Source organism: Podarcis erhardii, assembly GCF_964252035.2.
Source record: "Podarcis erhardii genome assembly, chromosome: 7".
NCBI classification, from domain to species: Eukaryota; Metazoa; Chordata; class Lepidosauria; order Squamata; family Lacertidae; genus Podarcis; species Podarcis erhardii.
In genome coordinates, this window is record NC_138511.1 from 26,244,031 (window position 1) to 26,301,653 (window position 57,623).

At 47.7% G+C, this 57,623-nt stretch overlaps 2 protein-coding genes across 2 annotated transcripts; both read right to left on the reverse strand.

Moving 5' to 3' along the window:
* Nucleotides 1-4,173: 4,173 nt before the first annotated feature.
* LOC309346874 (arylacetamide deacetylase-like 4) lies at nucleotides 4,174-24,215 on the reverse strand. Its single transcript, XM_081871170.1, has 4 exons — nucleotides 24,002-24,215; nucleotides 11,475-11,688; nucleotides 10,280-10,343; nucleotides 4,174-5,204 (listed from the first exon to the last, which is right to left on the reverse strand). The coding sequence occupies exons 1-4, from the start codon at nucleotides 24,161-24,163 to the stop codon at nucleotides 4,433-4,435; spliced, it is 1,212 nt and encodes a 403-aa protein (XP_081727296.1). The 5' UTR covers nucleotides 24,164-24,215; the 3' UTR covers nucleotides 4,174-4,432.
* A 6,139-nt stretch (nucleotides 24,216-30,354) lies between these two features.
* Nucleotides 30,355-50,560, reverse strand: LOC309346875 (arylacetamide deacetylase-like 4). The gene is made up of 4 exons (XM_081871171.1): nucleotides 50,346-50,560; nucleotides 37,663-37,876; nucleotides 36,465-36,528; nucleotides 30,355-31,385 (listed from the first exon to the last, which is right to left on the reverse strand). The coding sequence occupies exons 1-4, from the start codon at nucleotides 50,505-50,507 to the stop codon at nucleotides 30,614-30,616; spliced, it is 1,212 nt and encodes a 403-aa protein (XP_081727297.1). The 5' UTR covers nucleotides 50,508-50,560; the 3' UTR covers nucleotides 30,355-30,613.
* Nucleotides 50,561-57,623: the final 7,063 nt, after the last annotated feature.

Below are 57,623 nucleotides of genomic sequence, written 5' to 3' on the forward strand. Positions count from 1 at the left end.
CACACATTCTGGATAACCCTGAAGTCTCCCAGATCCCTGGCTGGGGACTGGGAAGTATAAACGCCCAATGCCTGAGCCAAGGTCTCCCTACATCTGAAACTTAATAAAGTTGTGGCCAATTTTAATCCCATAGCATGTTGTCTTGAGTCATTATTCTGCTCAGGGGTGGCCTCATGTTGGGGGGACTCTGCATGTCCACACAATAGATGAATAAAAGAATGATTTAATATAACTTAGAATATGCAGGGAATGGTGATTAAAAAAACGAACGGAGGAAGGAAGTCGAGATTTGAAATGTCTGAATTATAGTTAAATTACTATTGAAATGTACATAAATGAAAACCATTTTTAAAAAGAAAGATCTTAAACCAGGCATCCCCAATCTGCAGCCCTCCAGATGTTTTGGCCTACAACTCCCATGATCCCTAGCTAACAGGACAAGTGGTCTGGGATGATGGGAATTGTAGTCCAAAACATCTGCAGGTCCAAAGGTTGGGGATGCCTGTCATAAACGATTCTGAATCTTTAAGTTTGCCTACACTGATTTCAAAGTAACAAGTGGAAAGAACTGGATTGTATCAGCAGGGAATATATCACAGAGACCTTGCCTTTCTGGGTGCTTCTACTTCTAGATATTCTGAAGCTTTCAGGGCTACAGTAGTTACACTGTGCACAAGAGGGTCTTTTAAGATGCTGATAAATTGGTGGGTACGAACCAATCCATTCCTGAATCTTCCAAGTGTTCCAAGAGTTGTGAGCCTGTAAGTGACACATTGTTTTCATAACAGTCTTGCAGGCAATGGAGTCCCACTATGGAAAGAGTAGTAGATATTGAACCAAAATTGTGATATATAAGGAAGCGGGACTAAGGGTGAGGGTATGGATGCTAGTTTCTTATCAACTGTGCCACACCTCTATATGTGAAAGGGTTGGATAAAAACTTCTATATTGACCTCAATTGGGAAAGACTCTTAGCAGTAGGGAAGTGGAATCTTGTGCCTCCAACACAACCCTAGACATTAGCAGGTCTGTAGAAATGATAGGAATGATTTGCTGCAGCTGGAAGGAGTCAAAATACATTGGTATGTGATCGGACTCCCCAGCCTCCCAAACTGGAACAGGAGCAATGCTGGTTGCAATTTTATGAGATGAGGATTTGGTAATGTAAGGTGTGTTCATTTGTAACAGATAATTAGTGCTCTCCTTCTTGCTCTTGTCAGATAAGCTAAAGGTCTACCTCCCACTTACCTTACAAGAGGCAGAAGAAGTTGCAATGAAAGGGAATATGATTGCACAGCTTTCCAATGGTTTAGCCTCATAGAAACCCTGCAGGGTGGGTTAGGCAAATGGGGCTGTTAATCAAGCACATTTGTACAGTCTGAAATCTAGTTCTCAGACCCTTACAATGAAAAGGTTTAGCAAACCAATCAAACTGCACATCTCTATAGAAGTAACACCAATTAACATACATAAATACCCCAATAAAGTAGATAAATGAATAAGCAAAACTTAAAACCCACAGTTTCTCTTGCAAGACAAAGCATTCTCCTTTTCAATAAATGGGGGGAGGGGGAATCCCTACCATCAGTTATTGCTGATAAAAATATTGGAGTATTTGCTATCTTAAATTCCCTAGAATTATAAATTTGCATTGTTGTCCCAAAGTCTTTTGACCATTGCAGCAGGAGTCCAAATTAGACAACTCAACTTTCAGGGACCCTCTAGGACTGAGATGTGCCTCAGCTCTCTCTCCCTTCTGCAAATCCTCAGCCAAAAAATGGGAAGGACATTTTCCCCCAGAAGCCTCCATGACCCCCCAAATAGCTCAGAACACTGAAATCAGAATCAGAGCCCATTTCCAATAACTCACACCAGCTGTTTCTATAGCAGCAGAATTTATTTAAATAGGAAGAAACAGGAAAGATTCTGTAACCCAATGCAAAACATATAATTTATTTTAAAATCAATCATATTAGAGGTTCAGGAACATTTGAATCCCAGCACCAGAACACAATAAAACAAGGAAGATTTTACCAGCCATTATAATACACTTTTCTCATAAACCTCAACCCACTCCTGAAGTGAGATGGGCTTGGTGCATCACTGCCTGAAAAAGCCAGCAGAAGCAGATTTGTAGGAGAACTGAGTGGACAAAAAACCCACCAAGTTAAAGAATGTTTTATACATTTCCCTGAGACACAACTCTCAATGGCCCTAACCCTTTCAAGAGGACAAGAGGCTAAACTCATTTTGAACTTTAGCATGAAACATCCCTGTGACAAGTCCTGCTGCCAAATATTACATTAAAGAGATGAACTGAAGGTAGGGCATCCTTGAGTTTTGTGGTACCAGCCTCAGGTGACAAGGTGGCTGTAAATTTCTAGGCAGGAAGCAGTTACTTATATGAGTATAATTCCTAGGGGTCTTAAAGTTTCCCCATAAGCCCCAGCTTTGGCTCAGTACTGTCTCCAAGTTCCCTAATACAGGCTAAAGAGTACCGTAAATGCTACACAAATCCTGAGTGGCATCCATAAGATGGTTAGATTATGGTTACCAGATTTTTTTTCCAATGAATCCAGGGACAATTTTTTATTTTTTTTTTGAAGCTGAGTAGCAACAGGAAGTCAGTAGTGGGGATGGTGAGGCAAAAAATCCTGGGCCCAAGAACACATGCATATTGTATAAAGGTGCAAAGCCCTTCTTTTGCACCCTGTGAAACATAAATGCGCAGAGTTTTTTTTTAAAAAACTGGGCAACGGCTGCCCGCCTGCAAATCCCGAGCCTTCCCCTATCAGTCAAAACAAAGGTGGGAGGGGACAGGAGATCTGTACTGCCCGACGTCACCGGCTCCCCTTTGGCAGTGACGGTAGCAGCGGCAGTCAACAGCCCGGAGCCAGCCTGGTCGCTGCTCGCTGCCGTGGTAACTGCCATTTTTCCTCACCGGAAGTTCCAGCAAGGAAAAATGGTGGGCGCCACAGCAGCGGGCAGCTCCTGAAGCTTGCCAGAACCAACTGCGCTAGCAGTCTGGCTCCAGGCTGGAAGTTCCGGCAAGGAAAAATGGTGGGCGGCACGGCAGCGGGCAGCTCCTGAAGCCAGCCAGACCTGAGGCTGCCGCTGCCACGTTTCCAGGGGACATTCCGGGGACGGAATTTGTCCGGGGACAGATTTGCAAATCTAGGGACTGTCCCCGGAAACCAGGGACATCTGGTAACCCTAGGTTCGATGGGTCCTTCTACGCCTCTTTCCAGCAACTCCTGCAGCCAAGCTGGTGACAAACGTATTGCTCTGCTTTCCTTTGGACCACATCAGTGAGGCTGAGAGGGAGGTCTTGTCGTCTAGGCGGTCCAGGACCTCCACATGCATCGCCCAGGCTTGCGCCCCAGAGAGATCACTTTGATTTGACTTCATCCTCGGAGGTGCACTCCTTTGTCTCCCAAGACAGATGCCAACAACTCTGCTTAGGACAAACATTTTATATATAACTCTCTGAGATTAGGCCAAATGTAACATACTATATCGTCAGACCGGTTCCAACACGCAATCACAAATAAGGAATCCTTTTCAGAATAATGCGCATTCTACAGCCCTAAATGAGGCACCCTAAAGTTGGATGAGAGGTATATTATTATTATTATTATTATTATTATTATTATTATTATTATTATTATTATTATTCCATTTAATGTTATACATTCACATCGTCATTATCCACTATACCGCCCTGGCTCTTTAGAGCCCGTCGATTTCTTTCCCTTCCACCTCATGGATTTCGAAATTAACCTTTATATCACTGCTATTTATAAGTTTTTCAATTCTAATTCTAATTAGACTTAGTACAGAATGTCTCAAAATTTTAATAAAAATAGAAAGGTAGAAAATTTCTCACTACAGGTCATCGGACAACCCTGCTAGTGCTGTTAATTGATTACAATAATCTTTCAAATATCGTATAAATTTACTCCAATGCTTTTGGAATACTTGATCGTGCTGGTTTTGGATTTTTCCTGTCAGCTTTGCCAGTTCTGCAAAGTCCATAATCCTCATCTGCCACTCCTTTTCGTTGGTACTTCTTGCTGTTTCCTTTTTTTGGGCTAAAATAATTCTTGCCACGATTGTTGCATACATAAACAGTCTTTTATCTTCCCTTAGTATCTCTTCACCCACTACACCCAGTAACAAAAAGTATTTTTAAACATTTTCTTTAACTCATCACATGCCATTTCCCAGAAAGCCTTTACCTTCACCACATGTAGTAAAAGATACCTTCCCTTCCCTTACATTTCCAGCACTCGTTAGTTCTTGTCTTGTACATTTTAGCCAGTTTAGCTGGTGTTAAATACAATTTGTACATCGTTTTCATAACATTTTCTTCGAGTGCACTGCATGCAGTAAAATGAACAGTCTTTATGTGGGAAAGAGAACAGATTTTTGATCAGAATCGTTTTATAAAGCTTGTTACATGCTCTGCTGCCACCCTTCCACATGGCCATTCAAAGAACCAATCAACTGAACTTAGAATCCCATGGAATCCTTCCTTTGCATGGTGCCAAGTTACGGGCACACCGTTGTCCTCCAACCGTTTTTTGTATAGCAGTCCATCATCCCTAAGCACATCATACTCGCAGGTTAACATAAAGGTCTCGGGGAGCTGACACACAATGTCATCTTCCACTAGAAGAGCACAGTGCTTGGGATCAAAAGAAAGCTTCATCATTTCATGCAGCTCCTTTGAAAACGGGACTGGCGGGGGTGGTTTGTAGCCCCTGACTTTAAACTCATCCGGGATATGATCTGCATGGATCCATTTCTTGTATTTCATCTTCATTTCTTCGGAAACATGGGCCCCCTTCAGGACTTGATCCAAATATGCTAGCTTCACATTCATAAACCTGAGGTCAAATTCAACAGTCCATTTTGTGAACAGGATGGGGACATTTCGGTTTTGCTGATAAGATGGCAAGTTGTAGTCCAGTGTTTGAATATTTGGGTAGAGCAGGACCTGGGCTCTGACCTTTGGGAGATCCTTTCTTGTTAACAGATGTTGACAGACAAGGGGAACAATTCCAGCCCCAGTGCTGTCACCAGCAATGACAATACGATTAGGGTCTACCCCATAATCACTTGCATTTTTCAAAAAGTATTCAGTGGCGGTGATGCAGTCCATGATTTGTGTTGGACAGCGGTGCTTAGGAGCCAAACGTTGCCTAGAAGATGATGGAGAGAAGGGGCAGGGGAGAAAGTCAATCCTATTCTTAGTTAAAGACAAACCAGTCTAGTTCACACTTTCTAAAACAATATGTGAAATGAAACATAGTCAGCGTTTGGAATCTGCCCTTCTCCAACTTTGGTACGACTGTTCCCTATCCAATGTAGAAAAATGCATAGAGTAATGTCTGCACTGATGGCTCAGGCTATGGGACATTCTAGTCCAGCACCCAGTTTTCACAGTGGCCAACCAGATGTTTATGGGAAGCCTTAATGAACTTCCAAAAGGTCAACAACTTCACAATGTAATTTAATTTTAAATTTCAGTAAACACTGCTGTGGTTCTAGCGCTGCTGTGGTACACAAGTCATAAACCAAAAGAGGCTCGCTGAATTAAAATTTACTATCCTGAGCAAATGATTTTTACACCCTGGGCAATTACACAGCAGACATGATGTCTGCCTTAGAGCAGTGTTTCCCAACCTTGTGCCTCCAGCTGTTTTTGGACTACAATTCCCATCATCCCTGGCCACTGGTCTTGCTAGTCAGGGATGATGGGAGTTGTAGTTCAAAAACAGCTGGAGGCACAAGGTTGGGAAACACTGCCTTAGAGCATGGGATTCTTTCATAAAATATTCAATATGTCAGATACATGTTTCCACCATATAATTGTAGCAGTGAGTTGCCATAGAAATAGATTAGGTGTAACAGGGTGAAAAACCTAGACTGTAATTTTCTCTTACTGTTTCAGGAACAGGTACAGAAGAAGAAAAACCAGAAACATCAATTTACTTTGTTTTGCTGATTAATAAAGCTGATGATATTGTCAAAGCACTTTATATATAGTGTATCTTTTTCAGTATTATGTTGACTCTTGGAGACCTAAAGCCTGCAAACAGTTTGAGACAAGGAGGCAAATGGCTGGTTCTGTTTTCTTTATTTTTATTTTCTAGAATATTCATTGGTCTTATAATAAGATGACATTGATCAACTCCAGCAATACCTGTGTTCCATGAGTTCCCCAGTCACATATAAGAAGGAAGCTTGACCAGGACACTGCCACATAAATGAATCACTGAATGCATTGCAAAGGCTTCATCTATATGTGGCACAGCCTCTTCATAACTCAGTATGTGTGCCTGGTGGTCTGCCACTGACATCTGTTCACACAGCTGATCTACACCTTGTCAAAAGGGTCATGTTTAGTTTGGCCTCTGTTCACCCTTCTGTTGTTGTTTTTTGTTGTTGTTTTAATGTGGAAAGCATTTATTTATTTTTTTAAAATATGTATTAAAGTTTTCAGGGTTAATACATAATAACAGAAAAAAGAACAAAAAACAGAAATACAAAAATACAGAATATTAAAAACAATTTAAAAACAAGAAAAAAACAAAAAGAACATGTATAAATTCCATTTACATATTTTCTTTTACCTTACTTTCCAGACCTCCTCATACCACCCTTTCTTATATTCCAGTTCAAAATTGTTTGTTCAGCAAATCCTCACCTTTAGATCTTTTGCTTATTTTCTATCCTTATTTTCTATCTCTTAAGCATTACAGCTGAAAACCACTTAGTTACTATCCAACATTCCTCTAGCATTCCTTAATTTTACAGTGTTTCTGGAAATAGTCTTTAAACTTCTTCCAGTCTTCTTCCACCGACTCTTTTCCCTGGTCTCGGATTCTGCCAGTCCCATGTAGTCGATCATCTTCATCTGCCATTCTTCCAGAGTGGATAGATCTTGTGTCTTCCAATATTTTGTGATGAGTATTCTTGCTGCTGTTGTCGCATACAAAAAGAGAGTTCTGTCCTTCTTTGGCACCAATTGGCCGACCTTGCCCAGGAGAAAGGCCTCTGGTTTCTTCAAGAAGGTATACTTAAATACCTTTTTCATTTCATTATAAATCATTTCCCAAAAAGCCTTAATCCTTGGGCATGTCCACCAAAGGTGAAAGAATGTACCTTCATTCTCTTTACATTTCCAACATTTATTGTCCGGCAAATGATAGATTTTTGCAAGCTTGACTCGGGTCATGCACCACCTGTAAATCATTTTCATAATATTCTCTCTTAAGGCATTACATGCCGTAAATTTCAAACCGGTGGTCCATAACTGTTCCCAGTCAGCCAGAATAATATTGTGTCCAACATCCTGTCCCCATTTAATCATTACAGATTTCACCGTTTCATCCTGAGTATTCCATTTCAGCAGCAAGTTATACATCTTTGACAAAATCTTAGTTTTGGGTTCTAACAATTCTGTTTCTAATTTCGATTTTTCCACCTGGAATCCAATTTTTTTGTCCAATTTATAAGCCTCCATTATCTGACAATAATGAAGCCAGTCTCGCACTTTGCCTTTTAATTTCTCGAAGCTCTGCAATTTCAATTTGTCTCCCTCTTGTTCCAAAATTTCCCAGTATTTTGGCCATTTGGACTCCATATTGAGTCTTTTAAAAGCTTTCGCTTCCATTGGTGACAACCACCTTGGAGTTTTGTTTTCCAATAAGTTGTTCTGTCGGTGGTGTCTCTTTCTCTGGTTCAAGTAGTCCAAATGATAGGTTTGCTAAGTTTAATATTCCTCTGTCCAGTGGTTTCGGGTCTTCTCCAGATTCCGCTCCTTTCTGCAGGTCTTCTCTGTGGTCCACCAGAAACTTATCTTTGTCATGTACTGTTTTTATTCTTATCTTCCTTTCTTTATATTTAAAAGATAGGCCTTGGGGAAATTCCCACCTGAAGAGTATTCTGTTTCTTCTCAGTAGGGTAACTAGATCTCTGTAGTTGGTCCTTATGTCCAAAATGTATTTTGGGATGTCCTTATAGATCTCCACGAATGAATCTTCAATTTCCAAAGTTCTTTGGTAGTGCAAATTCAAAATTTTGTCTCTTTCCTCTTTTGTTTGAAGGGTAATCAGACAGTCTCTGACCTTGTTCTTTCTCTGTTTTCTCCCAATTCTAAATGCACTCACTATCTTAAATTCTTCCTTCTCCAAGTCCTGTTGCCAGAAGTCTGTAAATTCTTTTGTAAGAAAGTCGGCCAAGTTGTCCTTCTCAATTTCAGGTATTGCTCTGATTCTCAGATTTCTCTCCTTATCATGTAATTCTATCATAGAGAGTGTCAAATCATGATCTTCCAGCTTCTTATATACTGGTAGTATCTTCTCCTGAGCGGCAATAGCAGTTTCTTTGGCTTCGTCGGCTACTTTCTGAGTTGTAGCCAATTCCTCTATTAATTTTTCGATAGACTGTGTATTACAACTGACCTTTTTTCCCAGGTCATTGATACTTATGGTATTTACATCTATTTTTGCTGAAGCCTCAGCAACCTGTTTATTTGTCTCGGCCACTTGTTTATTTGTTTCTGCTACTTGTCTTGCCAAATTTTCCAAAGACTCATTAACATCTCAGGCTCAAAACATCTTCAGTTGACATAACTCTTAATTTAGTTTGCAAAGTAGCAGTTCCTTGTGTACTAACAGAGCCAGATGTTGAGGCCCTCCTCTGAGCCAAAGTATCTCAAAATTGCCTGCCTGATCTGGTGCCAGTTGTTTTTTCCTGTGCCGCCTCTAATTTTCCTTTATCATCTGCCATGCCACTCTCATGAGACTCCAAGGTCAATCCCACGCCTGGAAGATTTTGTTTTGGAGAGGAAATTTCCAATTGCTTAAATGTTGTTGCAGCAATATCAGTATTCCTCTAGGGGGACCAATTCAATGTAAAAGTCTTTAGAGACAAATAAAGTCCTTATAAGTTCTAAAGTCACTTAAAAGCCACAGTTTCAATGTCCCCGGACAATTACTTTAAACAGTTGCATTAAAAGTTGTTACTTTAAAATGTTACTCTCAGGAAGGAGAAGACCAGAAACACTGTATCTCTTTTGCAGAGTTGCTTTCAAAGTACTTAACTCTCGGCTCTCTTCCTTGCCTTAAGGGGTTAGCGCCAACGCGTAATGGCGGATTCCCTCTGAGCTCCGGAGGGACCAGCTTCACGAGTTCGGGTCCTGCCACTGCGGCAAAGCGGGGACCCTCAAAAATCACAGGCGGGTGAAGCCTGTGAGCGTGGGACTCAGTGGGCACCATTTGCGCCCCCTCCCGAACTGCAAAAAAGCCTTTTTAAAGGCTTCGGAACGGAACGGGGTGAGCGGCGCGGTGCTGAGAGCCAACTGCTATTCTCGTGGAGTGAAGCCGCACAGCCGTTTGCGGAGAGCGCTGACTTCTTCCTGACAATTGGATTACAAAACAACTACCCGTGAGTAGGTTTAATCTGAGCTATTTGAGAAAAATTGAACAAATTCGACACCGAAAGGGGAGGGTATAAACAGGAAGTCTGCCCCCCTTCTTGTAGACTGAGTAAAGCAAAGAGATCAAAAAGCGGAAACCTTTAAAGACTTTCTGCGAAGATTTAAACCCAACACCAATAAAGAAAAGCAGTTCCCCCTCTAAATTGCAGGAGTGGAGGGGGGAGATTTAAACATATTTTACCTGTACGAAAGGAGGGAAGAGGGAATTTTATCCGCTGCCTCTATATCTGGGAATCTGATCACCCTTCTGTGCTATGTAAGATGCTTGAAGAGAGCCAAACCTCAGACTTCTCCTTGCCATTCCATCATAGATGGACCTTTGAGACCTTTCCATTGGGAAATGGGCAGCGGTTTATGTATAATGGGAGCATCTAGATCAGGATCTAGTGGCAGAAGGGCCGGAGCAGGGTTTGAGTTCAGGGATAGACCAAGATGAGAAACGACATCAAAAGTAATTTGCCCAAACCCAGTAAGCTTGTCACACTGCCACCATCAATGTATGGGAGTCCCTCCCTTGCTTGCAGCCCCACGCGCACAACAACTTATACGACAACTCTCATAAGCCCAGACCATAAATCATGCTGTCTGGGGTTGATGGGACTTGGCATTTAACAACACCTGGAGGACACTGCATTGGCTAACCCTGTACAATCCAGTGGCAAATTCCCCCACTGCTTTTGGGAGTAATTTTTTTTTGGGGGGTGTCACCTGCTTCCACACTTATCAGCTGTTCAGGATATCCAGGATGAATGCAGGAATACGTAGACTTACCCAACACACACAAGCACTGATTCACTTTCTCTGGAAAGGTAGCGGCACAGCTTCCGATAAGCTTCTGGATAGTAAAAAGACCTTCAGTGTATTAATACTTTACACAATGGCATGCACATTTCTCCATTAATGTGGATGTGAGACGAGTACGACGCAACCCCAAGTCTTCTTTGTGGCTCTGTTTGTATCTGAGCCAGAGGAGAATCCCCATATTTCCTATTTACCCAGCCTTCCACCCATCCAGATCCCAAGGCCCCAAAGTCAAACTAATACCCTCGTTGTCAAAGATTATTTCCCTCCCCTAGGCATTTCCTGCATGTACCTCTTCTTTCTTCCTACTATATGACAAACCGATAAATCTGGCTTCTGACTCTCTGAGCCAGGGGTTGCCCTTCAGATTATTATTATTATTATTATTATTTGAGTTTATATACCAACCCTATAGCCAGAGGTCTCAGGGCAGTTCACAGAAAAGATTGGACTACACTGGATGTCATCGAACTACAACTTCCATCAGCCCTGGCTATCCTAATGGTCCAGAGGGAGTTGTAATTCACAAAGGCTGGAGGGTACCGATTCGGCAATACTTGCTTCTAGCCTTTCTCACTAGTTAGAAATCTGGTCACCATAGTTCCAATTTGGTATCCATCAATTGTGCTAAGAGACTGGAAGTAAGGAGATAAGAATAGGATTTAATCAGGGGTGCTTTATTAATTATACCTTGAGCTACATAGAAAAAAGGATACCATGTGTGTGAAATCATCTTATCTGTTTATCCATTTCTGAAATGCACACACTTAGCAGATACCTAATGTGGAATAGTTTCCCCCCATATACAGTGAACTCTTCTTCTCAGGGTTACTTTATCTCTCTCTCTGGCAAAATATCTAGGGCCAGCCCTGGATATTCTGTAGGATGCGGTGCCCTGATTAGAATTTCCATAAACGACCTACGTAATGGATAAGTGGCCTTTCAGGTAACCTGCTCCTGAGTTGTCCTGATCTTAACCACAAGACCTTGAACATGTCCCGGTAGTTGATCAGCAGCCAGTGGAGTGGCTTCAGCACAGGTGTAATATCTGCTTGTCCGGTTGGTCTACTAAACAACCTGGTCCCAGCACTGTGCACGAGATGCAGTTTCCAGATCGAGCCCCACACAGATCACACTGGTTGTAAGTTAAATTAGAATGACTCACTTATGCTCCCAAATAAGCCAGCTCCTCCATACAGGTAGATAACTCCTCTCTGTCCTGTGGATAGGCCCTTTGGCTGATAAATCCTCACAGTCACATTGTCAAATTTTGTGTCGATAGTGTAGAGTCTGGGCTCGCTCCCTGCTGGCATTGCAGAGGAACTCCATTTAAGGAGTGTCGGTTTTGTACAGATTCCCAACTTCTCCAAAATAGATCCCTGTTTGGAAAAAAACAAAAAAGCAACAGAAGCTAGTATCAAGCATAGTTAGCTTTGTTGATTCATTCAGAAGTTTAATTGATTTCATTTCCATTTGTTCCAATTCCATTCATTAAATGTTCTCTTTGTTTTCATTCCCCCCCCCCCTAGTTTTCATTTCCCCTTTGGTTTCAATGGGAGACTCAGACAGCTTCATGCAGTCTGTAATATCTTCTGTGACATTTTGGTATGAAAATATCATTACTACATCTCCGAACTTGCTTCCTCCCTCTGCCTCTTTTACCTTTTGTGTCATTTCATTTTGGTTGCAAGTCTGAGGACAGGGATTTTTCTCATCACTGACAACTGTTGAGATACTCCAGGAGATTTTTTTTTGGGGGGGAGGGGGGTGGTGCAATTTGAATGCCCCTATCACTCTAATATGTCAACGGAATGGAACGGGTTGGGGCTCATTTGTTTTGTTTCCCATTCAGTTTTAAAATGAATTGTCAGGTCTGCCTCTAGATCCCAGCTCACAGAGGACCAACGCCCGGTGGATATAATATACAAAATCTTTATTGAAGTTTAGTTTCCATTTCAAGGCTCTGGGCGCGCAGACCCACGTCTCGACGCTAGACCGGCTAAGTCCCCTCTGACTCACTGCTCCTCCCACACCAGTTTAAGATCCTCGCCCGGCTCCACCTCCTACGCTGTTCTTTCCTTCGCTGGGTCTTTCTGCCCTCTGGGGTCTCCTCCTTCCTGGACTCTTCTGACGCTGACCCCCCTTGGTCTTCCCCTTCCTTCCGGCGGGCTTTAGGACCTGGCTCCCTACCCGGGCTCCCTGCTGTGCCGCTCGCCTGTACATTTGAACTTGGCGTGCGCGCCCAGCCGGTAACCTTCCTCCTGACCGTTTCCCCGCTTCCTGATGTGGGCGTGACCAAACCTGACTCCTCTCCTCCCGCTGGTGGTGAGAGCACTGGTCCCGATTCCTGGGACTCCCCCTCCCCACTGCGCTCTGGTGGGGAAGCTGGTCCTGATTTCCAACTGCTGCTCAGGGACTCCCCGCTGGCCCCTTCCTCCTGGGGCTTCCCCCCTGGAACCCCCCTCGCCCTGGCCACCGGCGCTCCCTTCTGTGAGTCCTCCGATTCGCTGGAGAGGCTTGTGGAATAACTCTTTCCACTGTCACTGCCTGCTCCCCCCTCGTACTCCTCCTCCTCACTCTCCATTTGCTCCCCCACCTGTGTCTCTCCTTCTGAACCCCTGACATCCATCCCCCCCTCGAAGCCCCCCCTTCCCCCTCCCCCTCTTCAGGTGCGGGTTCCGGGTGCTCCAGTGTTGTGGGGGTAATTTCAGGATACAGTTCGTCCCCCGAGGCGTGCATCCAGCGTGATAAGTCCGGGAAGTCCTCCATGGGCTCGTTGACGGCGATTTCCTCCGCTTCCATCTCCTGGGCGGTGTGTTCGAAATCTGAAGCCGCCCCCAAATCACCCAAAACCCCCTCTCCCTCTGTCGCCTGAGGTGACTCCACTTCCCAGGGTCCCTTCGGCATGTCTCTGCGCCAGCCCACTTCGGGTTGGTCCTCCCACCAATAAGATCCCCCCGTGCCAAACCCTGAGAGTGATCCCTCTGGGGAACTGCCTCCCGGAGTCGATTCCTCAGCTGAAGAGAAACCCCGGAAAGTGCTGGCTGAGTGTGTGGGTGTGAACAGACAGTCGTCAAAAAGGCCCGCCGGCATGGGCTTGTGCGGGAAAAGTGTATGGAATTCTTCCTTGAGCCACTGCTCCTCCAATGCGTAATCCTGCACCCACCTGTTGGCGCTGGCCGGGGTGTCCTCTGTGGTGAGAAGATATTCGATCCCGTCCTCCCCCCACCTTGAGTCTAAAATCTCTGTGGCTTCATTGAGTGGCTCCCCTCTCGGCGACCCCCCCTTTTTGGGCGCTTCCCTGAGCTGGTCTGGCGCCGTCCCTGGTGCCTGAAACCTGTGGGGCTCTCTGTAGGGTGTGAGCACTGATCTATGAAAGACCGGGTGCATTCTGGACCCCTCCGGGAGTGTCAACCGGAAGGCCACTGGGTTGATCTGCGCCTCTACTTGGTACAGCCCTAGCTGCTTGTGCCCCAGCTTCTTCTTGGCCAGCGATCTGGCTGGAACTGCCTGGGCCGCTAACCACACCCAGTCTCCTACCCTGATGTCTTCCCCCACTCTCCTGTGTCGGTCTGCCTGCACTTTGTAAGCCTGTTTCGCCACCTCTAACTGCCTCCTGAGCTGCTCGTGGATCTCCTGCAATTCCGCTGCCACGGCCTCTGCTCCCTGCGGCTCCCCTGCCTTCACTGTCTCCAAACCCGGGAAGGTTCTGGGATGCTGCCCATTGTTGGCGAAAAACGGCGTCACCCCCGTGGACGCGTGCTTCGTGTTGTTGTAGGCAAACTCGGCCAACGGTAGATAGTCCACCCAGGTCGAGGGCTGCTGGTTTGCGTAGCATCTCAGGTACTGCTGCATAATGGCGTTGACTCTCTCCGCCTGCCCGTTGGTCTGCGGGTGTCGCGCCGACGCCAGGCTGACCTTGACGTTCAGGAAACCCATCAGCTTTTGCCAGAAGTTGGATATGAACTGGCGCCCCCTGTCGGACAGGATGGACCGTGGCAGGCCGTGTACCTTGAACACGTGGTCTATAAACAGCTTGGCGGTCTGCTCGGCTGTAGCCACCTTCGCGCAAGGAATGAAGTGGGCCATCTTGGTGAACAAGTCTACTACCACAAGTACTGCCGTCTTGCCCCTCGAGCTGGGCAGATCTGTGACAAAGTCCAGGGCCACCCTCTCCCATGGTTCGAACGGTGTCTGTAGCGGTTCCAACAGGCCTGCCGGCGGCTGGTGTACTGGCTTGGCCCTTTGGCAGGTGTCGCACCTATTGACGTATTCCGCGACATCCCCTCTCATCTTGGGCCACCAAAAGTCTCTGGCTACTAAGTCCACCGTCTTCTCCTTGCCGAAGTGTCCCGCGCTGGGCGCGTCGTGCATCTGTTGTAGGACTTTCGCTCGGAGGTTGTCTCCCGGTACGTAGAGGGCTCCTTTGCGGATGAGCAGGCCATCGCGTATTTGGAAGTCGTCGTCCCTCACCGTGCCGCTACGGACCTCCTCCATCTTGGCTCGCGCGAAGGAGTCCGTCTGCAGCGCGCGCCGCACTGCGTCCAGGTCCACCGTGGCTGACGCGCATGCCCACGCCTTCGGTGCGAACATGTGCTTGGCCGCCGCCGGTGCCTCTTCCTCGAGATACTGCGGTTTCCTGGACAGCGCATCCGCCATGATGTTGTTGTCTCCAGGGATGTATTCTATTCTGAAGTCGAAATCTGCAAAGAACTCCGCCCAGCGGATGTGTCTCTGGTTCAGGAACCTCGCCGTGCACCAGTACTCCAAGTTTTTATGGTCTGTACGGACCTGCACCGTGTGTTTGGCTCCGACGAGGAAGTGCCGCCACGCCTTGAAGGCTGCATGTATGGCCAGTAACTCCCTGTCCCAGATGGTGTAGTTCTGCTCCGACTTGCTGAGTTTTCTGGAGTAGAAAGCGCACGGCCTCCAGTCCCCCTGGTGGTCTTGCTGCAACAGGACAGCCCCGACGGCCCTGTCTGAGGCGTCCGTCTCCACTCTCATGGGCCTGCTGGGGTTCACGTGTAGCAGGTGTTCCTCGGACGCGAAGAGATTCTTGAGCTTTTGAAAGGACTGCTCTGCCTGCTCCGTCCAGATGAATTTCTTCTTCTTGGCACTGAGGGTGTCGGTGATGGCCGCTGTCTGCATGGCGAAACCTTTGATGAACTTGTGATAAAAGTTGGCAAAGCCAACAAACCTCTGGACTTCCTTCCGATTGCGTGGGCTCTTCCAGTCCAGCACTGCACGTACCTTGGTACTGTCCATGGCGAGTCCCTTGTCGGACAGTTTGTAGCCCAGAAAGTCCACCTCCGTCTTGTCGAACTGGCACTTCTCCAGCTTGGCATAAAGTCTGTGCTCCCGCAGCCGTTGCAGGACCTCCCTGACATCTCTCTCGTGAGCCTCCGGCGACTCCGAGAAGATGAGGATGTCGTCCAGGAAGCAGACGCACTTCTTGTAGAGAAGACCCGCCAAGACATGATGCATGAATGCTTGAAAGCAGTGGGAGCCATTTTGTAATCCAAAAGGCATAACTCTATACTCATAGGTGCCCAGCGGCGTAAACATGGCCGTTTTCCACTCGTCACCTTCGCGCACGCGAATGAGATTGTACGCTCCCCGCAGATCCAACTTGGTAAAGATGCGACCCTTCCTCACCGTCGCTAGCAAGTCATCGATCTTGGGCATAGGGAAGGCTGAGGGCTTGGTCTTCTGGTTTAAGACACGGTAATCAACGATCAGCCTTTTCTGGGGCGTGTCCCGCTTCCCCACAAAAAATACGGGACTGCCCCCCACCGCCTTGGACTCTCGGATGAATCCCCGCTTCAAGTTGTGATCTATGAACTCCCTGAGCTCCTGCAATTCATCCTCCGACATGGAATACAGTTTCCCCTTCGGGAGCGTTGCCCCCGGCAGGAGGTCAATCTTGCAGTCGTAGGGTCTGTGGGGAGGCAGCTTGTCCGCTTCTTTCTCGCAGAAGACCTCCAAAAACTCTTTGTACTTGTTAGGTACTGCTTGCAGGATGCCCAAGTTCAGCTGTGGTCCATCCTCCTGCCCCTCATCTTCCGGGTTAGCCAGGATGCAGTGTTCTGCGCAGTAGGAGGAGCCGAAGGTTAGTTGACGCTGGTACCAAGCTAATGCCGGGCTGTGCCTATCCAGCCAACTCATGCCCAACACTATGGGCGTGTCTGACAGGCGGGTGACGTTGAAGCTGATGACTTCGCGGTGATTACCAATGCGCATCACCATTGGCGGTGTCTGCTGTAGCACTTGCCCTCCCAGTAGCTCTCTGCCGTCCACCGTGACGACGTTCAGAGGTACCGTCGCTGGCAGAAGGGCTATGCCATGTTGCTGGATGAACTCCATGCCTATAAAATCTGCATTGCTCCCAGAATCAATGGAAATGGGGACTTCCACGGTGAGCCCATTTGGGAGCTGGAGGGATGCGGTGAGCTGCACCACTGGTTTGGGTGGGAGGGGGTCTGTGGGCTGTAAGATGCCTGGGGACTGCTTCACTGATACGTCTGGCTGGGCCCCAGTGGCTCCACTTCCAGCCAGACAGTGCCGTTTCCCTGCTGTGGTGCAGTTTGCTGAACTGATTCTGTTACTGTTGCTGAGGCTGCAGTGTGCTTGTGGATCCTCCGGGGACACTCTTTCGCCATGTGTTGAGCACTGTCGCAGATGTAGCACTTCCTGGTCCCTCTAGGAGGCTTCATTTTGACTGCTCCCGGCGTTAGGGCTCCGGCTGTGGACTGAGCCTTAGCACCACCTATCTCCATCGGCTCCTCTCCCTCTCCCAGCGGAGGCATGGATCGAGCGCGCGCCGCTTCCTTGGGAAAGGGGGGCGGTCCTCTCGCTGGCGTGCGTCCCCAATGCCCTTCCTCCTTGTCCCAAGGGCGTCCTTCCAGCCTAACCCCCACCGTGAGTGCCCTCTCCACAACGTCTTTGGTGGTCTGGGGTCTCTCCCCCCTTGCAATTTCGTCTTTTACAGCTCCATTCAGCCCTTCCCAGAAAAGGTCTCTGACTGCAGCTGAATTTTTTTCCCATCCCAGCGCATTCACCAATCCAAAGAAGCGGGAATGATACTCCCTCACCATGGCTCTCCCTTGTTTCAGCCCATGTATCTGTTTTCTGGCGATATCAATGTCTATTGTTGATAAAAAACACGAATCCATGGCTTTAATGAAGGCATCCGCACTTCGGAGCGCCGGATCCTTATCTCTCCACAGATTGCGCAGCCACGCTTTTGCTTCTCCATGCAAATGAGATAATATAAATCCCACCCTCTCCTGCTCATCTCTAAAGTCTTTATCCAGCAATTGCAGCGCAAACAGCACGTCTGCTCGGAAGTTAGGGTACTGCTGCAAATTCCCATCGAAATGAGACACAAGGCTGCCCCCTCTCTTCTCCAGCCCAATCCCCTCTGGCTTTGGGGGGGGGGGGTGCCCCTGCTTTGTAAGCGCTTCCAACCTGGCTTGTAGATCCTTGCAGGCAGCAGCTGCTTCGTCTTCCCTCCTCCTAGATGCGAGTATCTCCTCGTTGAGTCGCGTCACTGCATTTTGCAGGGCTGCCATTTGCTGTTCGGTAGTCATCTTGCCTTGCTTTTGTGAGCTCGTTAAGCACCAATCTTCGCCCCTCGCTGCGAGGTTCTTGGTGAAAGATGGTGAGAGGGGACTTACTGTCAGGTCTGCCTCTAGATCCCAGCTCACAGAGGACCAACGCCCGGTGGATATAATATACAAAATCTTTATTGAAGTTTAGTTTCCATTTCAAGGCTCTGGGCGCGCAGACCCACGTCTCGACGCTAGACCGGCTAAGTCCCCTCTGACTCACTGCTCCTCCCACACCAGTTTAAGATCCTCGCCCGGCTCCACCTCCTACGCTGTTCTTTCCTTCGCTGGGTCTTTCTGCCCTCTGGGGTCTCCTCCTTCCTGGACTCTTCTGACGCTGACCCCCCTTGGTCTTCCCCTTCCTTCCAGCGGGCTTTAGGACCTGGCTCCCTACCCGGGCTCCCTGCTGTGCCGCTCGCCTGTACATTTGAACTTGGCGCGCGCGCCCAGCCGGTAACCTTCCTCCTGACCGTTTCCCCGCTTCCTGATGTGGGCGTGACCAAACCTGACTCCTCTCCTCCCGCTGGTGGTGAGAGCACTGGTCCCGATTCCTGGGACTCCCCCTCCCCACTGCGCTCTGGTGGGGAAGCTGGTCCTGATTTCCAACTGCTGCTCAGGGACTCCCCGCTGGCCCCTTCCTCCTGGGGCTTCCCCCCTGGAACCCCCCTCGCCCTGGCCACCGGTGCTCCCTTCTGTGAGTCCTCCGATTCGCTGGAGAGGCTTGTGGAATAACTCTTTCCACTGTCACTGCCTGCTCCCCCCTCGTACTCCTCCTCCTCACTCTCCATTTGCTCCCCCTCCTGTGTCTCTCCTTCTGAACCCCTGACATGAATGAACAGTGACCTCCGGCGGATGCGCTTGGCTTTACCTGCGCGGGAGAATCTCCACGAGGGCATTGCAACACTCCATCGGCGTTGCTTTTTTTAAACCACTTACCTTTTTCCAAGATCTCTGCGTGGTGTTGCAATGGTATTGCTGCATCCGCAGCAACTGCTGTCTCCGGGTGACCTCCCACACACCTCTAATCAGAGGTGAGACAAATTATTCTCAGAGTATCGTTCTTGTCCGCCCCGCCTGAAGATTCTCCATCAGCTAGCCGTTGCCCCTGCCTGGATGATCCAGCGGCCAGCCACCGCAACGCGAGAGTCCACCCGGCGGCGGTGAGGGCTAAGAGCGAAGAGCCGTGGAGCCGGCTGGGATGCTGGCCACTCGCCACGCAACCGTGTCTGGCGGGGCGTTGGAAGCTCCCAAGGCACCACGGGCAGGCAGATGAACTGCAAGCAGGTGGGTCCCGCGTCGGAGGGAGCCTCTGTATGAGAAGATGACAGGGCAGCGTCTCTATCTCGGCAATCCCCACCTTTTAGGGGGCAGCAGAGAAGGGCAAGAGGAGGGAGAACTCGAGAGGGCGCTTCCTCTGTTCACTTCACGGCGCGCAAAGACGCACCGAGCACCCCGCGCATGGATGGAGCGAACCTCCTTCCCACCCCCGGCTGCTGATTCACTTGCACAAGGGGGAGATCCGTGGGAGGGAAAACCACAGGGGAAGTTGCTAGGCAGAGAGGGGAGGAGGAGGACCGTAACCGGCTGGGGAGTGTATGTGTTTTTACTCGGAAGCAAGAACCGTTGTCGCGAGTTCGTGGGCGCAGAGGAGCGGGCTTCACAGCTACGATCCTTACTTGGAAGCAGCAGCGCTTGAGTGAGCGAGTGGTAGCAAACCTGAACTCCTTTACTGAAAGGAAGCCCTGTGATTTTAGCGGAGGCATGGGATCATCAAACTAAAACCTAAGCTAGAAAAATCAAGACACACACCCCATGCCTCCCTCCCTTGCTGTGCACAAGCCCCGTCACCAAACCCACCTTCTTCTTTTGCTGGTTACAATTCAATTGGTCTTGATTTTTCCAATACAGTAATGGAATAGTTGCACCTGTTGGATATCTGCCTTATGCAGATTTAAAAGCCTTAGATCTTTTAACAGGGAAATGGTTGGAAACCTACCTCCAGTTTCTGCCATAAATAGCCCATCTTCCAAAGGACTGTGATTGCCTTGTTATGTAGACTGTTCACCCTTATTGTGAACATTTTCTTTGAGATTTTGATCTGGCAATACTATTTCCCACTTATTCATGCATGTTTGTTTGTGGCTGCCATAACACATAACAGTATCAGACCCACTTGTTAAGCCTATTAAGTATTGGGTGGGAGGGGGAGATGTCCACATTTTAGTCCAAAAGGACCACACTTGTGGACGAAGCAGAACCCTTCCCACTTTTTTGCTTGCTGAGTTCACTTCAATCCATTTAAGTTAGAAGTTTGGAATCATAAAGTTGGAAAGGACCATGAGGATCACTTTTGCCCAACATGGAGCTGAAACTCAGGACCCTGAGATTACGAGTCGCATGCTTTACTGACTGAACCATCATTTTAATGGTGACATTAAATCATACAGGCATGCATTTGTTGCTGTGGGGTGTTGTTGTTTTTGCTGTCTTATTGGAGTTACTCAGTCCAGGCAGCAGTGGAAATCCATTGGCTCAGGGGCTTAATGCAGTCCTCTAAATCTCTTTCTGGCCCTCAAGATCTCTTCCTAGGCCATTTTCCCGTCTCTCAGCCTCTCCTCCTTCACTGGTCATCCTCTGCACTCTTCTCAAGGGTTTTTGCATGGTTGGAATATGCATGTCATTGACCTGTGATGTAGTATGGGAAAGTGCCCGAGGGCAAAGGGGGCCCCCAGTGCACAACTCATCCCCGCAACTCATCCCCAGCTGCCCAGTCCACCAGGAGGCACAACCCCCTGGGCAACACACGCTACGACACTGAGCACAGCTGCTTTCAGCCAACAAAGGGCATTTGCCCTGGCACTCCCTCACCCCAGAGAAACCCAATCTTTATGTCTGAATTGGAAGAAATAGCATTCAGGTTTTCTGGGGAAAATAATAATAATAATAATAATTTATTATTTATACCCCACCCATCTGGCTGAGTTTCCCCAGCCACTCTGGGCAGCTCCCAATCAAGTGTTGAAAACAGTACAGCATTACATATTAAAAACTTCCCTGAACAGGGCTGCCTTAAGATGTCTTCTGAATGTCAGGTAATTGTTTATCTCTTTGACATCTGATGGGAGGGTCTTCCATAGGGCGGGCACCGCTACCGAGAAGGCCCTCTGTCTGGTTCCCTATAGCCTCACTTCTCACAATGAGGGAACCGCCAGAAGGCCCTCGGCGCTGGATCTCAGTGTCCGGGCTGAACGATGGGAGTGGAGATGCTCCTTCAGGTATACAGGACCGAGGCCATTTAGGGCTTTAAAGGTCAACACCAATACTTTGAATCATGCTTGGAAACGTACTGGGAGCCAATGCAGATCTCTCAGAACCGGTGTTATGTGGTCCCGGCGGCCACTCCCAGTCACCAGTCTAGCTGCCGCATTCTGGATTAATTGCAGTTTCCAGGTCACCTTCAAAGGTAGCCCCACGTAGAGCGTGTTGCAGTAGTCCAAGCGGGAGATAACTAGAGCATGCACCACTCTGGTGAGACAGTCTGCGGGCAGGTAGGGTCTTAGCCTGTGTACCAGGTGGAGCTGGTAGACAACTGCCCTGGACACAGAGTTAACCTATGCCTCCATGGACAGCTGTGAGTCCAAAATGACTCCCAGGCTGCGCACCTGGTCCTTCAGGGGCACAGTTACCCCATTCAGGACCAGGAAATCCCCCACACCCACCCGCTCCCTGTCCCCCCTAAACAGTACTTCTGTCTTGTCAGGATTCAGCCTCAATCTGTTAGCCGCCATCCATCCTCCAACCGCCTCCAGGCACTCAGACAGGACCTTCACTGGTTCTGATTTAAAGGAGAGGTAGAGCTGGGTGTCATCTGCATACTGATGAACACCCAGTCCAAACCCCCTGATGATCTCTCCCAGCGGCTTCATATAGATATTAAAAAGCATGGGGGAGAGGATGGAACCCTGAGGCACCCCACAAGTGAGAGCCCAGGGGTCTGAACACTCATCCCCCCCCACCACTTTCTGGACATGTCCCAGGAGAAAGGAGCGGAACCACCGTATAACAGTGCCCCCAGCCCCTCTAGACAGTCCAGAAGGATGTTATGGTCGATGGTGTCAAAGGCCGCTTAGAGATCCAGCAGAACTAGGAAACAGCTCTCACCTTTGTCCCTAGCCCGCCGGAGATCATCAACCAGCATGACCAAGGCAGTTTCAGTCCCATGGTGAGGCCTGAATCCCGATTGGAAGGGATCCAAATGGTCCACATCCTCCAGGCGTGCTTGGAGTTGTTCGGCAACCACCCGCTCAATCACCTTGCCCAAGAATGGTAGATTTGAGACTGGGCTATAGTTGGCCAAATTGGCTGGGTCTAAAGATGTTTTTTTAAGAAGCAGTTTAATGACCGCCTCTTTCAGCAGGTCTGGGAAGGCTCCCTCACAGAGGGAAGCATTCACCACCCCACAGAGCCCATCGCCCAGCCCTTCCCGGCTCACTTTTATCAGCCAGGATGGGCAAGGATCAAGGAGACAGGTGGTTGGTTTCACTTGTCCAAGCAGCCTGTCCACATCCTCGGAGGTAACAGATTGGAATTGATCCCATGTAACAGGACCAGACAGAACTCTAGCACTCTCCTGCCCTGGCCCTGCTCCCACGGTGGAGTCTACCTCCTTCTGAATCTGAGTGACTTTATCTGCAAAAAAATTTGCAAAAGCATTGCAGGAGATCTTGGGGTCCCTACCAGGCCCCAGTGGTACAGGTGGTTCCGATAGATTGCGAACCACCTGAAAAAGTCTCCTGCTGCTGTTTTCTGCAGATGCAATGGAGGCAGCAAAGAAGGCCCTCTTCGCCGTCGCCATTGCCACTTGGTAGGCTCAACGTTGAGCCTGTGTCCGGTCTGATTCAGAATGAGTTTTCCGCCACCGGCACTCTAGCCGTCTCAACGATTGTTTCATCGCCCTCAGCTCCGGAGAAAACCACGGGGCTGTCCGGGCTCCATGCAGTCGGAGAGGGCACTTCGGAGCCAGACAGTCAATAGCCCTGGTTAACTCTGCATTCCAGCGTGCCACCAGGGAATCAGCTGAAAGCGGTGAGACAAAGGCAAAACCTTTGGATAGTGTGGGGAAAGTGGGAAATGACTGCTTTCTAGGCAATGGACAAGCAGAAAGGTGGATGAGCCCCAATATAGAACTGCATGACTAATGGCATAACATGGGGTGAGGCCACAGGTGCGGTTGCCCTGGGTGCAAAATTTCAACACCCGGTGTTGCCTAAATACAGCTGCATACTTCTGTCACTGGGCTCTGTTGAAAATGGCTTCTCTGTGTGACTTTCCAGATAGCAGAAAGAATCTTCTTCTCTTGTTTCTGAGGCTGTGATCTCTTGGGTGATGCGGACACTGTTAGGCAGCTCCATAGTCCCCACCTCACCCCACACATGGCCCCAGATGCTCGCAACCCACGCTATGCCACTGTGTAGGACAGTCTTTGCCAGCATAGTCCTGCTAGCTGGGGATGCTAGAAGTCATAGCACAAAGCATCCTCCAGAAGTCACATTGATGATCAACACTGTATTTGAACTGTGGAGGAGATAGATGTCCCTCCACAAACAAGCGCTCACAAATAGAACTGGAAATTTTTGCACAGATTTCTAGTTTTAATACATGAATCCTTCAGGCTGGCTAGCTCAGTAGATAGAGCATGAGATTCTTAATCCTAGGGTCCTGGGTTCGAGTTCCACATTTGGTGAAAGATTCCTGCCTTGCAGAGTGGTGCTTGGGCTTGTGGTCCCTTCCAACTCTACAATTCCATTTTTCTATGATGGGGTGGGTGGGGTTGCACCTCCTAAAACATGTTGCCTGTTTGAATCATTCCTGGCTGGCCAGCCCCCATGCAACTAAAAAAATAGCAGAATCATAGAATTTGTAGAACTGGAAGGGACCACAAGGGCCATCTAGTCCAACCCCCTGCAATGCAGGAATATTTTGCCCAACGTGGGGCTCGAGCAGATAACCTTGAGATTAAGAGTCTCATGCTCTAGCGACTGAGCTGCCCCACAGAAACTCCAGGTTCAAAGTCCATCCAACTTACCATACGCAGGGATGAGTGTAACATAATGGAAATTAGGAAGAGTTTGAAAGGTCCATCGATTCCTGGAGGGAGATCTGTTCTCTGGACCTCACGATAAATCAGCACCACCTGGGAAAGGAGGAAGCAGATCACAAATGTCAGCATCACCGTGGAGAGATCCATCTTCCTTCCTGAGAAGCCTTGGAGGGACTGAATAACTGGCTGATTCCTGACAACTATTTTCTCTGCTGTCATGCAATTCCAAGTTCTGCTGTCGCAATTCTGTACCAATTGATCACACCCTTGTTTTTCCAGGAATTTCTTATGCAATACTATTGTTTCTTCTGAATAAATAAATAAATGCAATTGTGTGTTCAGTTATGTATGTAAATTGTTTGTATTGAACTTTCAAACTGCATTGCATTGCTTTTGCATTGTGACACTAAATCCTCTGGATGATTGGGAACATCCCCCCCCCCGCCTTGCATCTGCCCAATGCTAGGCTGATGAATTTTTTCCTCTTTTCCTTGTGGAAGACTGGGGTGTGTGGATCCTGCTGGCAAGCCATCTCCTGGGCTGCCCCAATGTCAAGGTTGCAGGCTCAATCCCCATATGAGACAAGTGCATATTCCAGCATGGCAGCGGTTGAACTAGATGTTCCTCAAGGTCCCTTCCAAGTCTATCCTGGCCCTTGTGCATCCTTCCACACATGTAGGGTCTTAGAAGGGCAGTGTAGGGAGAATCTGCTGGCAGAGGTGGTTATAGGGCAGCAAAACTGGTTCAGCTGCACTGGGAGTGCAAGAGGCAGGGGGCGCCGAATTTTAGCATTGCACATGGTGCCGCTGAAATTTGAAAGTCCCAAATCTACCACTGCTGCTAGCGCAAGACACCGGGCCTATTTCAAATGGCCTACTTAGGGATTGACACCATTCTGAGCACGATGTGCTAACCAAAAGCGGAGATCAAGCTTTTGGGGGGAAACATTGTCCTTGGCCATATTTGTGTTTCTATGCAAATAAATCTGAAACTTTTGTCATCTTTGGAACCTAAGTTGTGCTGCCTTTCTTTTCTAGCTTCTGCTTGGAAAATCTGTGAGAATGTTATTTGCCCCCAAAATGGAAAGATGATGGAACCCCGACAAAAGAAGAATGTATACAAAACCTATGGACTATGCAGGAATGGAAAAACTTACCGTAAGAATATGAAATCAGGATAGTAAACTTTTTATAAAGGAATGGAAATGGTATATTGAATATTTGCAAACAAATTGAAAACAGAAAAAAAAACATTGGCAGGACTACTGTGACAAGTTGCAGTTTGAAAAAAAAAATACAGTGGTACTTCCAGTTGTGCACAGGATACATTCCGGAGCTCCAGCCGGATCCCGAGGAATTCACAACCGGCGGTACTGTTTCTGTGTATGCGCGCGGTGTGGTAGAGCACTTCTGCGCATGCGCGCATGGTGAAACCCAGAAAAATACTTCTGGGTTTGCCGCGTTCGCATCCTGAAGGATACGCAACCAGAGGTGTGCGTATCCAGAGGTACCACTGTATAGATATATGAAAATGACCGCTCCCACATCAAATGGGGGCGCCTTTTGCGTGGTCGCACGCAGCCCCCTGGATCCCAGTGTGACTCCTGGTAGTTTAGGCTGCTTTCGTACTCCCCAGGCTGGATACCTGGAGGTCTCCTCCTACCTCAGCCAATCGCCCAAGCCCACCTGGGGAGGCATTGCCAGGGGATTGGCCAGGTCAGGGGAGGGACCGTCCTGCCCACACAATAGAAGGTGAATCTTACCGGCGAAGCGGAAGTTGGCTCCACAGCTTCTCCCACCCTCCCCTCCCTCAGTTAAGTCTTCTTTCGCAGGTTGACCTCTTCTCCACAGGTACGCAGGCACTGCTACACCAGGGTCACTGTTGAAGGGCTGGAAAGGAATTTTCCTGCCTTGGCAGGTTTTGCCTTCCCCATAGCAAAACGTCACAACTTTGGTGGTTTCAGGCCTTGGGTGGAATCCTTTAGTCTATCTTCCTAAATGGGGGGGGCATGAAGGGGGGCACCCCCCTTGTGGTGGTGATACCAGTGTTCCCCGTTAAAGGGGTCTTGAGGGGGAGGCATTGGCCATATGCCGAGAGTTTGTCATTGCTCTCCCCTCCAAAGGCAGTGAAACGGGGATGGGGGCTCTCTCTGCTTGAACATATGTTCTCCAGAGCCAGCCCAATCCCCACACATTCTGGATAACCCTGAAGTCTCCCAGATCCCTGGCTGGGGACTGGGAAGTATAAACGCCCAATGCCTGAGCCAAGGTCTCCCTACATCTGAAACTTAATAAAGTTGTGGCCAATTTTAATCCCATAGCATGTTGTCTTGAGTCATTATTCTGCTCAGGGGTGGCCTCATGTTGGGGGGACTCTGCATGTCCACACAATAGATGAATAAAAGAATGATTTAATATAACTTAGAATATGCAGGGAATGGTGATTAAAAAAACGAACGGAGGAAGGAAGTCGAGATTTGAAATGTCTGAATTATAGTTAAATTACTATTGAAATGTACATAAATGAAAACCATTTTTAAAAAGAAAGATCTTAAACCAGGCATCCCCAATCTGCAGCCCTCCAGATGTTTTGGCCTACAACTCCCATGATCCCTAGCTAACAGGACAAGTGGTCTGGGATGATGGGAATTGTAGTCCAAAACATCTGCAGGTCCAAAGGTTGGGGATGCCTGTCATAAACGATTCTGAATCTTTAAGTTTGCCTACACTGATTTCAAAGTAACAAGTGGAAAGAACTGGATTGTATCAGCAGGGAATATATCACAGAGACCTTGCCTTTCTGGGTGCTTCTACTTCTAGATATTCTGAAGCTTTCAGGGCTACAGTAGTTACACTGTGCACAAGAGGGTCTTTTAAGATGCTGATAAATTGGTGGGTACGAACCAATCCATTCCTGAATCTTCCAAGTGTTCCAAGAGTTGTGAGCCTGTAAGTGACACATTGTTTTCATAACAGTCTTGCAGGCAATGGAGTCCCACTATGGAAAGAGTAGTAGATATTGAACCAAAATTGTGATATATAAGGAAGCGGGACTAAGGGTGAGGGTATGGATGCTAGTTTCTTATCAACTGTGCCACACCTCTATATGTGAAAGGGTTGGATAAAAACTTCTATATTGACCTCAATTGGGAAAGACTCTTAGCGGTAGGGAAGTGGAATCTTGTGCCTCCAACACAACCCTAGACATTAGCAGGTCTGTAGAAATGATAGGAATGATTTGCTGCAGCTGGAAGGAGTCAAAATACATTGGTATGTGATCGGACTCCCCAGCCTCCCAAACTGGAACAGGAGCAATGCTGGTTGCAATTTTATGAGATGAGGATTTGGTAATGTAAGGTGTGTTCATTTGTAACAGATAATTAGTGCTCTCCTTCTTGCTCTTGTCAGATAAGCTAAAGGTCTACCTCCCACTTACCTTACAAGAGGCAGAAGAAGTTGCAATGAAAGGGAATATGATTGCACAGCTTTCCAATGGTTTAGCCTCATAGAAACCCTGCAGGGTGGGTTAGGCAAATGGGGCTGTTAATCAAGCACATTTGTACAGTCTGAAATCTAGTTCTCAGACCCTTACAATGAAAAGGTTTAGCAAACCAATCAAACTGCACATCTCTATAGAAGTAACACCAATTAACATACATAAATACCCCAATAAAGTAGATAAATGAATAAGCAAAACTTAAAACCCACAGTTTCTCTTGCAAGACAAAGCATTCTCCTTTTCAATAAATGGGGGGAGGGGGAATCCCTACCATCAGTTATTGCTGATAAAAATATTGGAGTATTTGCTATCTTAAATTCCCTAGAATTATAAATTTGCATTGTTGTCCCAAAGTCTTTTGACCATTGCAGCAGGAGTCCAAATTAGACAACTCAACTTTCAGGGACCCTCTAGGACTGAGATGTGCCTCAGCTCTCTCTCCCTTCTGCAAATCCTCAGCCAAAAAATGGGAAGGACATTTTCCCCCAGAAGCCTCCATGACCCCCCAAATAGCTCAGAACACTGAAATCAGAATCAGAGCCCATTTCCAATAACTCACACCAGCTGTTTCTATAGCAGCAGAATTTATTTAAATAGGAAGAAACAGGAAAGATTCTGTAACCCAATGCAAAATATATAATTTATTTTAAAATCAATCATATTAGAGGTTCAGGAACATTTGAATCCCAGCACCAGAACACAATAAAACAAGGAAGATTTTACCAGCCATTATAATACACTTTTCTCATAAACCTCAACCCACTCCTGAAGTGAGATGGGCTTGGTGCATCACTGCCTGAAAAAGCCAGCAGAAGCAGATTTGTAGGAGAACTGAGTGGACAAAAAACCCACCAAGTTAAAGAATGTTTTATACATTTCCCTGAGACACAACTCTCAATGGCCCTAACCCTTTCAAGAGGACAAGAGGCTAAACTCATTTTGAACTTTAGCATGAAACATCCCTGTGACAAGTCCTGCTGCCAAATATTACATTAAAGAGATGAACTGAAGGTAGGGCATCCTTGAGTTTTGTGGTACCAGCCTCAGGTGACAAGGTGGCTGTAAATTTCTAGGCAGGAAGCAGTTACTTATATGAGTATAATTCCTAGGGGTCTTAAAGTTTCCCCATAAGCCCCAGCTTTGGCTCAGTACTGTCTCCAAGTTCCCTAATACAGGCTAAAGAGTACCGTAAATGCTACACAAATCCTGAGTGGCATCCATAAGATGGTTAGATTATGGTTACCAGATTTTTTTTCCAATGAATCCAGGGACAATTTTTTATTTTTTTTTGAAGCTGAGTAGCAACAGGAAGTCAGTAGTGGGGATGGTGAGGCAAAAAATCCTGGGCCCAAGAACACATGCATATTGTATAAAGGTGCAAAGCCCTTCTTTTGCACCCTGTGAAACATAAATGCGCAGAGTTTTTTTTAAAAAAACTGGGCAACGGCTGCCCGCCTGCAAATCCCGAGCCTTCCCCTATCAGTCAAAACAAAGGTGGGAGGGGACAGGAGATCTGTACTGCCCGACGTCACCAGCTCCCCTTTGGCAGTGACGGTAGCAGCGGCAGTCAACAGCCCGGAGCCAGCCTGGTCGCTGCTCGCTGCCGTGGTAACTGCCATTTTTCCTCACCAGAAGTTCCAGCAAGGAAAAATGGTGGGCGCCACAGCAGCGGGCAGCTCCTGAAGCTTGCCAGAACCAACTGCGCTAGCAGTCTGGCTCCAGGCTGGAAGTTCCGGCAAGGAAAAATGGTGGGCGGCACGGCAGCGGGCAGCTCCTGAAGCCAGCCAGACCTGAGGCTGCCGCTGCCACGTTTCCAGGGGACATTCCGGGGACGGAATTTGTCCGGGGACAGATTTGCAAATCTAGGGACTGTCCCCGGAAACCAGGGACATCTGGTAACCCTAGGTTCGATGGGTCCTTCTACGCCTCTTTCCAGCAACTCCTGCAGCCAAGCTGGTGACAAACGTATTGCTCTGCTTTCCTTTGGACCACATCAGTGAGGCTGAGAGGGAGGTCTTGTCGTCTAGGCGGTCCAGGACCTCCACATGCATCGCCCAGGCTTGCGCCCCAGAGAGATCACTTTGATTTGACTTCATCCTCGGAGGTGCACTCCTTTGTCTCCCAAGACAGATGCCAACAACTCTGCTTAGGACAAACATTTTATATATAACTCTCTGAGATTAGGCCAAATGTAACATACTATATCGTCAGACCGGTTCCAACACGCAATCACAAATAAGGAATCCTTTTCAGAATAATGCGCATTCTACAGCCCTAAATGAGGCACCCTAAAGTTGGATGAGAGGTATATTATTATTATTATTATTATTATTATTATTATTCCATTTAATGTTATACATTCACATCGTCATTATCCACTATACCGCCCTGGCTCTTTAGAGCCCGTCGATTTCTTTCCCTTCCACCTCATGGATTTCGAAATTAACCTTTATATCACTGCTATTTATAAGTTTTTCAATTCTAATTCTAATTAGACTTAGTACAGAATGTCTCAAAATTTTAATAAAAATAGAAAGGTAGAAAATTTCTCACTACAGGTCATCGGACAACCCTGCTAGTGCTGTTAATTGATTACAATAATCTTTCAAATATCGTATAAATTTACTCCAATGCTTTTGGAATACTTGATCGTGCTGGTTTTGGATTTTTCCTGTCAGCTTTGCCAGTTCTGCAAAGTCCATAATCCTCATCTGCCACTCCTTTTCGTTGGTACTTCTTGCTGTTTCCTTTTTTTGGGCTAAAATAATTCTTGCCACGATTGTTGCATACATAAACAGTCTTTTATCTTCCCTTAGTATCTCTTCACCCACTACACCCAGTAACAAAAAGTATTTTTAAACATTTTCTTTAACTCATCACATGCCATTTCCCAGAAAGCCTTTACCTTCACCACATGTAGTAAAAGATACCTTCCCTTCCCTTACATTTCCAGCACTCGTTAGTTCTTGTCTTGTACATTTTAGCCAGTTTAGCTGGTGTTAAATACAATCTGTACATCGTTTTCATAACATTTTCTTCGAGTGCACTGCATGCAGTAAAATGAACAGTCTTTATGTGGGAAAGAGAACAGATTTTTGATCAGAATCGTTTTATAAAGCTTGTTACATGCTCTGCTGCCACCCTTCCACATGGCCATTCAAAGAACCAATCAACTGAACTTAGAATCCCATGGAATCCTTCCTTTGCATGGTGCCAAGTTACGGGCACACCGTTGTCCTCCAACCGTTTTTTGTATAGCAGTCCATCATCCCTAAGCACATCATACTCGCAGGTTAACATAAAGGTCTCGGGGAGCTGACACACAATGTCATCTTCCACTAGAAGAGCACAGTGCTTGGGATCAAAAGAAAGCTTCATCATTTCATGCAGCTCCTTTGAAAACGGGACTGGCGGGGGTGGTTTGTAGCCCCTGACTTTAAACTCATCCGGGATATGATCTGCATGGATCCATTTCTTGTATTTCATCTTCATTTCTTCGGAAACATGGGCCCCCTTCAGGACTTGATCCAAATATGCTAGCTTCACATTCATAAACCTGAGGTCAAATTCAACAGTCCATTTTGTGAACAGGATGGGGACATTTCGGTTTTGCTGATAAGATGGCAAGTTGTAGTCCAGTGTTTGAATATTTGGGTAGAGCAGGACCTGGGCTCTGACCTTTGGGAGATCCTTTCTTGTTAACAGATGTTGACAGACAAGGGGAACAATTCCAGCCCCAGTGCTGTCACCAGCAATGACAATACGATTAGGGTCTACCCCATAATCACTTGCATTTTTCAAAAAGTATTCAGTGGCGGTGATGCAGTCCATGATTTGTGTTGGACAGCGGTGCTTAGGAGCCAAACGTTGCCTAGAAGATGATGGAGAGAAGGGGCAGGGGAGAAAGTCAATCCTATTCTTAGTTAAAGACAAACCAGTCTAGTTCACACTTTCTAAAACAATATGTGAAATGAAACATAGTCAGCGTTTGGAATCTGCCCTTCTCCAACTTTGGTACGACTGTTCCCTATCCAATGTAGAAAAATGCATAGAGTAATGTCTGCACTGATGGCTCAGGCTATGGGACATTCTAGTCCAGCACCCAGTTTTCACAGTGGCCAACCAGATGTTTATGGGAAGCCTTAATGAACTTCCAAAAGGTCAACAACTTCACAATGTAATTTAATTTTAAATTTCAGTAAACACTGCTGTGGTTCTAGCGCTGCTGTGGTACACAAGTCATAAACCAAAAGAGGCTCGCTGAATTAAAATTTACTATCCTGAGCAAATGATTTTTACACCCTGGGCAATTACACAGCAGACATGATGTCTACCTTAGAGCAGTGTTTCCCAACCTTGTGCCTCCAGCTGTTTTTGGACTACAATTCCCATCATCCCTGGCCACTGGTCTTGCTAGTCAGGGATGATGGGAGTTGTAGTTCAAAAACAGCTGGAGGCACAAGGTTGGGAAACACTGCCTTAGAGCATGGGATTCTTTCATAAAATATTCAATATGTCAGATACATGTTTCCACCATATAATTGTAGCAGTGAGTTGCCATAGAAATAGATTAGGTGTAACAGGGTGAAAAACCTAGACTGTAATTTTCTCTTACTGTTTCAGGAACAGGTACAGAAGAAGAAAAACCAGAAACATCAATTTACTTTGTTTTGCTGATTAATAAAGCTGATGATATTGTCAAAGCACTTTATATATAGTGTATCTTTTTCAGTATTATGTTGACTCTTGGAGACCTAAAGCCTGCAAACAGTTTGAGACAAGGAGGCAAATGGCTGGTTCTGTTTTCTTTATTTTTATTTTCTAGAATATTCATTGGTCTTATAATAAGATGACATTGATCAACTCCAGCAATACCTGTGTTCCATGAGTTCCCCAGTCACATATAAGAAGGAAGCTTGACCAGGACACTGCCACATAAATGAATCACTGAATGCATTGCAAAGGCTTCATCTATATGTGGCACAGCCTCTTCATAACTCAGTATGTGTGCCTGGTGGTCTGCCACTGACATCTGTTCACACAGCTGATCTACACCTTGTCAAAAGGGTCATGTTTAGTTTGGCCTCTGTTCACCCTTCTGTTGTTGTTTTTTGTTGTTGTTTTAATGTGGAAAGCATTTATTTATTTTTTTAAAATATGTATTAAAGTTTTCAGGGTTAATACAGGGTTAATAACAGAAAAAAGAACAAAAAACAGAAATACAAAAATACAGAATATTAAAAACAATTTAAAAACAAGAAAAAAACAAAAAGAACATGTATAAATTCCATTTACATATTTTCTTTTACCTTACTTTCCAGACCTCCTCATACCACCCTTTCTTATATTCCAGTTCAAAATTGTTTGTTCAGCAAATCCTCACCTTTAGATCTTTTGCTTATTTTCTATCCTTATTTTCTATCTCTTAAGCATTACAGCTGAAAACCACTTAGTTACTATCCAACATTCCTCTAGCATTCCTTAATTTTACAGTGTTTCTGGAAATAGTCTTTAAACTTCTTCCAGTCTTCTTCCACCGACTCTTTTCCCTGGTCTCGGATTCTGCCAGTCCCATGTAGTCGATCATCTTCATCTGCCATTCTTCCAGAGTGGATAGATCTTGTGTCTTCCAATATTTTGTGATGAGTATTCTTGCTGCTGTTGTCGCATACAAAAAGAGAGTTCTGTCCTTCTTTGGCACCAATTGGCCGACCTTGCCCAGGAGAAAGGCCTCTGGTTTCTTCAAGAAGGTATACTTAAATACCTTTTTCATTTCATTATAAATCATTTCCCAAAAAGCCTTAATCCTTGGGCATGTCCACCAAAGGTGAAAGAATGTACCTTCATTCTCTTTACATTTCCAACATTTATTGTCCGGCAAATGATAGATTTTTGCAAGCTTGACTCGGGTCATGCACCACCTGTAAATCATTTTCATAATATTCTCTCTTAAGGCATTACATGCCGTAAATTTCAAACCGGTGGTCCATAACTGTTCCCAGTCAGCCAGAATAATATTGTGTCCAACATCCTGTCCCCATTTAATCATTACAGATTTCACCGTTTCATCCTGAGTATTCCATTTCAGCAGCAAGTTATACATCTTTGACAAAATCTTAGTTTTGGGTTCTAACAATTCTGTTTCTAATTTCGATTTTTCCACCTGGAATCCAATTTTTTTGTCCAATTTATAAGCCTCCATTATCTGACAATAATGAAGCCAGTCTCGCACTTTGCCTTTTAATTTCTCGAAGCTCTGCAATTTCAATTTGTCTCCCTCTTGTTCCAAAATTTCCCAGTATTTTGGCCATTTGGACTCCATATTGAGTCTTTTAAAAGCTTTCGCTTCCATTGGTGACAACCACCTTGGAGTTTTGTTTTCCAATAAGTTGTTCTGTCGGTGGTGTCTCTTTCTCTGGTTCAAGTAGTCCAAATGATAGGTTTGCTAAGTTTAATATTCCTCTGTCCAGTGGTTTCGGGTCTTCTCCAGATTCCGCTCCTTTCTGCAGGTCTTCTCCGTGGTCCACCAGAAACTTATCTTTGTCATGTACTGTTTTTATTCTTATCTTCCTTTCTTTATATTTAAAAGATAGGCCTTGGGGAAATTCCCACCTGAAGAGTATTCTGTTTCTTCTCAGTAGGGTAACTAGATCTCTGTAGTTGGTCCTTATGTCCAAAATGTATTTTGGGATGTCCTTATAGATCTCCACGAATGAATCTTCAATTTCCAAAGTTCTTTGGTAGTGCAAATTCAAAATTTTGTCTCTTTCCTCTTTTGTTTGAAGGGTAATCAGACAGTCTCTGACCTTGTTCTTTCTCTGTTTTCTCCCAATTCTAAATGCACTCACTATCTTAAATTCTTCCTTCTCCAAGTCCTGTTGCCAGAAGTCTGTAAATTCTTTTGTAAGAAAGTCGGCCAAGTTGTCCTTCTCAATTTCAGGTATTGCTCTGATTCTCAGATTTCTCTCCTTATCATGTAATTCTATCATAGAGAGTGTCAAATCATGATCTTCCAGCTTCTTATATACTGGTAGTATCTTCTCCTGAGCGGCAATAGCAGTTTCTTTGGCTTCGTCGGCTACTTTCTGAGTTGTAGCCAATTCCTCTATTAATTTTTCGATAGACTGTGTATTACAACTGACCTTTTTTCCCAGGTCATTGATACTTATGGTATTTACATCTATTTTTGCTGAAGCCTCAGCAACCTGTTTATTTGTCTCGGCCACTTGTTTATTTGTTTCTGCTACTTGTCTTGCCAAATTTTCCAAAGACTCATTAACATCTCAGGCTCAAAACATCTTCAGTTGACATAACTCTTAATTTAGTTTGCAAAGTAGCAGTTCCTTGTGTACTAACAGAGCCAGATGTTGAGGCCCTCCTCTGAGCCAAAGTATCTCAAAATTGCCTGCCTGATCTGGTGCCAGTTGTTTTTTCCTGTGCCGCCTCTAATTTTCCTTTATCATCTGCCATGCCACTCTCATGAGACTCCAAGGTCAATCCCACGCCTGGAAGATTTTGTTTTGGAGAGGAAATTTCCAATTGCTTAAATGTTGTTGCAGCAATATCAGTATTCCTCTAGGGGGACCAATTCAATGTAAAAGTCTTTAGAGACAAATAAAGTCCTTATAAGTTCTAAAGTCACTTAAAAGCCACAGTTTCAATGTCCCCGGACAATTACTTTAAACAGTTGCATTAAAAGTTGTTACTTTAAAATGTTACTCTCAGGAAGGAGAAGACCAGAAACACTGTATCTCTTTTGCAGAGTTGCTTTCAAAGTACTTAACTCTCGGCTCTCTTCCTTGCCTTAAGGGGTTAGCGCCAACGCGTAATGGCGGATTCCCTCTGAGCTCCGGAGGGACCAGCTTCACGAGTTCGGGTCCTGCCACTGCGGCAAAGCGGGGACCCTCAAAAATCACAGGCGGGTGAAGCCTGTGAGCGTGGGACTCAGTGGGCACCATTTGCGCCCCCTCCCGAACTGCAAAAAAGCCTTTTTAAAGGCTTCGGAACGGAACGGGGTGAGCGGCGCGGTGCTGAGAGCCAACTGCTATTCTCGTGGAGTGAAGCCGCACAGCCGTTTGCGGAGAGCGCTGACTTCTTCCTGACAATTGGATTACAAAACAACTACCCGTGAGTAGGTTTAATCTGAGCTATTTGAGAAAAATTGAACAAATTCGACACCGAAAGGGGAGGGTATAAACAGGAAGTCTGCCCCCCTTCTTGTAGACTGAGTAAAGCAAAGAGATCAAAAAGCGGAAACCTTTAAAGACTTTCTGCGAAGATTTAAACCCAACACCAATAAAGAAAAGCAGTTCCCCCTCTAAATTGCAGGAGTGGAGGGGGGAGATTTAAACATATTTTACCTGTACGAAAGGAGGGAAGAGGGAATTTTATCCGCTGCCTCTATATCTGGGAATCTGATCACCCTTCTGTGCTATGTAAGATGCTTGAAGAGAGCCAAACCTCAGACTTCTCCTTGCCATTCCATCATAGATGGACCTTTGAGACCTTTCCATTGGGAAATGGGCAGCGGTTTATGTATAATGGGAGCATCTAGATCAGGATCTAGTGGCAGAAGGGCCGGAGCAGGGTTTGAGTTCAGGGATAGACCAAGATGAGAAACGACATCAAAAGTAATTTGCCCAAACCCAGTAAGCTTGTCACACTGCCACCATCAATGTATGGGAGTCCCTCCCTTGCTTGCAGCCCCACGCGCACAACAACTTATACGACAACTCTCATAAGCCCAGACCATAAATCATGCTGTCTGGGGTTGATGGGACTTGGCATTTAACAACACCTGGAGGACACTGCATTGGCTAACCCTGTACAATCTAGTGGCAAATTCCCCCACTGCTTTTGGGAGTAATTTTTTTTTGGGGGGTGTCACCTGCTTCCACACTTATCAGCTGTTCAGGATATCCAGGATGAATGCAGGAATACGTAGACTTACCCAACACACACAAGCACTGATTCACTTTCTCTGGAAAGGTAGCGGCACAGCTTCCGATAAGCTTCTGGATAGTAAAAAGACCTTCAGTGTATTAATACTTTACACAATGGCATGCACATTTCTCCATTAATGTGGATGTGAGACGAGTACGACGCAACCCCAAGTCTTCTTTGTGGCTCTGTTTGTATCTGAGCCAGAGGAGAATCCCCATATTTCCTATTTACCCAGCCTTCCACCCATCCAGATCCCAAGGCCCCAAAGTCAAACTAATACCCTCGTTGTCAAAGATTATTTCCCTCCCCTAGGCATTTCCTGCATGTACCTCTTCTTTCTTCCTACTATATGACAAACCGATAAATCTGGCTTCTGACTCTATGAGCCAGGGGTTGCCCTTCAGATTATTATTATTATTATTATTATTATTTGAGTTTATATACCAACCCTATAGCCAGAGGTCTCAGGGCAGTTCACAGAAAAGATTGGACTACACTGGATGTCATCGAACTACAACTTCCATCAGCCCTGGCTATCCTAATGGTCCAGAGGGAGTTGTAATTCACAAAGGCTGGAGGGTACCGATTCGGCAATACTTGCTTCTAGCCTTTCTCACTAGTTAGAAATCTGGTCACCATAGTTCCAATTTGGTATCCATCAATTGTGCTAAGAGACTGGAAGTAAGGAGATAAGAATAGGATTTAATCAGGGGTGCTTTATTAATTATACCTTGAGCTACATAGAAAAAAGGATACCATGTGTGTGAAATCATCTTATCTGTTTATCCATTTCTGAAATGCACACACTTAGCAGATACCTAATGTGGAATAGTTTCCCCCCATATACAGTGAACTCTTCTTCTCAGGGTTACTTTATCTCTCTCTCTGGCAAAATATCTAGGGCCAGCCCTGGATATTCTGTAGGATGCGGTGCCCTGATTAGAATTTCCATAAACGACCTACGTAATGGATAAGTGGCCTTTCAGGTAACCTGCTCCTGAGTTGTCCTGATCTTAACCACAAGACCTTGAACATGTCCCGGTAGTTGATCAGCAGCCAGTGGAGTGGCTTCAGCACAGGTGTAATATCTGCTTGTCCGGTTGGTCTACTAAACAACCTGGTCCCAGCACTGTGCACGAGATGCAGTTTCCAGATCGAGCCCCACACAGATCACACTGGTTGTAAGTTAAATTAGAATGACTCACTTATGCTCCCAAATAAGCCAGCTCCTCCATACAGGTAGATAACTCCTCTCTGTCCTGTGGATAGGCCCTTTGGCTGATAAATCCTCACAGTCACATTGTCAAATTTTGTGTCGATAGTGTAGAGTCTGGGCTCGCTCCCTGCTGGCATTGCAGAGGAACTCCATTTAAGGAGTGTCGGTTTTGTACAGATTCCCAACTTCTCCAAAATAGATCCCTGTTTGGAAAAAAACAAAAAAGCAACAGAAGCTAGTATCAAGCATAGTTAGCTTTGTTGATTCATTCAGAAGTTTAATTGATTTCATTTCCATTTGTTCCAATTCCATTCATTAAATGTTCTCTTTGTTTTCATTCCCCCCCCCCAGTTTTCATTTCCCCTTTGGTTTCAATGGGAGACTCAGACAGCTTCATGCAGTCTGTAATATCTTCTGTGACATTTTGGTATGAAAATATCATTACTACATCTCCGAACTTGCTTCCTCCCTCTGCCTCTTTTACCTTTTGTGTCATTTCATTTTGGTTGCAAGTCTGAGGACAGGGATTTTTCTCATCACTGACAACTGTTGAGATACTCCAGGAGATTTTTTTTGGGGGGGGAGGGGGGTGGTGCAATTTGAATGCCCCTATCACTCTAATATGTCAACGGAATGGAACGGGTTGGGGCTCATTTGTTTTGTTTCCCATTCAGTTTTAAAATGAATTGTCAGGTCTGCCTCTAGATCCCAGCTCACAGAGGACCAACGCCCGGTGCATATAATATACAAAATCTTTATTGAAGTTTAGTTTCCATTTCAAGGCTCTGGGCGCGCAGACCCACGTCTCGACGCTAGACCGGCTAAGTCCCCTCTGACTCACTGCTCCTCCCACACCAGTTTAAGATCCTCGCCCGGCTCCACCTCCTACGCTGTTCTTTCCTTCGCTGGGTCTTTCTGCCCTCTGGGGTCTCCTCCTTCCTGGACTCTTCTGACGCTGACCCCCCTTGGTCTTCCCCTTCCTTCCGGCGGGCTTTAGGACCTGGCTCCCTACCCGGGCTCCCTGCTGTGCCGCTCGCCTGTACATTTGAACTTGGCGCGCGCGCCCAGCCGGTAACCTTCCTCCTGACCGTTTCCCCGCTTCCTGATGTGGGCGTGACCAAACCTGACTCCTCTCCTCCCGCTGGTGGTGAGAGCACTGGTCCCGATTCCTGGGACTCCCCCTCCCCACTGCGCTCTGGTGGGGAAGCTGGTCCTGATTTCCAACTGCTGCTCAGGGACTCCCCGCTGGCCCCTTCCTCCTGGGGCTTCCCCCCTGGAACCCCCCTCGCCCTGGCCACCGGCGCTCCCTTCTGTGAGTCCTCCGATTCGCTGGAGAGGCTTGTGGAATAACTCTTTCCACTGTCACTGCCTGCTCCCCCCTCGTACTCCTCCTCCTCACTCTCCATTTGCTCCCCCACCTGTGTCTCTCCTTCTGAACCCCTGACATCCATCCCCCCCTCGAAGCCCCCCCTTCCCCCTCCCCCTCTTCAGGTGCGGGTTCCGGGTGCTCCAGTGTTGTGGGGGTAATTTCAGGATACAGTTCGTCCCCCGAGGCGTGCATCCAGCGTGATAAGTCCGGGAAGTCCTCCATGGGCTCGTTGACGGCGATTTCCTCCGCTTCCATCTCCTGGGCGGTGTGTTCGAAATCTGAAGCCGCCCCCAAATCACCCAAAACCCCCTCTCCCTCTGTCGCCTGAGGTGACTCCACTTCCCAGGGTCCCTTCGGCATGTCTCTGCGCCAGCCCACTTCGGGTTGGTCCTCCCACCAATAAGATCCCCCCGTGCCAAACCCTGAGAGTGATCCCTCTGGGGAACTGCCTCCCGGAGTCGATTCCTCAGCTGAAGAGAAACCCCGGAAAGTGCTGGCTGAGTGTGTGGGTGTGAACAGACAGTCGTCAAAAAGGCCCGCCGGCATGGGCTTGTGCGGGAAAAGTGTATGGAATTCTTCCTTGAGCCACTGCTCCTCCAATGCGTAATCCTGCACCCACCTGTTGGCGCTGGCCGGGGTGTCCTCTGTGGCGAGAAGATATTCGATCCCGTCCTCCCCCCACCTTGAGTCTAAAATCTCTGTGGCTTCATTGAGTGGCTCCCCTCTCGGCGACCCCCCCTTTTTGGGCGCTTCCCTGAGCTGGTCTGGCGCCGTCCCTGGTGCCTGAAACCTGTGGGGCTCTCTGTAGGGTGTGAGCACTGATCTATGAAAGACCGGGTGCATTCTGGACCCCTCCGGGAGTGTCAACCGGAAGGCCACTGGGTTGATCTGCGCCTCTACTTGGTACGGCCCTAGCTGCTTGTGCCCCAGCTTCTTCTTGGCCAGCGATCTGGCTGGAACTGCCTGGGCCGCTAACCACACCCAGTCTCCTACCCTGATGTCTTCCCCCACTCTCCTGTGTCGGTCTGCCTGCACTTTGTAAGCCTGTTTCGCCACCTCTAACTGCCTCCTGAGCTGCTCGTGGATCTCCTGCAATTCCGCTGCCACGGCCTCTGCTCCCTGCGGCTCCCCTGCCTTCACTGTCTCCAAACCCGGGAAGGTTCTGGGATGCTGCCCATTGTTGGCGAAAAACGGCGTCACCCCCGTGGACGCGTGCTTCGTGTTGTTGTAGGCAAACTCGGCCAAGGTAGATAGTCCACCCAGGTCGAGGGCTGCTGGTTTGCGTAGCATCTCAGGTACTGCTGCATAATGGCGTTGACTCTCTCCGCCTGCCCGTTGGTCTGCGGGTGTCGCGCCGACGCCAGGCTGACCTTGACGTTCAGGAAACCCATCAGCTTTTGCCAGAAGTTGGATATGAACTGGCGCCCCCTGTCGGACAGGATGGACCGTGGCAGGCCGTGTACCTTGAACACGTGGTCTATAAACAGCTTGGCGGTCTGCTCGGCTGTAGCCACCTTCGCGCAAGGAATGAAGTGGGCCATCTTGGTGAACAAGTCTACTACCACAAGTACTGCCGTCTTGCCCCTCGAGCTGGGCAGATCTGTGACAAAGTCCAGGGCCACCCTCTCCCACGGTTCGAACGGTGTCTGTAGCGGTTCCAACAGGCCTGCCGGCGGCTGGTGTACTGGCTTGGCCCTTTGGCAGGTGTCGCACCTATTGACGTATTCCGCGACATCCCCTCTCATCTTGGGCCACCAAAAGTCTCTGGCTACTAAGTCCACCGTCTTTTCCTTGCCGAAGTGTCCCGCGCTGGGCGCGTCGTGCATCTGTTGTAGGACTTTCGCTCGGAGGTTGTCTCCCGGTACGTAGAGGGCTCCTTTGCGGATGAGCAGGCCGTCGCGTATTTGGAAGTCGTCGTCCCTCGCCGTGCCGCTACGGACCTCCTCCATCTTGGCTCGCGCGAAGGAGTCCGTCTGCAGCGCGCGCCGCACTGCGTCCAGGTCCACCGTGGCTGACGCGCATGCCCACGCCTTCGGTGCGAACATGTGCTTGGCCGCCGCCGGTGCCTCTTCCTCGAGATACTGCGGTTTCCTGGACAGCGCGTCCGCCATGATGTTGTTGTCTCCAGGGATGTATTCTATTCTGAAGTCGAAATCTGCAAAGAACTCCGCCCAGCGGATGTGTCTCTGGTTCAGGAACCTCGCCGTGCACCAGTACTCCAAGTTTTTATGGTCTGTACGGACCTGCACCGTGTGTTTGGCTCCGACGAGGAAGTGCCGCCACGCCTTGAAGGCTGCATGTATGGCCAGTAACTCCCTGTCCCAGATGGTGTAGTTCTGCTCCGACTTGCTGAGTTTTCTGGAGTAGAAAGCGCACGGCCTCCAGTCCCCCTGGTGGTCTTGCTGCAACAGGACAGCCCCGACGGCCCTGTCTGAGGCGTCCGTCTCCACTCTCATGGGCCTGCTGGGGTTCACGTGTAGCAGGTGTTCCTCGGACGCGAAGAGATTCTTGAGCTTTTGAAAGGACTGCTCTGCCTGCTCCGTCCAGATGAATTTCTTCTTCTTGGCACTGAGGGTGTCGGTGATGGCCGCTGTCTGCATGGCGAAACCTTTGATGAACTTGCGATAAAAGTTGGCAAAGCCGACAAACCTCTGGACTTCCTTCCGATTGCGTGGGCTCTTCCAGTCCAGCACTGCACGTACCTTGGTACTGTCCATGGCGAGTCCCTTGTCGGACAGTTTGTAGCCCAGAAAGTCCACCTCCGTCTTGTCGAACTGGCACTTCTCCAGCTTGGCATAAAGTCTGTGCTCCCGCAGCCGTTGCAGGACCTCCCTGACATCCCTCTCGTGAGCCTCCGGCGACTCCGAGAAGATGAGGATGTTGTCCAGGAAGCAGACGCACTTCTTGTAGAGAAGACCCGCCAAGACATGATGCATGAATGCTTGAAAGCAGTGGGAGCCATTTTGTAATCCAAAAGGCATAACTCTATACTCATAGGTGCCCAGCGGCGTAAACATGGCCGTTTTCCACTCGTCACCTTCGCGCACGCGAATGAGATTGTACGCTCCCCGCAGATCCAACTTGGTAAAGATGCGACCCTTCCTCACCGTCGCTAGCAAGTCATCGATCTTGGGCATAGGGAAGGCTGAGGGCTTGGTCTTCTGGTTTAAGACACGGTAATCAACGATCAGCCTTTTCTGGGGCGTGTCCCGCTTCCCCACAAAAAATACGGGACTGCCCCCCACCGCCTTGGACTCTCGGATGAATCCCCGCTTCAAGTTGTGATCTATGAACTCCCTGAGCTCCTGCAATTCATCCTCCGACATGGAATACAGTTTCCCCTTCGGGAGCGTTGCCCCCGGCAGGAGGTCAATCTTGCAGTCGTAGGGTCTGTGGGGAGGCAGCTTGTCCGCTTCTTTCTCGCAGAAGACCTCCAAAAACTCTTTGTACTTGTTAGGTACTGCTTGCAGGATGCCCAAGTTCAGCTGTGGTCCATCCTCCTGCCCCTCATCTTCCGGGTTAGCCAGGATGCAGTGTTCTGCGCAGTAGGAGGAGCCGAAGGTTAGTTGACGCTGGTACCAAGCTAATGCCGGGCTGTGCCTATCCAGCCAACTCATGCCCAACACTATGGGCGTGTCTGACAGGCGGGTGACGTTGAAGCTGATGACTTCGCGGTGATTACCAATGCGCATCACCATTGGCGGTGTCTGCTGTAGCACTTGCCCTCCCAGTAGCTCTCTGCCGTCCACCGTGACGACGTTCAGAGGTACCGTCGCTGGCAGAAGGGCTATGCCATGTTGCTGGATGAACTCCATGCCTATAAAATCTGCATTGCTCCCAGAATCAATGGAAATGGGGACTTCCACGGTGAGCCCATTTGGGAGCTGGAGGGATGCGGTGAGCTGCACCACTGGTTTGGGTGGGAGGGGGTCTGTGGGCTGTAAGATGCCTGGGGACTGCTTCACTGATACGTCTGGCTGGGCCCCAGTGGCTCCACTTCCAGCCAGACAGTGCCGTTTCCCTGCTGTGGTGCAGTTTGCTGAACTGATTCTGTTACTGTTGCTGAGGCTGCAGTGTGCTTGTGGATCCTCCGGGGACACTCTTTCGCCATGTGTTGAGCACTGTCGCAGATGTAGCACTTCCTGGTCCCTCTAGGAGGCTTCATTTTGACTGCTCCCGGCGTTAGGGCTCCGGCTGGGGACTGAGCCTTAGCACCACCTATCTCCATCGGCTCCTCTCCCTCTCCCAGCGGAGGCATGGATCGAGCGCGCGCCGCTTCCTTGGGAAAGGGGGGCGGTCCTCTCGCTGGCGTGCGTCCCCAATGCCCTTCCTCCTTGTCCCAAGGGCGTCCTTCCAGCCTAACCCCCATCGTGAGTGCCCTCTCCACAACGTCTTTGGTGGTCTGGGGTCTCTCCCCCCTTGCAATTTCGTCTTTTACAGCTCCATTCAGCCCTTCCCAGAAAAGGTCTCTGACTGCAGCTGAATTTTTTTCCCATCCCAGCGCATTCACCAATCCAAAGAAGCGGGAATGATACTCCCTCACCGTGGCTCTCCCTTGTTTCAGCCCATGTATCTGTTTTCTGGCGATATCAATGTCTATTGTTGATAAAAAACACGAATCCATGGCTTTAATGAAGGCATCCGCACTTCGGAGCGCCGGATCCTTATCTCTCCACAGATTGCGCAGCCACGCTTTTGCTTCTCCATGCAAATGAGATAATATAAATCCCACCCTCTCCTGCTCATCTCTAAAGTCTTTATCCAGCAATTGCAGCGCAAACAGCACGTCTGCTCGGAAGTTAGGGTACTGCTGCAAATTCCCATCGAAATGAGACACAAGGCTGCCCCCTCTCTTCTCCAGCCCAATCCCCTCTGGCTTTGGGGGGGGGTGCCCCTGCTTTGTAAGCGCTTCCAACCTGGCTTGTAGATCCTTGCAGGCAGCAGCTGCTTCGTCTTCCCTCCTCCTAGATGCGAGTATCTCCTCGTTGAGTCGCGTCACTGCATTTTGCAGGGCTGCCATTTGCTGTTCGGTAGTCATCTTGCCTTGCTTTTGTGAGCTCGTTAAGCACCAATCTTCGCCCCTCGCTGCGAGGTTCTTGGTGAAAGATGGTGAGAGGGGACTTACTGTCAGGTCTGCCTCTAGATCCCAGCTCACAGAGGACCAACGCCCGGTGGATATAATATACAAAATCTTTATTGAAGTTTAGTTTCCATTTCAAGGCTCTGGGCGCGCAGACCCACGTCTCGACGCTAGACCGGCTAAGTCCCCTCTGACTCACTGCTCCTCCCACACCAGTTTAAGATCCTCGCCCGGCTCCACCTCCTACGCTGTTCTTTCCTTCGCTGGGTCTTTCTGCCCTCTGGGGTCTCCTCCTTCCTGGACTCTTCTGACGCTGACCCCCCTTGGTCTTCCCCTTCCTTCCAGCGGGCTTTAGGACCTGGCTCCCTACCCGGGCTCCCTGCTGTGCCGCTCGCCTGTACATTTGAACTTGGCGCGCGCGCCCAGCCGGTAACCTTCCTCCTGACCGTTTCCCCGCTTCCTGATGTGGGCGTGACCAAACCTGACTCCTCTCCTCCCGCTGGTGGTGAGAGCACTGGTCCCGATTCCTGGGACTCCCCCTCCCCACTGCGCTCTGGTGGGGAAGCTGGTCCTGATTTCCAACTGCTGCTCAGGGACTCCCCGCTGGCCCCTTCCTCCTGGGGCTTCCCCCCTGGAACCCCCCTCGCCCTGGCCACCGGCGCTCCCTTCTGTGAGTCCTCCGATTCGCTGGAGAGGCTTGTGGAATAACTCTTTCCACTGTCACTGCCTGCTCCCCCCTCGTACTCCTCCTCCTCACTCTCCATTTGCTCCCCCTCCTGTGTCTCTCCTTCTGAACCCCTGACATGAATGAACAGTGACCTCCGGCGGATGCGCTTGGCTTTACCTGCGCGGGAGAATCTCCACGAGGGCATTGCAACACTCCATCGGCGTTGCTTTTTTTAAACCACTTACCTTTTTCCAAGATCTCTGCGTGGTGTTGCAATGGTATTGCTGCATCCGCAGCAACTGCTGTCTCCGGGTGACCTCCCACACACCTCTAATCAGAGGTGAGACAAATTATTCTCAGAGTATCGTTCTTGTCCGCCCCGCCTGAAGATTCTCCATCAGCTAGCCGTTGCCCCTGCCTGGATGATCCAGCGGCCAGCCACCGCAACGCAAGAGTCCACCTGGCGGCGGTGAGGGCTAAGAGCGAAGAGCCGTGGAGCCGGCTGGGATGCTGGCCACTCGCCACGCAACCGTGTCTGGCGGGGCGTTGGAAGCTCCCAAGGCACCACGGGCAGGCAGATGAACTGCAAGCAGGTGGGTCCCGCGTTGGAGGGAGCCTCTGTATGAGAAGATGACAGGGCAGCGTCTCTATCTCGGCAATCCCCACCTTTTAGGGGGCAGCAGAGAAGGGCAAGAGGAGGGAGAACTCGAGAGGGCGCTTCCTCTGTTCACTTCACGGCACGCAAAGACGCACCGAGCACCCCGCGCATGGATGGAGCGAACCTCCTTCCCACCCCCGGCTGCTGATTCACTTGCACAAGGGGGAGATCCGTGGGAGGGAAAACCACAGGGGAAGTTGCTAGGCAGAGAGGGGAGGAGGAGGACCGTAACCGGCTGGGGAGTGTATGTGTTTTTACTCGGAAGCAAGAACCGTTGTCCCGAGTTCGTGGGCGCAGAGGAGCGGGCTTCACAGCTACGATCCTTACTTGGAAGCAGCAGCGCTTGAGTGAGCGAGTGGTAGCAAACCTGAACTCCTTTACTGAAAGGAAGCCCTGTGATTTTAGCGGAGGCATGGGATCATCAAACTAAAACCTAAGCTAGAAAAATCAAGACACACACCCCATGCCTCCCTCCCTTGCTGTGCACAAGCCCCGTCACCAAACCCACCTTCTTCTTTTGCTGGTTACTGTGGTTTTAACAGGTAGACACCCCACTTTTGCACTCTCCCCCCTGCCTAAATTGCAGGGTGGAAGGCTGCACCTGTTGACTTTCTCATTGGCATAGGTGTTGGAGGCTTAAAGCTGCTATCATGCCACATCCTCTCGCTCAGCACCCCCGTTTCTTGTAACAATTCAATTGGTCTTGATTTTTCCAATACAGTAATGGAATAGTTGCACCTGTTGGATATCTGCCTTATGCAGATTTAAAAGCCTTAGATCTTTTAACAGGGAAATGGTTGGAAACCTACCTCCAGTTTCTGCCATAAATAGCCCATCTTCCAAAGGACTGTGATTGCCTTGTTATGTAGACTGTTCACCCTTATTGTGAACATTTTCTTTGAGATTTTGATCTGGCAATACTATTTCCCACTTATTCATGCATGTTTGTTTGTGGCTGCCATAACACATAACAGTATCAGACCCACTTGTTAAGCCTATTAAGTATTGGGTGGGAGGGGGAGATGTCCACATTTTAGTCCAAAAGGACCACACTTGTGGACGAAGCAGAACCCTTCCCACTTTTTTGCTTGCTGAGTTCACTTCAATCCATTTAAGTTAGAAGTTTGGAATCATAAAGTTGGAAAGGACCATGAGGATCACTTTTGCCCAACATGGAGCTGAAACTCAGGACCCTGAGATTACGAGTCGCATGCTTTACTGACTGAACCATCATTTTAATGGTGACATTAAATCATACAGGCATGCATTTGTTGCTGTGGGGTGTTGTTGTTTTTGCTGTCTTATTGGAGTTACTCAGTCCAGGCAGCAGTGGAAATCCATTGGCTCAGGGGCTTAATGCAGTCCTCTAAATCTCTTTCTGGCCCTCAAGATCTCTTCCTAGGCCATTTTCCCGTCTCTCAGCCTCTCCTCCTTCACTGGTCATCCTCTGCACTCTTCTCAAGGGTTTTTGCATGGTTGGAATATGCATGTCATTGACCTGTGATGTAGTATGGGAAAGTGCCCGAGGGCAAAGGGGGCCCCCAGTGCACAACTCATCCCCGCAACTCATCCCCAGCTGCCCAGTCCACCAGGAGGCACAACCCCCTGGGCAACACACGCTACTACACTGAGCACAGCTGCTTTCAGCCAACAAAGGGCATTTGCCCTGGCACTCCCTCACCCCAGAGAAACCCAATCTTTATGTCTGAATTGGAAGAAATAGCATTCAGGTTTTCTGGGGAAAATAATAATAATAATAATAATTTATTATTTATACCCCACCCATCTGGCTGAGTTTCCCCAGCCACTCTGGGCAGCTCCCAATCAAGTGTTGAAAACAGTACAGCATTACATATTAAAAACTTCCCTGAACAGGGCTGCCTTAAGATGTCTTCTGAATGTCAGGTAATTGTTTATCTCTTTGACATCTGATGGGAGGGTCTTCCATAGGGCGGGCACCGCTACCGAGAAGGCCCTCTGTCTGGTTCCCTATAGCCTCACTTCTCACAATGAGGGAACCGCCAGAAGGCCCTCGGCGCTGGATCTCAGTGTCCGGGCTGAACGATGGGAGTGGAGATGCTCCTTCAGGTATACAGGACCGAGGCCATTTAGGGCTTTAAAGGTCAACACCAATACTTTGAATCATGCTTGGAAACGTACTGGGAGCCAATGCAGATCTCTCAGAACCGGTGTTATGTGGTCCCGGCGGCCACTCCCAGTCACCAGTCTAGCTGCCGCATTCTGGATTAATTGCAGTTTCCAGGTCACCTTCAAAGGTAGCCCCACGTAGAGCGTGTTGCAGTAGTCCAAGCGGGAGATAACTAGAGCATGCACCACTCTGGTGAGACAGTCTGCGGGCAGGTAGGGTCTTAGCCTGTGTACCAGGTGGAGCTGGTAGACAACTGCCCTGGACACAGAGTTAACCTATGCCTCCATGGACAGCTGTGAGTCCAAAATGACTCCCAGGCTGCGCACCTGGTCCTTCAGGGGCACAGTTACCCCATTCAGGACCAGGAAATCCCCCACACCCACCCGCTCCCTGTCCCCCCTAAACAGTACTTCTGTCTTGTCAGGATTCAGCCTCAATCTGTTAGCCGCCATCCATCCTCCAACCGCCTCCAGGCACTCAGACAGGACCTTCACTGGTTCTGATTTAAAGGAGAGGTAGAGCTGGGTGTCATCTGCATACTGATGAACACCCAGTCCAAACCCCCTGATGATCTCTCCCAGCGGCTTCATATAGATATTAAAAAGCATGGGGGAGAGGATGGAACCCTGAGGCACCCCACAAGTGAGAGCCCAGGGGTCTGAACACTCATCCCCCACCACCACTTTCTGGACATGTCCCAGGAGAAAGGAGCGGAACCACCGTATAACAGTGCCCCCAGCCCCTCTAGACAGTCCAGAAGGATGTTATGGTCGATGGTGTCAAAGGCCGCTTAGAGATCCAGCAGAACTAGGAAACAGCTCTCACCTTTGTCCCTAGCCCGCCGGAGATCATCAACCAGCATGACCAAGGCAGTTTCAGTCCCATGGTGAGGCCTGAATCCCGATTGGAAGGGATCCAAATGGTCCACATCCTCCAGGCGTGCTTGGAGTTGTTCGGCAACCACCCGCTCAATCACCTTGCCCAAGAATGGTAGATTTGAGACTGGGCTATAGTTGGCCAAATTGGCTGGGTCTAAAGATGTTTTTTTAAGAAGCAGTTTAATGACCGCCTCTTTCAGCAGGTCTGGGAAGGCTCCCTCACAGAGGGAAGCATTCACCACCCCACAGAGCCCATCGCCCAGCCCTTCCCGGCTCACTTTTATCAGCCAGGATGGGCAAGGATCAAGGAGACAGGTGGTTGGTTTCACTTGTCCAAGCAGCCTGTCCACATCCTCGGAGGTAACAGATTGGAATTGATCCCATGTAACAGGACCAGACAGAACTCTAGCACTCTCCTGCCCTGGCCCTGCTCCCACGGTGGAGTCTACCTCCTTCTGAATCTGAGTGACTTTATCTGCAAAAAAATTTGCAAAAGCATTGCAGGAGATCTTGGGGTCCCTACCAGGCCCCAGTGGTACAGGTGGTTCCGATAGATTGCGAACCACCTGAAAAAGTCTCCTGCTGCTGTTTTCTGCAGATGCAATGGAGGCAGCAAAGAAGGCCCTCTTCGCCGTCGCCATTGCCACTTGGTAGGCTCAACGTTGAGCCTGTGTCCGGTCTGATTCAGAATGAGTTTTCCGCCACCGGCACTCTAGCCGTCTCAACGATTGTTTCATCGCCCTCAGCTCCGGAGAAAACCACGGGGCTGTCCGGGCTCCATGCAGTCGGAGAGGGCACTTCGGAGCCAGACAGTCAATAGCCCTGGTTAACTCTGCATTCCAGCGTGCCACCAGGGAATCAGCTGAAAGCGGTGAGACAAAGGCAAAACCTTTGGATAGTGTGGGGAAAGTGGGAAATGACTGCTTTCTAGGCAATGGACAAGCAGAAAGGTGGATGAGCCCCAATATAGAACTGCATGACTAATGGCATAACATGGGGTGAGGCCACAGGTGCGGTTGCCCTGGGTGCAAAATTTCAACACCCGGTGCTGCCTAAATACAGCTGCATACTTCTGTCACTGGGCTTTGTTGAAAATGGCTTCTCTGTGTGACTTTCCAGATAGCAGAAAGAATCTTCTTCTCTTGTTTCTGAGGCTGTGATCTCTTGGGTGATGCGGACACTGTTAGGCAGCTCCATAGTCCCCACCTCACCCCACACATGGCCCCAGATGCTCGCAACCCACGCTATGCCACTGTGTAGGACAGTCTTTGCCAGCATAGTCCTGCTAGCTGGGGATGCTAGAAGTCATAGCACAAAGCATCCTCCAGAAGTCACATTGATGATCAACACTGTATTTGAACTGTGGAGGAGATAGATGTCCCTCCACAAACAAGCGCTCACAAATAGAACTGGAAATTTTTGCACAGATTTCTAGTTTTAATACATGAATCCTTCAGGCTGGCTAGCTCAGTAGATAGAGCATGAGATTCTTAATCCTAGGGTCCTGGGTTCGAGTTCCACATTTGGTGAAAGATTCCTGCCTTGCAGAGTGGTGCTTGGGCTTGTGGTCCCTTCCAACTCTACAATTCCATTTTTCTATGATGGGGTGGGTGGGGTTGCACCTCCTAAAACATGTTGCCTGTTTGAATCATTCCTGGCTGGCCAGCCCCCATGCAACTAAAAAAATAGCAGAATCATAGAATTTGTAGAACTGGAAGGGACCACAAGGGCCATCTAGTCCAACCCCCTGCAATGCAGGAATATTTTGCCCAACGTGGGGCTCGAGCAGATAACCTTGAGATTAAGAGTCTCATGCTCTAGCGACTGAGCTGCCCCACAGAAACTCCAGGTTCAAAGTCCATCCAACTTACCATACGCAGGGATGAGTGTAACATAATGGAAATTAGGAAGAGTTTGAAAGGTCCATCGATTCCTGGAGGGAGATCTGTTCTCTGGACCTCACGATAAATCAGCACCACCTGGGAAAGGAGGAAGCAGATCACAAATGTCAGCATCACCGTGGAGAGATCCATCTTCCTTCCTGAGAAGCCTTGGAGGGACTGAATAACTGGCTGATTCCTGACAACTATTTTCTCTGCTGTCATGCAATTCCAAGTTCTGCTGTCGCAATTCTGTACCAATTGATCACACCCTTGTTTTTCCAGGAATTTCTTATGCAATACTATTGTTTCTTCTGAATAAATAAATAAATGCAATTGTGTGTTCAGTTATGTATGTAAATTGTTTGTATTGAACTTTCAAACTGCATTGCATTGCTTTTGCATTGTGACACTAAATCCTCTGGATGATTGGGAAGATCCCCCCCCCCCCGCCTTGCATCTGCCCAATGCTAGGCTGATGAATTTTTTCCTCTTTTCCTTGTGGAAGACTGGGGTGTGTGGATCCTGCTGGCAAGCCATCTCCTGGGCTGCCCCAATGTCAAGGTTGCAGGCTCAATCCCCATATGAGACAAGTGCATATTCCAGCATGGCAGCGGTTGAACTAGATGTTCCTCAAGGTCCCTTCCAAGTCTATCCTGGCCCTTGTGCATCCTTCCACACATGTAGGGTCTTAGAAGGGCAGTGTAGGGAGAATCTGCTGGCAGAGGTGGTTATAGGGCAGCAAAACTGGTTCAGCTGCACTGGGAGTGCAAGAGGCAGGGGGCGCCGAATTTTAGCATTGCACATGGTGCCGCTGAAATTTGAAAGTCCCAAATCTACCACTGCTGCTAGCGCAAGACACCGGGCCTATTTCAAATGGCCTACTTAGGGATTGACACCATTCTGAGCACGATGTGCTAACCAAAAGCGGAGATCAAGATTTTGGGGGGAAACATTGTCCTTGGCCATATTTGTGTTTCTATGCAAATAAATCTGAAACTTTTGTCATCTTTGGAACCTAAGTTGTGCTGCCTTTCTTTTCTAGCTTCTGCTTGGAAAATCTGTGAGAATGTTATTTGCCCCCAAAATGGAAAGATGATGGAACCCCGACAAAAGAAGAATGTATACAAAACCTATGGACTATGCAGGAATGGAAAAACTTACCGTAAGAATATGAAATCAGGATAGTAAACTTTTTATAAAGGAATGGAAATGGTATATTGAATATTTGCAAACAAATTGAAAACAGAAAAAAAAACATTGGCAGGACTACTGTGACAAGTTGCAGTTTGAAAAAAAAAATACAGTGGTACTTCCAGTTGTGCACAGGATACATTCCGGAGCTCCAGCCGGATCCCGAGGAATTCACAACCGGCGGTACTGTTTCTGTGTATGCGCGCGGTGTGGTAGAGCACTTCTGCGCATGCGCGCATGGTGAAACCCAGAAAAATACTTCTGGGTTTGCCGCGTTCGCATCCTGAAGGATACGCAACCAGAGGTGTGCGTATCCAGAGGTACCACTGTATAGATATATGAAAATGACCGCTCCCACATCAAATGGGGGCGCCTTTTGCGTGGTCGCACGCAGCCCCCTGGATCCCAGTGTGACTCCTGGTAGTTTAGGCTGCTTTCGTACTCCCCAGGCTGGATACCTGGAGGTCTCCTCCTACCTCAGCCAATCGCCCAAGCCCACCTGGGGAGGCATTGCCAGGGGATTGGCCAGGTCAGGGGAGGGACCGTCCTGCCCACACAATAGAAGGTGAATCTTACCGGCGAAGCGGAAGTTGGCTCCACAGCTTCTCCCACCCTCCCCTCCCTCCGTTAAGTCTTCTTTCGCAGGTTAACCTCTTCTCCACAGGTACGCAGGCACTGCTACATCAGGGTCACTGTTGAAGGGCTGGAAAGGAATTTTCCTGCCTTGGCAGGTTTTGCCTTCCCCATAGCAAAACGTCACAACTTTGGTGGTTTCAGGCCTTGGGTGGAATCCTTTAGTCTATCTTCCTAAATGGGGGGGGCATGAAGGGGGGCACCCCCCTTGTGGTGGTGATACCAGTGTTCCCCGTTAAAGGGGTCTTGAGGGGGAGGCATTGGCCATATGCCGAGAGTTTGTCATTGCTCTCCCCTCCAAAGGCAGTGAAGTGGGGGCGGGGGCTCTCTCTGCTTGAACATATGTTCTCCAGAGCCAGCCCAATCCCCACACATTCTGGATAACCCTGAAGTCTCCCAGATCCCTGGCTGGGGACTGGGAAGTATAAACGCCCAATGCCTGAGCCAAGGTCTCCCTACATCTGAAACTTAATAAAGTTTTGGCCAATTTTAATCCCATAGCATGTTGTCTTGAGTCATTATTCTGCTCAGGGGTCACCTCATGTTGGGGGGACTCTGCCTGTCCACACAATAGATGAATAAAAGAATGATTTAAAATAACTTAGAATATGCAGGGAATGGTGATTAAAAAAAACAAACTGCAGAAAGAGGAGGAAGGAAGTCGAGATTTGAAATGTCTGAATTATTGTTAAATTACTATTGAAATGTACATTAAAAAGAAAGATCTTATAAACCATTCTGAATCTTAAAGTTTGCCTACACTGATTTCAAAGTAACAAGTGGAAAGAACTGGATTGTATCAGCAGGGAATATATCACAGAGACCTTGCCTTTCTGGGTGCTTCTACTTCTAGATATTCTGAAGGTTTCAGGGCTACAGTAGTTATACTGTGCACAAGAGGGTCTTTTAAGATGCTGATAAATTGGTGGGTACGAACCAATCCATTCCTGAATCTTCCAAGTGTTCCAAGAGTTGTGAGCCTGTAAGTGACACATTGTTTTCATAACAGTCTTGCAGGCAATGGAGTCCCACTATGGAAAGAGTAGTAGATATTGAACCTAAAATTGTGATATATAAGGAAGCGGGACTAAGGTTGAGGGTATGGATGCTAGTTTCTTATCAACTGTGCCACACCTCTGTATGTGAAAGGGTTGGATAAAAACTTCTATATTGACCTCATTTGGGGCAATAAGGGGAAGACTCTTAGCGGTAGGGAAGTGGAATCTTGTGCCTCCAACACAAACCTAGACATTAGCAAGTCTGTAGAAATGATAGGAATCATTTGCTGCAGCTGGAAGGAGTCAAAATATATTGGTATGTGATCAGACTCCCCAGCCTCCCAAACTGGTTTTATAATGCAACAGTGAGGAAGATAGCCTGGACTATCTGGATTGAAATAGAAGCCTATTAAGAAGGTGTTGCCAAGAGGTAAGGCTGTTACACCATCTTAGCAAAACAATGAGGTAAAGATGGGACATATCCAACACATGTCATGAATCCAGAGGAAGAGTAATGTTTTTGGCATGACCTGTGAATATAGGTTGCATTCAATTCAGTGGGCCTGAAATGAACAGATCCAAGTTAGTTGTTTTGTTTAACTTGAATGGGTTTACACGGCACAGGAGCAATGCTGGTTGCAATTTTATGAGATGAGAATTTGGTAATGTAAGGTGTGTTCATTTGTAACAGGTAATTAGTGCTCTCCTTCTTGCTCTTGTCTGATAAGCTAAAGATCTACCTCCCACTCACCTTACAAGAGGCAGAAGAGGCATAAGTTGCAATGAAAGGGAATGCGATTGCACAGCTTTCCAATGGTTTAGCCTCATAGAAACCCTGCAGGGTGGGTTAGGCAAATGGGGCTGTTAATCAAGCACATTGGATCTAGTTCTCAGACACTTACAATGAAAAGGTTTAGCAAACCAATCGAACTGCACATCTGTATAGAAGTAACACCAATTAAGATACATAAATATCCCAATAAAGTAGATAAATGAATAAGCAGAACTTAAAACCCACAGTTTCTCTTGCAAGACAAATCATTCTCCTTTTCAATAAACAGGAAAAAAAATCCCTACCATCTGTTACTGCTGATAAAAATATTGGAGTATTTGCATAGGTATCTTAAATTCCCTAGAATTATAAATTTGGATTGTTGTCCCAGAGTCTTTTGAACTGTCTATTTAAAAAATAATAATCGTTGTTAACATCTCCCAAACACAATCATTCATCTGTTGTAAGTAAACTTGATTTCTTCCAGTGATTTCATTGATTTGAAATTATTGAGGACTGTGAACAGCTGAACTGGAGATAAAGAAAATAGAAAGTATCATACACCACAATGTGTTTGAAAGTTTATTTATCTTTTAGATTTCATTAGTTGAAATACACAATATTTTAAAATGGCTATCTGCATTCCTATTCCATATTCAATTTTCCTCTCCCTCCCTTTGCCTGAAATGTCTTCCCCTTCTTGCACAGGTTGGTTCAGCTTTTTTTCTTTTTCTTTGTATTGGTTAGAGAAAATATATAAAATAAATAAGACGCTTGCAGCAGAAGCAATACACATGTTTTTCAAGTAAAGAATGGGATAAATTATTGCTCTTATTTAACTTGCAGTTTTACTTGCCCAGAAGCCCATGCCACTATCCTGCAGATCACCCAGAAATCTAATACTGTATATCTTGATCTACTTTGTAGATCTCCTTTCTATGTTCAGTCTTCTGGTGTCAATCAAAACTGCAGAATAGAACTGCATTAAACCTTACTTATTCCTCAATCAATCAGCTTATTATCAATCAGTTTAAAACTGGCTGAAAATACAATAATTATAACAACAAGATACCATAATTAGTTAAACAACCCAGAATAAAAGCAGGGAGGCAAGAATCACTCACCAACTAGAGTTTTTACTATTACTAAAACAATACAAGTAAACCTTACTTATTCCTGGTTTTTCCAGTTAATCATTTTAAACTAACGGGCTCTGAACCTGGCTACCTATTTTGTTTTCCACTCACCATTCCCTGAATGGGGGCAGATTCCAGGGATGGCAGTACTTCAGTTATGGGTTTCTTTTGGAGGAGACCACTGGAGAGCTTTTCTTCTGTGCTTCATCCCCCACTCAGATGTTTCCTTTCCTACACCATAACGTACGCTAAGAGATGCTCATCAAAGGGTTGTGGAACAACCAAGGGAGCTGCCTCTGGCAACCTTAGCACCTGACAGGGTCTGTAGGGAAGGAAACAGACTTTAAGGTACAGGGTTCCTGAGTCGTTTAGGGCTTTAAGCACTAACCTTAAGGCAGCCCTATCTTAAGGCAGCCCTCTTCAGGGAAGTTTTTAATATGTAACGCTGTACTGTTTTTAACACTTGATTGGGAGCCACCCAGAGTGGCTGGGGAAACTCAGCCAGATGGGCGGGGTATAAATAATAAATTATTATTATTATTATTATTATTATTATTATTATTATTATTACCCTGAACAAGCCCGGAATCAAGCCCGGAAATGAACTGGCTCTCAAAGCAGCTGTTTTAGGTATATTGTCTTTTAAGATAATGGAACTGCAACTGCTGAAAGAATGCTGAGACTGATAGGTCACAAGATAACAGATAACACATATTTAGCCAAAATTCGTGGTTAAAAAGTTTGTAAGTCACATAGCCTGGGGTTGGGACCTAGACACAAAGCCTGTTTGCACCTGTGATTAGAACAGCTGGTGGTTAGAATACTTATGTAAATAGACAAATGTTAAGGGACTTTTGACCATATTTGTACAATGATAATCATGGGGATTGGGCGCTGAGGGTCTGGAGAGGGTGAGATGTAAACAAAGGAGGGGAATTTAGTATTTTAATTAGGCGGTCGTGATAGGCTGTGACTTTTGCAGGCCCCTACCCAGTGGGCAGGCAGAGGAAGGAACTTTGCACTCGGTGAAAGGATAAATACCTGCATTGTACTGACCTGAGATGTACCTCCTTTGGACACCCATTCTTGCAGCTATGTTTTTGTAATCAATAAACTTTTGCTGCTTCACCAATTTTACTCAGACTTTATTTCAAAGGTCCTTGGGACCGGTTTTTATATCTCATGTTTTATGAGATCTAAATGGAACCCCAACTAGCAATCTGCTGTCACCAGAAGAGCCAGAGGCTAGGTGAAGCAAGGATCCTAAGAGCTCAGTCTTAGAGTTGGTGCTTTGTGTGCAGCAGGCTCCAGATTCTGTCCCTGGTTAACCATTATTGATTCCAACTAACAGGATTTAAGTTGTTCTGGGATCAGGGGCATATGAAGGGGGGCGGAGAGGGCAGTCTGCCCTGGGTACCATGCAGGGGGGTGACATGAGGGCCCGCTGCCTCCCCCCAGCTGTAGAGCAGCCGAGGGCAGTCCGTATGGGATGCTGCGCGTGTGCGCAGTCCGTACAGATGTCACATGTGTGCAACTGGGCGGTTTGCCCCGCCCCTTGGCGCCCCACCCCCACCTCCACCACTGTCTGGGATAAGGCCAAGTTAGTCAAACCACAGCATTGCAATGGTATACTTTGCACCCTTCCTTCCCCACTATTTGTCAATGGTGAACTGGACTGCATTTCAAGGTGATTTCAAGGTCCTTGAAAGTTTGACCTGTAGTGGATCACAGGAGAATGGGATCAAACATTCCCTCACTTGTTGACCTGATATGGAGAGAGTTGAAATACTAACTTGGGTTTGGTTATAAGCCTCCCCATGGTGGGTGTAATGAAATGAGTTCAGTTTACTCAACAGGTCTTAGTTATGTCACACGTGGAATCATTCTGCGCAAGTGCTCCTTCTTATTGCTAAATGTTTCACCTCTTGCAGATGTGGTTGGAATTTTGTTTTGACAGTTTCTGGATTTCACAAAAAGAGAGAGAGAGAATCTGACAATGTGTTCAATACAGCCATACCTTAGAAGTCGAACAGAATCTGTTCCAGAAGTCTGTTCAACTTCCAAAACATTCGAAAACCAAGGAAGCTCTTGCAGCCAATCGGAAGCCACAGAAGCCACGTTGGACATTCGGGTTCCAAAGAACGTTCGCAAACCGGGACACTCATTTCTGGGTTTGCAGCGTTCAGCAGCCAAAACATTCAACTCGCAAGGCATTTGGGATCAAAGGTATGTCTATATTCATTAGGCTATAAGTAAAGGTAAAGGTACCCCTGCCCATACGGGCCAGTCGTGTCCGACTCTAGGGTTGTGCGCCCATCTCACTTAAGAGGCCGGGGGCCAGCACTGTCCGGAGACACTTCCGGGTCACGTGGCCAGGGTGATGAAGCTGCTCTGGAGAGCCAGCACCAGTGCAGCACAAAATGCTGTTTACCTTCCCGCTATAAAGCGGTACCTATTTATCTACTTGCACTTAGGGGTGCTTTCGAACTGCTAGGTGGGCAGGAGCTGGGACCGAAAGACGGGAGCTCACCCTGCC

Excerpts from the sequence above, each read along its gene's own strand:
- LOC309346875 (XM_081871171.1), bottom strand. The coding sequence starts at position 50,507 with ATGGATCTCTCCACGGTGATGCTGACATTTGTGATCTGCTTCCTCCTT. Across the intron at positions 37,877-50,345 it reads TACACTCATCCCTGCGTATG|GGATCTATTTTGGAGAAGTT; the intron begins GTAAGTTGGATG and ends TTTTCCAAACAG. Across the intron at positions 31,386-36,464 it reads TCAGTGCTTGTGTGTGTTGG|GCAACGTTTGGCTCCTAAGC; the intron begins GTAAGTCTACGT and ends ATCATCTTCTAG.
- LOC309346874 (XM_081871170.1), bottom strand. The coding sequence starts at position 24,163 with ATGGATCTCTCCACGGTGATGCTGACATTTGTGATCTGCTTCCTCCTT. Across the intron at positions 10,344-11,474 it reads TGGCTTATTTGGGAGCATAA|AAGCTTATCGGAAGCTGTGC; the intron begins GTGAGTCATTCT and ends TTTACTATCCAG. Across the intron at positions 5,205-10,279 it reads TCAGTGCTTGTGTGTGTTGG|GCAACGTTTGGCTCCTAAGC; the intron begins GTAAGTCTACGT and ends ATCATCTTCTAG.